We start from the raw sequence: 72,089 nt of genomic DNA, 5'->3' as shown, positions 1-72,089 counted from the left end.
GTATACTTACCATCTGTCAGCCCGCGCAGCGCTCCTTCTTGGTTCCCGGCACTTTGCAGTGAGTTGTAGGACCTGCGCTGACGTCAGAGTCATGTGACGGGTCACGTGACGCTGACGTCGGCAGGTCTTTCAATTCAAAGTTGCCGGCAGCCGGGAGAACGGAGTGAGCAGGGCAGCGCGGGCCATCGGAGGTAAGTATATACACTCTCTCGGGTCACACTATATAAATCCATGTTGTTTGCATGGATTTACTTAGTGTGATCTAGTTGTCAAGCACTTTCCAGGTGATGCTAAAATCGCCTGGAAAGCGCTTGTCAATCCACATGCGGAAACGAATGTGGAAACGCATGTGAATCCGCATGTAATCCGCAGGAAAAACGCATGCACAATCTGCATGCGTTTTTTCTGCCAGGGAGATGCAGAAATGATGCAGAAATTTTCTGCTTCATTTCTGCATTGTGTGCACATACCCTTATAGTAGTTATATTCTAGTACATAGGAGCAGTATTATAGTAGTTATATTCATGTACATAGGAGCAGTATTAAAATAGTTATATTATTGTACATAGGCACAGTATTATAGTAGTTATATTCTTGTACATAGGAGCAGTATTATAGTCGTTATATTCTTGTACATATGAGCAGTATTATAGTAGTTATATTCTTGTACATAGGGGACAGTGTTATAGTAGTTATATTCTTGTACATGGGGGCAGTATTAGAGTAGTTATATTCTTGTACATAGGGGCAGTATTATAGTAGTTATTTTCTTGTACATAGCAGCAGTATTATAGTAGTTATATTCTTGTACAAAGGGGCAGTATTTTAGTAGTTATATTCTTGTACATAGGGGGCAGTATTATAGTAGTAATATTCTTGTTATATGGGAGCAGAATTATAGTAGTTATATTCTTGCACAAAGGGACAGTGTTACAGTAGTTATATTCTTGTACATAGGGGCAGTATTATAGTACTTATATTCTTATACATAGCAGCAGTATTATAGTAGTTATATTCTTGTACATAGGGGCAGTATTATAGTAGTTATATTCTTGCATATAGGGGGCAGTATTATAGTAGTAATATTCTTGTACATAGGAGCAATATTATAGTAGTTATATTCTTGTACACAGAAGCAGTATTATAGTAGTTATATTCTTGTACATAGGATCAATATTATAGTAGTTATATTCTTGTACATAGGAGGCAGTAATATAGTAGTTATATTCTTGCACATGGGGGCAGTATTATAGTACTAGTTTTCTTGCACATGGGGGCAGTATTAAAGTAGTTATATTCTTCTACATAGGAGCAGTATTATAATAGTTATATTCTTGCACATAGGGGCAGTATTATAGTAGTTATATTCTTGCACATAGGGCAGGGGCGTACATAGAAGTCATGGGGCCCCATAACAGAAGCTCTATTTGCCCCCCCCCCTACAAAAAATAAATATTTGTCTGTGACTCGCCCCCTAGGCCGTGGGGCACTCGGATCCGGGCAATAGGGAGACGATGGGGGTAGTAGTGGCGACCCGGTTCCGTGGCTCAGGGTGGTCAGGCCAATGGTAGTCTGCTACGTTCTGCTGATAATGTCAGACTACGCCACCCGTGGATTGCGGTTATTAGGAACCGCCGCTGCATGCAGACCGCTGGGGCTGATGAGTTGTGCAGCTAGGGTAGTGTGACTCCCCACGGGAAGAGTGCGGCCCCAGGGCAGTATAATGGATGGTGGGAGTGATGGTAGTGAGAGTCCCACTGTTAATAGTGCTGGAGGAGCAAGGAGCACACAGACAACAGGTTGCAGTCCAGGGTCTTTACTAGAACAGGTAAACTGACCCACAAACAGTCCCGACTAGGAGGGGACCTGGATGTCTGAGAGCAACAGGGAAATTGGCCCTGGTCAGGGTGAGGGTGTAGGCCTACCGTGCTTTCTGCGCTCCTTCTGGCTATCTCCTCGTTATAGGGTAACAGCCCACGTTTCCGAGCTTTCCGTGTATTCTCGCCTGTATGGCCTGCGACGTGGGTTCCTTTCTGCTCCCAGCCTTGTACGGCTTTACTGGTCCCTTCGGTTGTGGCAGGGCCTCCAGACTTCTTAGGCCAAGGAATATACAGTCCCTTGCGGACTGGTTCTCTGCTGGAGAATGTGGAATCCTTCCAGCCTCAGACACCAAAGTCTGGTAAATTAAGTCCTTTCTCTGCCAAGACAGGCTCTCTTCGCCTCTTGTCTCTGGCTTGTGGCTCTCCTCCTGCCACACTTCCTCTTAGGTGCAGTACAACTGTCTGTCCCTGCTCTGCTCTGGGACAAGTCTCAGTCCTGAGACAGGTCATCAAGTTCTCTCTAACCCTGCCCCCAGCACCAGCTTTTATAGGGGCAGCCTGCTCCCCCTACTGGCCTGAGACAGGAGGTACTGCATGCTAATGTTGCCCTGACTAGAGAACCTCCCCCTTGCTCTCAGGCACAGCTTTATTACATTTTGTGGCATCCAGGCCAGGGTGACACATTCCCCCCTAGTGAAATTTAGTACTCCAGGACTAAACAATAAACAAAGACAATATGCATACCATAAAACATTAGTATACAAGTGACGCACAGATTGAGTTCTTAAGGTCACAGTGTGGCCTGTGACCGGTTGTCCATATCACCAACCCAACGGGGAGCCTTAACCAAGTGGGGGTCTGTCCTACCCCAAGTCCTTTACAGTCTTAATTCATTCCTTGGTTAGGCTCCGAACGCAGTCCATACAAGGCCCCGGTTATAAAAAAGTCCATAACCTGTGAGTCCTTACGGTAGCTGCAAGAAACTGAAACATAGAATTACCAAAAATGCATATAACTTGGCAAACAATTCAACATTTGGCAACAGGGTTATTTACAATTTTAGTGCACCCTAGATTCTCCAGTGCGCGGGTATCTGTCCCTTTGTGCTCCTGGTTGACCTACGTAGCCCACTGTCTGGTGGTGGACCAACCTGGTTTTCCCCACTAGCGTTAGGGGTACAGCTACCAGCTGGGTGTACAGGTAGGGCTGGCAGCTGTCTGCGGGTCCTTTGGCTTACCGCAGGCATGGCAGGCTCACTGTCATCAGAGGGTTGACTCTCCTGGGCTGCTGGTACAGGCTCTTCTGCCTCTGGAACCGCTTGCTCCTCTTCAACTTCCGGCTCTGGTGTTGGTTGTTGCTGTGCCGGTTGCAGGAAATGCAGGACGGGTACCACTATGGCATCATTTATGCGAGTCCAGGACTGAGGGAACTCTCCGAGAACGGTGTTGATCATTTCTTCCTTGTCCTCTGCGGGTTCAAGGTCACTCTGATCCTCTTCTGCACTACGGAGTTGCTCGGCGCACCTTTTGAGGTGGTCTCTGGAGACGACACTAGTGGTTTTTCCTCAGTCCTTGGTGATTACGCACACCTTTGGGTTGTCGTGGTCAGGCTGCAGTACGGTGTAGGGTTCCCTTTCCCACTGGTCGTCCAACTTATGTAGCCTTCTTTTTCGCTTTAGGACTTGCTCACCAGGCTCTAGGGGACCAGCAGCGGCGTGTTGGTTGAAGAGTCTTTCTTGCTTCTCTCTCACCTGGGCCAGGCTCTTCTCCACACTCTCCTGTACCTTCTTGTACTGCAGTTGCCTTTCCGTATCCCAGTCCACATCTGGGGAGGTGTCCTCAGGCGTTAGGACTCCCATCTCCAGGTCTACGGGCAGATTACCTGGTCTGGCTCGCATCAGGTAAGCCGGGGTGCAGTTTGTAGCATTCACCGGGATATTGTTGTATAGGTCTATCAGGTCTGGCAGTTTTTCTGGCCACAGGCTGCGTTCCTCCAGGGGCAACGTCTTCAGGAGATCAATGACTATATTGTTCATCTTCTCACACATCCCGTTGGTTTGGGGGTGGTAAGGCGTTGTACGAATCTTCTTACAGCCTTAGAGGTTGCAGAACTCCTGGAAGATTTCAGCCTTGAACGCTGGACCCTGGTCTGTCAGGACCTGTTCCGGATACCCGTGTGGGCGGCAGAAATATTGCTGGAAGGCTCTGGCCGCTGTTTGGGCTGTCAAGTCTTTTACTGGGACCACCACGAGAAAACGGGAATAGTGGTCCACGTTTGTCAGGGCGTAGATGTACCCTGACCGGCTTGGAGCCAACTTGACGTGGTCTAGAGCTACCAGCTCAAGAGGCTGCGTGGTGATGATGGGCCTCAAGGGTGTCTTCTGGCTGGTGCGGTCCTTCCTCCTTAGGTGACAAGGGCCACAGTCTCTGCACCACTTTTCTACAGCTCCTCTCATGCCGACCCAAAAGAACCTTCCTCTTAGCAGGAACTCCAGTTTCTTCTAACCGAAGTGTCCCGCTCTGTCATGGTAAGCCCCCAGGACCATAGCTGCATCCCGCCTTGGGACCACAACTTAACAGGTCAGCTCGTGCGTCCGGTGGTTAACAATCCTTCTGCACAACTTGCCTTCGTAGAGGAACAGCTTGCTCTTCTCTTTCCATAGCTGCTTGGCTTCCTCTGGGGCATCTGGATCTAAGCGGGCGTCTTCCTGGGTCAACAGATCTTTCACCAGGCGGATGGCAGGGTCACTATCTTGGGTCTCGGCCCAGCTGTGGTGAGGTAGGGGATTGATCATCACGGTTGTTAGATCCTCCTCCTTCACGCGGTGGGAGTATTGAGCGGCTCCATACCGGTGAAACGCGGGGAGTTCTACCTCCTCCAGCTCTTCTGAGTCTTCGTCACCTTCATAGAATCATAGACTCATAGAATCATAGAATGGTAGAGTTGGAAGGGACCTCCTGGGTCATCTGGTCCAACCCCCTGCTCAAAGCAGGATTCACTAGATCATCTCAGACAGATGTCTGTCCAGCCTCTGTTTGAAGACGTCCATTGAAGGGGAACTCACCACCTCTCGTGGCAGCCTGTTCCACTCATTAATCACCCTAACTGTCAAAAAGTTTTTTCTAATATCTAATCTGTGTCTCCTCCCATTTAGTTTCATCCCATTGCTTCTAGTCTTTCCTTGTGCAAATGAGAATAAAGATGATCCTTCTACAATGTGACAGCCCTTGACATATTTGTAGACAGCTATTAAGTCTCCTCTCAGTCTTCTTTTTTGCAAGCTAAACATTCCCAAATCCTGCAACCGTTCCTCATAGGACATGGTTTGCAGACCAGTCACCATTCTGGTTGCTCTTCTCTGAACTTGCTCCAGTTTGTCTATGTCTTTTTTTAAATGTGGTGCCCAAAACTGTACACAGTATTCCAGATGAGGTCTGACCAAAGAGGAGTAAAGACCGATAATGACTTCACGTGATCTAGACTGTATGCTTCTGTTAATACATCCCAGAATTGTATTTGCCTTTTTTGCTGCTGCATCACACTGTTGACTCATGTTCAGTCTATGATCTATTAGTATACCTAAGTCTTTTTCACATGTACTGTTGCTTAGCTCTATTCCTCCCATTCTGTATATGCTTTTTTCATTTTTATTGCCCAGATGTAGTACTTTGCATTTTTCCCTGTTAAAAACCATTCTGTTGGTTGCTGCCCACTGCTCCAGTTTATTTAGGTCTTTTTGAATCCTCTCTCTCTCTTCTCTAGTATTAGCTATCCCTCCTAGCTTTGTGTCATCAGCAAATTTAATCAGTTTACCCTCAATTCCTTCATCTAAATCATTGATAAAGATGTTGAACAATACAGGTCCCAGGACGGAGCCCTGTGGTACCCCACTTGAGACGTTCATCCAGCTGGATGTGAAGCCATTTACAACCACCCTTTGAGTCCGATCACTAAGCCAGTTATGAATCCACCTAACAGTTGCCTGGTCCATTGCATACTTGGTCATTTTTTCAATAAGGATGGTGTGAGATACTTTGTCAAATGCTTTGCTGAAGTCAAGATATACTATATCTACAGCATTTCCCTGATCCACCCAGTCAGTGATTCTGTCATAGAAGGAAATTAAGTTAGTCTGACATGACTTGTTAGTTACAAACCCATGCTGACTCTGGTTAATCACTTCATTCTTATCCATGTACTTACATACATGTTGTTTAATAATTTGTTCAAAGATCTTTCCTGGTATAGAAGTCAGACTCACCGGCCTATAGTTCCCTGGGTCCACCTTCTTCCCCTTTTTGAAGATAGGAACAACATTTGCTCTTCTCCAGTCTTCTGGGACTTCTCCTGTTCTCCAAGAATTTTCAAAGATTATGGAGAGTGGTTCTAAAATTTCTTCTACGATCTCCTTCAGTACTCTGGGGTGTAATTCATCTGGACCTGGAGACTTGAACTCATTTATGTTAGCTAAATATTCCCTCACAATCTTTCTGTTTACAGATAACTTGGATTCCTCTATTCCTTTAAAAGGACAGTGAAGATCAGTTGATGTTACATTTTCTTTCTGAGAGAAAACAGATGCAAAATAGGAATTAAAAAGTTCGGCCTTCTCAACATCCTCTCTTACCATTTCTCCATTTTCATCCTGTAAAAATCCTATAGCATCTTTGACTTTTCTTTTACTTTTGACATACCCCCAAAATCCTTTTCTATTGCTTTTGACATCTCTTGCAAGCCTTAATTCATTGTCAGCTTTAGCTAACCTGATACGTGCCCTACAGGATCTGCAGACTGCATTATAATCTTTTTTAGATATGCCTCCCTCTTTCCATTTAATAAACATTTCTTTCTTTCTTTTTAGCATGTGTTTAAGTTCTGTGTTCATCCATCCTGGTTTCCTTAAATGCTTCCCATTCTTTCTACTTTTCGGGATTGTTAACGATTGTGCTTTGAGAATCTCATTTTTAAAAATTTCCCATCCTTCCTGGACATTTTTGTCCTTAAGGACATCCAGCCATTGGATCCCTCCTATTCTCTTTCTGAGTCTCTTAAAATCTGCCTTTCTAAAATCTAACCTTGAAGTTTGAGTCTTCACATGTCTTCCTCCTCTAGTTATCCAAAATTCTATAATAGCATGGTCGCTGCCTCCTAGGGTCCCAGCCACTTTTACCTCCTCAACCATTTCCTCCCTGTTTATAAGGATTAGATCCAAAGTAGCAGATCCCCTTGTTTTCTCCCCTACCTTTTGGAAGATAAAGTTGTCAGCAAGAGAGGATAAGAATTTGCTTGACCTGTTAGTTTTACTTGAGAGAGATTCCCAACAAATGTCTGGATAGTTGAAATCTCCCATGACCACTACGTCATATTTTTTGGAGAACTTGGTCATTTGATACATAAAGAGTTCATCCATATCTTCAGCTTGCCCAGGTGGCCTGTAGTAAATGCCTACAATGGTGTCCTTTCCGTTGTTCTCTCCTTGTATTCTTACCCAAACAGTTTCCACAGAACTCCCAGTCTCTGAAGCTTCAATCTCTGTGCAGATATACGCTTTTCTAACATACAATGCAACACCTCCTCCTCGTTTATCAAGTCTGTTTCTTGCAAATAAGTTGTATCCTTTTAGCCTTTTATTCCAATCATGTGTATCGTCCCACCAAGTTTCAGTGATTCCAATGACATCATATTCCTTTTCCTGCATTAGTAGTTCCAATTCTCCTTGTTTGTTGCCCATGCTTTGTGCATTTGTATAAAAACATTTTAGTTTGTGATTGGTTTCTCTTCCTCCCATATTTTTATTATTTAAATTGTTTTGTCTTTGTTCTTCCTTTCCACTTCCAGTAGCAGAGATCTCAATAGTATTTGTCAGCTGTATGGCTTTTTCTGGCCTTTTGTTTCCCTTCCCACATTGTTCTAGTTTAAAGCTCTCCTGATGAGTGTAGCAAGGCGACTTCCAAATACATGTTTTCCAGTCTTCGTAAGGTGCACCCCATCTCTAGCAAGTAGTCCATCGTATAGGTAATTCATTCCGTGATCCAGAAATCCAAATCCTTGTTGACGGCACCATCGACGTAGCCAGTTGTTCACCTGTAGAATCTTATTCCACCTCATTGTTCCATGGCCATCCACTGGGAGGATGGATGAGAAGACCACCTGCGCTCCCAATTCTTTCACTTTCTTGCCTAAGTCTTCAAAGTCACTGCAGATGGTTTCCAGGTCCTTTCTTGCGGTGTCATTTGTCCCCACATGTATTAGCAGGAATGGGTAGTGATCTGTAGGTCTGAAGAGTCTTGATATCCTGTCAGACACATCTTTAATTTTTGCTCCTGGAAGACAGCACATTTCTCTTGAGGTTATGTCTGGTCTGCAGATAGCGGCCTCTGTTCCTCTTAACAGGGAATCCCCCATGACCACCACTCTCCGTTTTTTCTTCACAACATTCTTCTTTCTCCATCCAGGAGGATTCTGAGGGCTTACAAGGTTATTCATTGCTAGCAAAGTCTTATTTTGCTGTATTTCTTCATGGTTCTCCTGCGTGAGAGCCTGGTACTGGTTCCTGAGCAGTATGGGTGCTGACTGCCTCTCGATCCTCCTGCTTCTGTGGGTCACATGCTTCCATTCCTCTGTTTTGTCAGGTGCAGTTCGAATTTCTTCTCTTTCTGAATCATGAAGAGATAATTCTGCTCTGTCTAAGAACTCTTCACCTTCCTTAATGATTTTCAAGGTAGTTAACCTCTCTTCTAGATTTCGCAACTTTTCCTCCAACAGGGACACAAGCTTGCATTTCTGGCATGTGAAGTTTGGCTTTTCCACTGGCAAGTCTGTGAACATGTAGCAGGATATGCAGCTCACCAAATGGCTCCTGGACTCTTCCATGTTCTTATTGTTAATGTTCTGAAAACAGTGAAAAAAGCTTAAAAAAAAGCTTCAAAATACCGATGTCCTCTTTTCAGCTCAAACAGCCAAAATCCAGTGTTCTTTGAGCTTGCGGAGACTCTTCACTTACCCCAAAATGCAGTGGGAATATGCAAATTATCTCCTCAGGACTCCTCCCCTGGTTTACAGATGTCCTCTTTTCAGCTCCAACAGCCAAAATCCAGTGTTCTTTGAGCTCGCGGAGACTCTTCACTTACCCCAAAATGCAGTGGGAATATGCAAATTATCTCCTCAGGACTCCTCCCCTTCAGGTAAGTGAGGCATCCTCGATAGGGCGTCAGCGTTGGCATTGGTTTTGCCGGCCCGGTACTTGATCACGAAGTCATAGTTGGAGAGACGGGCCATCCACCGCTGTTCTAGGGCACCCAGTCTTGCATTGTCCAGGTGTGTCAACGGGTTGTTGTCCGTGTACACGGTCAACTTTGCGGAGGCCAGGTAATGCTTGAAGCGTTCCGTCACGGCCCACCCCACCGCCAAGAATTCTAGCTTGAAGGAGCTGTAATTCTCCGGGTTCCTCTCGGTGGGCCTCAGCTTCCGGCTGGCGTATGCGATCACCCGTTCTCTACCCTGTTGGTTTTGGGACAGTACGGCTCCCAGTCCCACATTACTGGCGTCTGTGTGGAGGATAAAAGGCTGGTCATAATCAGGGTAGGCCAGGATCTCATCCCCCGTGAGGGCCATCTTTACCTGGCGGAAGGACTCCTCTTCCGGTTTATCCCACTTGAAGGGTGGCTTTTGACTTCTGGACTTAGACTGTCCGATCAGGAGGTCCTGCATAGGAGCTGCCATCTTAGTGAACCCGGGGATGAACCTTCGGTAGTAGCCTACCAACCCGAGAAACTGTCTCACCTCTTTGATATTCGAGGGGCTTGGCCAGCTCTTGATTGCCGTGACCTTGTCAGGGTCGGGGACCACTCCTTCCGCACTTACCACGTGCCCTAGGTACTGGACCTTTGGTTTCAACAGGTGACACTTCGATGGTTTTACCTTCAGGCCATAGCCTGCCAGGGCTTCGAACACCTCGGCCAGGTGCTTTAGATGGTCCTCGTAGGTCTTCGAATAGACGATCACGTCATCCAGGTAAAGGAGGACCGTCTCGAAGTTTCGGTGCCCTAGACAGCATTCCATCAGCCGCTGGAAGGTCCCTGGTGCGTTGCAGAGCCCGAAAGGCATACAGTTGAATTCGCTCTGTCCCATCGGGGTGGTGAAGGCGGTCTTCTTCTTGTCAGCCTCTGCCACAGGAACCTGCCAGTACCCGCTAGTAAGGTCCAAAGTAGAAAAGAAGTTAGCAGATTTTAGTGCTGCTAAAGACTCCTCTATTCTAGGCAGCGGATATGCGTCTTTGTGGGTGATACGGTTGATTTGTCTATATTCCACACACATTCTCATGGTGCCGTCTTTCTTTTTCACCAGAACCAAGGGGGCTGCCCAGGGGCTACAGCTATCTCTAATGACCCCAGCTTCCTTCATTTCTCTTAGCATGCCCTTTGCGTTCTGGTAGTGTGCAGGGGGTACAGGTCTGTGTCTTTCTTTCATCGGTGGGTGGCTCCCTGTGGGGATGTGGTGTTCTCTCCCCTTTACTCTGCCGAAGTCTAGCGGGTGCTTACTAAAGACTCTCTCGTACTCCTGTACCACCCAGTAGACTCCTTGTTTTTGGTGCAGGGGAGTGGAGTCAGCACCCACATGGAGTTTCTGGCACCAGTCCTCCTTTTGCTTCTGGGAGCCATTACCCTCCGCCTGTGTAGATGGAGGCAAGGGTTCCACGGCCCTGATAGCTTTGTGTTCGACAACAAACAGTTTGGTGAGTGTAGCGTACCTGGGTAAGTGTACTTCCCTCTCCCCAATGTTGAGGATGCGGACGGGCACCCTCCCATGACGGACATCAACCACCCCCCGGGCTGTCAAAATGGTGGGCCTGCTGTCTGAGTACACGGGTTCTACCATGGCTTGGTAGTCTCTACCTCTCAACCCGATTGCAGTCCGACACCAGATCATCATTTCACTTTTGGGAGGCATGGAAATGGGGAATGGGTCACTCAGTCTTACACTACCGATCTCACCACCAGACAGTTCTACCTGCTGCCGTCTCATCAGGGCTTTTATCTCCTTGTTGAGGACTCTCTGTTGGCTGGAACTAGCATTCACCGCCACCTGTTGTAGAATTACAATTACCTCTGAAAGACAATTTTCAATTACATTAGTACCCACAGTTATTTTAGGGTGACTTTCATGACGGTCAATGTCCACAATAATCACTCCCTGTGCCGGCAGTTCAACTTTACCAATTTTAATGGTCATCTCCTTGAACCCCATCTGCGGCACGGGTAAGCCATTACTGGCGATGATGCTCAAGTTACTGTCTGGATACCGTGTGATATCAGCATCAGTCCAATACTGCTTAAAAAGTACATAAGGGATAGTGGTTACTTGCGACCCAGTATCCAGCAAGGCGCTCATGGGGATACCGTCCAGCACCATGGGTAAAACCGGGCGCCCCCCAACGTACTTATTGCGCCAATTATAAGGGCCTGGTGATCTTATGCCTGGGGGTTGGCCCTCTGCCCCAGGTTGGACCCGTTTAAATTACAGTACCTGGAAATGTGTCCGGGCTGGTTGCATCGACGGCAAATGGGCTGTCCATCCTCTGCGTAGCGGTTTGTGGGCCTCCCTCGGAACGACGGGATCCTCCTCTGTCGACGCCACGGGACATCCTCCGGACTTGAAGCCAGCTCGATGGGTCTTGACGGGTCCACTTGCAACGCCTGGACGGTCCTGGTCAACGCCGCGACGCTCCTGGTCAGCTCCAGGACTTGGTGGTGCAGGTCTTTCGACGGGGCTTAGTTCAGGGCCTGTGCATCAGCCCCCACAGGATCTATAGAGGAGGGCGCCGCCTCCTGGTGGTAGGTGAGAGCAGGGCACCGGGGGTTTATAGCGCCACTGGTTGCAGATTCACGGAGCACCCTTATGGCCCTGTCCTTAAATTGGGCAAAGGTCAGGTCGGGGTTCTGAAAGAACATGAGGCGCAGTTGGGCCCTGTGGGCGCTAGACAGCAGACCTTCTATGAATTGTTCTGTTAGCAGCTTATCCGTTTCCTGCACACTGCCAGTGTCAGTTTGTTGAATAGCCCTCAAGGCTTCCTGCAGATTTAGGGCATAGTCTCTGATGCTGTCCTGTGCCCGCTGCTTACATCCATAGAACCTCATTTTAATCTCAGCGGAGGTACGTGTGTCAAAGGTACCCCGCAGCCGGGCCAGAATACCCTTCACAGTCCTTTTCTCCTCAGTGGGCCATGATTTTACCTCCCGTTGGGCTGCGCCAGTTAACTGCCCTGTCAGTATGCTGACCTTCTGTTCCTCTGTCAGGGGGTAAACTTGGAACAAACTGTACAGCCTTTCCTTAAAGTCAGTTAGGGCATGGGGCTCCCCTGAGTACTTGGGCAGCCAGGCCGCTCCAGGGATGTAGGGCAGGGAAAAGGGCATCACCGCTGCTGCAGCCGCGTTGGTGGTAGTGGGCGCCTCTGTGTCCGACATCTTCCTCCCCCCTAGTTAAGCGTGGCCTACCTTCCGACGATCCTCTTCTGTAGGCCGCGGCTCCGCTGCTGCTGCTATGGACGAGGACCTGGCGTCGCGTCCTGATGACGTCAGCGTCGCTCTCTCTCCCTTCCAGGACCTTGCGCAGCGTCGGTGCGTGGGGCGGAGCTTCGGATCTCACGCAGTTTCGACGTCCACACCCCTCTTCTTCCTGCGCGGCGTCCTGAAGATGGTGTCCGATGGCGGGAAACAGCTGCGGATGGCGGGAAGACGGCAGAAGACGGCGGGAAACGGTCCAAGATGGCGTCTGATGGCGGGAATCGGCTCCGGATGGCGGGAAACGACTCCGGACGGTGGGAAACTTCGCCACAGGTAAGTTACAAAAGTCTTTTTCAGGCACGCAGTACCCGGTGGTTGCGGGCACGAAATCCTGCCGACAACGCCAAAGCTGACTCGACCCCTGGGCCGTGGGGCACTCGGATCCGGGCAATAGGGAGACGATGGGGGTAGTAGTGGCGACCCGGTTCCGTGGCTCAGGGTGGTCAGGCCAATGGTAATCTGCTACGTTCTGCTGATAATGTCCGACTACGCCAACGGTGGATTGCGGTTATAAGGAACCGCCGCTGCATGCAGACCGCTGGGGCTGATGAGGTGTGCAGCTAGGGTAGTGTGACTCCCCACGGGAAGAGTGCGGCCCCAGGGCAGTATAATGGATGGTGGGAGTGATGGTAGTGAGAGTCCCAGTGTTAATAGTGCTGGAGGAGCTAGGAGCACACAGACAACAGGTTGCAGTCCAGGGTCTTTACAAGAACAGGTAAACTGACCCACAAACAGTCCCGGCTAGGAGGGGACCTGGATGTCTGAGAGCAACAGGGAAATTGGCCCTGGTCAGGGTGAGGGTGTAGGCCTACCGTGCTTTCTGCGCTCCTTCTGGCTATCTCCTCGTTATAGGGTAACAGCCCACGTTTCCGAGCTTTCCGTGTATTCTCGCCTGTATGGCCTGCGACGTGGGTTCCTTTCTGCTCCCAGCGTTGTACGGCTTTACTGGTCCCTTCGGTTGTGGCAGGGCCTCCAGACTTCTTAGGCCAAGGAATATACAGTCCCTTGCGGACTGGTTCTCTGCTGGAGAATGTGGAATCCTTCCAGCCTCAGACACCAAAGTCTGGTAAATTAAGTCCTTTCTCTGCCAAGACAGGCTCTCTTCGCCTCTTGTCTCTGGCTTGTGGCTCTCCTCCTGCCACACTTCCTCTTAGGTGCAGTACAACTGTCTGTCCCTGCTCTGCTCTGGGACAAGTCTCAGTCCTGAGACAGGTCATCAAGTTCTCTCTAACCCTGCCCCCAGCACCAGCTTTTATAGGGGCAGCCTGCTCCCCCTACTGGCCTGAGACAGGAGGTACTGCATGCTAATGTTCCCCTGACTAGAAAACCTCCCCCTTGCTCTCAGACACAGCTTTATTACATTTTGTGGCATCCAGGCCAGGGTGACACATCTGTGTCACAGAAGAGCAGCTCTCATAACTTTCCAGCCTTTACATAGTAATTTACCTCCTTCTGAAGTCGTAGATTCCTCCTTCATTGCCCCCATAAAGTATGATGCCAACAAAAGTGCCCCCCAAACAGTATGATACCCCTATGGTGCATTCCTTCACATTAGCCTCCACATGCACAGTATAATGACCCTATTGTACCCCACTTCAACTCCCACGGCAAAGTATGGTGACCCTAACACAGTATAATCCCCCAACTGTGAACCCCACAGAGCCCTCCATACACTCTCATGGCCCCCACACAGCCCTCCAAACAGTATAATGGCCCCCACACAGCCCTCCAAACAGTATAATGACCCCACACAAACCTTCACACTGTATAATTGCTTTCATACAGTATAATGGCCCCCCAAATAGCCCTCAAAATATTATAATGGCCCCCACATAGCCTTCCATATAGTATAATGCACCACCAACAATCTTCCATATAGTATAATGCGCCCCCATAATCCTCCATATAGTATAATGCTCCCCCCATAAACCTCCATATAGTATAATGCGCCCCCCATAATCCTCCATATAGTATAATGAACTTCCCATGGTCCTCCATAGAATATAATGCACTCCCCATAGTCCTCCATACAGTATATTACACACCCCATAGGGTAAAATGCAGCCCCCATATAGTATAATGCACCCCACAGTCCTGCAGTATTATGGGGACCACGTACTTACTGATTTTAAAATACCGTATATTTTAAATAAACCGACCCGAATATAAGCCGAGGCCCCTAATTTTACCACATAAAAATGGGAAAACCTATTGACTTGAGTATAAGCCTAGGGTGGGAAATGCAGCAGCTACTGGTAAATTTCCCCATCCTCGTATGTGTGGCCCCCTCAATCCCACAATCCCTGGTATGTGTGGCCCCCACAATCCCTGGTATGTGTAGCCTCCTCAATCCCCCAATCCCTGGTATGTGTGGCCCCTTCAATCCCACAATCCCTGGCATGTGTGGCCCCCTCAATCCCACAATCCCTGGCATGTGTGGCCCCCTCAATCCAACAATCCCTGGCATGTGTGGCCCCCTCAATCCAACAATCCCTGGCATGTGTGGCCCCCTCAATCCCACAATCACTGATATGTGTAGCCTCCTCAATCCCCCAATCCTGGTATGTGTGGCCTCCTCAATCCCCCAATCCTGGTAAGTGTGGCCTCCTCAATCCCCAAATCCTGGTAAGTGTGGCCTCCTCAGTCCCCAAATCCTGGTATGTGTGGCCTCCTCAATCCCCAAATCCTGGTATGTGTGGCCTCCTCAATCCCCAAATCCTGGTATGTGTGGCCTCCTCAATCCCCCATTCCTGGTATGTGTGGCATCCTCAATCCCCCATTCCTGGTATGTGTGGCCTCCTCAATCCCCCATTTCTGGTATGTGAGGCCTCCTCAATCCCCCATTCCTGGTATGTGTAGCCTCCTCAATCCCCCAATCCTGGCATGTGTGGCCTCCTCAATCCCCCATTCCTGGTATGTGTGGCCTCCTCAATCCCCCAATCCTGGCATGTGTGGCCTCCTCAATCCCCCAATCCTGGCATGTGTGGCCTCCTCAATCCCCCAATCCTGGCACGTGTGGCTTCCTCAATCCAAGTATCCTGGCATGTGTGGCCCCCTCAATCCCCCATTCCTAGTATGTGTGGCTTCCTCAATCCAAGTATCCTGGCATGTGTGGCCCCCTCATCCCCCAATCACTGCACATAAAACAATAAACCCTTATACTCACCTTCCTTCCTCACCTCTGCTCCAGCGCTGCGTCCTGTCTGCAGCAGCTCATGTCGGCATCTGAGCTGCGTGCGCTCTCAGAAGCCGAGGTGAGCTGCTGCCGGCACATTCACTCCTCTCGCGTGAATATGCATTCTCTTTAGCGGCGGCCACTGACAGCAGGAGCCACGGCTCAGCGCTCTTCCGTGGCCGCTACTAAAGAGAATGAATATTCCGTCTTCTCCACGCCCATGGGAGTGGAGAAGAGGGAATATTCATGTCCCTTTAGCAGCGGGCACACGCGATAGCTGCAGCAGCGGCTACTGTGTGTGCTCCGCTCCTCCACTGCCGCAACCTCCTACTTACCTATCCTCCTCGTTCCCACGCTGCTTGGGGCCCTCCCGGCTCACGGGCCCCCTCCGGCCACGGGCCCCATAGCAGTGGCGTGGTCTGCCGCCATTGGCGGTACGCCACTGACATAGGGGCACTATTATACACTGTGTGCAGAATTATTAGGCAATTTGTATTTTAGAGGATTATTTTTATTATTGATCAACAATAGTGTTGAGCAAGCACTAAAATGCTCGGGTGCTCGAAGCTCGGGCCGAGCTCGCCGTGATACTCGCGTGCTCGACCCGAGCAACAAGCCCAATGTTATTCTATGGGAGACCCGAGCATTTTTGCGGTGGCACCCCCGGCAGTCTTTTACCTGCCTAACAAGTGCCCAAAACGACAGTGACAGTGCTCAAATGACATGGGGACAGCATGGGGATCGCCCCAGGAAGCATTTCTGACCCCCAGGTCACTGCTGTCAACAACGTGGTCAGAGGTATTAAGCCACTTTTAAGGGTTCACAATAAAACGTTCAAAAACGAAACTGAAACTGCTTTCTTGTGAAATATGTTAAAGAACTTCCTTTCCAGGGTAAGGACTTGTGTACAAGGTAAAATAAATAACCCCCCAAAAAAATACTCCTCCACACCTTGGGCTATGTTCACAAGTAGCATTTTTTATGCGTTTTTGCACTTTTGTATTGCTTTCAACCGTGACAAATGCATTCACCGGGAAATGTCATTTTAACATTTTACAACCTTATCTGGCCATGTGCTGTGTGACACATGCATACCGTGCTGAAAAGACATGGGAACAGCATGGGGAAGACCCCTGGAAGCATCTCTGACACCCAGGTCACTGCCTAAAAGTGTGCCCATCAGAAGTGATCCTTGCCGCATCAGAAGATGCAGACTTGCAACTATCCCCGTGCAAGTCCTTGTCCCAGGGCAGTGTTCATTTGTACCTCCCCCATTCCTTGCAATGCAAGCGCAAATATGCAGCCAACCACCCACCCACCCACCCGCAGGCTGCAATACTATACTGCTAGCTTGCACTTGAAATGGGGTCTTTTAGTTTGGAGGAGGCCGAAGCTGGCCACTAGAGATGAGTGGTGTTCGACTCGAACTGTTCGCCAATCTCAAATTCGAGCTGTTTTGGGCGGTGTTCGAGCCGTTCGGCGAACACGAACGATTTGAAAAAATTCGGCTGTTCGAGGTTATGTTCGATAACTGTTCGTGCACCAAAATCCTAACTGGATTTTTTCTCAGTAATGCTGAAAATTAATGTTAATACGCAGTTTGAGTGTACAGCGGGGCGGGGGGAGGGGCAGGGGATGGATCTCTGCAGGAATAATGAAGATCTCCATTTTTTTTTCTCTTTCCCGCATTTACAGTGGGGAGGTGTAATCTGTCAGCCTATCAGCAGCGCACACACGGAGCGAACTGCTTTTTTTCACACAAGCAAGGGCATGTGTCATTGGCAGTGTATGTCACATGTCCTTGTCCTATAAGACCAAGCCATTTTCCCCGTCGCCACCATTTTCTCACTGCTGCAGCTGCGTGTTAGACGGCACCGCTGTTGCTGTGTGCGCTATACCTTGTTAATTTCAAGCCAATTTTCGCACAAATCTACAGATAGCTTGGGAGTAGGGAAGAGTTGTGATTGCAGTCCTTTTAAGGACTAGGTTACAGCATTTCCTACGACTTTTATCAGGCAGGTCTGTGCTCTTAAATAGATAGGTTGGGAGTAAAGACTAATTGTAATTGCAGTCCTTTTCAGGACTAAGTTACATCAGTTCCTATCAGTTTTTGCCAGGCAGGTCTGTGCCAGTGCTGTGCAAGTTTTTTTCACAGCATTTGGCTAAATCTAGCAAAGCTAATCCTTTTTGGCCTATTGCAGAGTGTGTTAGTCAGTGGAGTAGCCTATCTGTGTTGCAAGCTACACCACCTGTGTATAGAACACCAATTTTTTTACTGCACCTAGTGAAGTAAAACCTTTTGGGCATAGCATCATTCTATTAGTCCATCTACACCTCCACCAGGTTGCAAATTGAATATAATTTTTTTCTGCATCTAGCTCTGAAAAAATATTTGGCCTTCTAGCAGCGTGTGGGACTTGTTCTATTAGTCCATCTATACTGACCTCCATCAGGTTGCAAATTCAATATCATTTTTATCTGCATCTAACCCAGCCAATACTTTTGGCCTAATACCACAGTTTGGCCACTCAGCTCTGCTCGGTTCCCATCCATTGTTTTTTTGTGCAAACAACTCCAGAGTTGTGAATTAGTTAACCACCAAAATGAGTGGAAAAAGGCCTGCTGCTGGTGGAAAGGGGAATAGGCGTGTTGGGAAGGGGAAAAAGGGTTGTGTCCGTGGGGTAGGTGTTAAAGCAACAGTAACATCTGCAGAAGAAAGACCATCTTCCAGCCAAACTAAGATGTCTACTTCTTTTAGCGGACAATGTGATAAGATCCCTTTCTTACGGCCACGCCAATCGCTACAAATTCCAGATGAGGCACAAAAACAGCAGGTGCTTCAACGGATATCAAGTGCTCCTTTAAGTGGGCTCTCCTCCACCTCAACTTCAACATCACAAATACTCCAGTCCTCAGAGGTGTCACCCCAATCGCACTTGCTTCCTCACAGCTCCCAAATCTCCAGCTGCCCGTCTGAGTATGAGGTAGAACAGATGCTTGAGTCTGCAGAGCTGTTTACTCATACTATAGCCTGGGAATCAGAGGTCGGCTCCAGAGATTCTGTGAATCCAGACGAGGAAATGATCTGCACTGATGCCCAGAATCTTTATGAGTCGGATCCAGGACCAGACGTAGAAGGTTCTGACCATAATGTAGACCCTCATTCGCAAACTGTAACTCCTGTTGGTGGAGACAATGAGGAAGACGATGATGAGACTCAAATACCTGATTGGAGCGACAACTTTAGTTTTTTGTCAGGGCAGGAACAGGTTGGCTCTGAGGACGACGGGTGTGATAACACACAGGGTGATGATGATGAGGTTGGAGATCCCACTTACTGCCAACCCACAGTCAGCCAAGAGATGAGGTCAGCAGAGGAGGTGGAGGAGGATGCTAGTGACGACGAGGTCAGGTTGCGCCTTCCTGGACAGAGACGTAGTACTGGAAGCACGTCAACAACTGCATCCTCAAACACAACTCTGCCTCTGACCACAAGTCGTGGTGGCTCTTCAGGTCGCATGGGTGCTAAGCCTTGCATAGCCTGGGCATTTTTTCAGATCGATAAAGATGACCCAACTCGTGTTATCTGTAACATTTGTCAGCAAAAGCTAAGTAGAGGCCAAAAAATACATAGTTTGAGTACTTCATGCATGAACCGGCACATGTACATGAAGCATAAGTTGCAGTGGGAAGCTCACTGTGCTACAATGCTGCCTAGCCGGCCGGGCCAACCACCGTCTGCCACATCTTGTGCATCCGCGGCCTCTTCATCCTCTGTGACTGGGGGGACAGCAGTCACACCTGTTTTGGGACGCAGACCTGCCACCTCTTTACCCGCAACAGCCAGCGTGATTGGCAGGTCATCATTTTCTTTGGAGGTGGTAACACCAGCTGGTGTTGAGCGCTGTCCGACATCGATAGCACCACCTTTGGATCAAGGCAACCTAACATGTCCGCCTGCATCTTCCTCACAGACCAGCAGTTTGCCGGGGACACCCTTATCAACCCCATCTAAGCACAACAGCCAGCTCTCGGTCCCTCAGATGTGGACAAGTAAAAGACCATTTCCTCCTAGCCATGAGAAAGCTAAGAGGTTGAATTTCACCATCTGCAAGCTCTTAGCTACAGAAATGCTGCCTTTCTGCCTGGTGGACACAGAGGATTTTCGAGACCTTATGTCCGTCGCAGTGCCCCAGTACTAGATGCCCAGTCGACACTACTTCTCAAAGAAAGGTGTGCCTGCGCTCCACCAGCATGTCGCACACAACATCACCGCTTCTTTGAGAAACTCTGTGTGTGATAGGGTGCATTTAACCACAGACACTTGGACGAGTAGGCATGGACAGGGGCGTTACATGTCGCTGATTGGGCACTGGGTAACTATGGTGACAGCAGGACAAGGGGCTGCTGTCCAAGTCTTGCCGTCCCCACGAGTTGTGCATCAATCCTCTTTATCTCAAAGTTCCTCCACTGCTTCTGCCTCCTCAACCTCCTCTTGGTCCTCCACCTGCACCCAAAGCCTGTCTGGTCATGCCACAAGCTTTCTAACTGCGCAGAAGGGATCCTGCACACCTCCTTACTATGCTGGCAGTAGGGCTCAATGTCATCAGGCGGTTTTTACTTTGAAATGTCTGGGAAATGTGAGTCACACAGCTGAGGAGTTGTGGTCAGCTCTGGAGAACCAATTTCATGAATGGTTATCTCCACTGGACCTGAAACCAGGGAAGGCCGTGTGCAACAATGCTGCAAACCTGGGTGCGGCCCTTCGCCGGGGCAGTGTCACACATGTGCCTTGTATGGCTCACGTGTTGAACCTGGTTGTCCAGCAATTTTTAGCCCACTATCCCGGACTAGATGGCCTTCTGCAGAGGGCACGGTAGCTGTGTGCTCACTTCCGCCGTTCGCATCCCGCAGCTCAGCGACTTACATCTCTACAGAAGTCGTTGGGCCTGCCACTTCACCGGCTAAAATGCGATGTGCCTACCCGGTGGAATTCAACTCTGCACATGTTGTAGAGACTGTGGCAGCACCGACAAGCCCTGGTGCAATACGTTGTGACGTATAGCCTGGGCCAACGAGATCCAGAGGTGGGGCAAATCACGCTGGAGGAGTGGTCTCAGATCAGGGACCTATGCACCCTTCTGCACAGTTTTGAAATGGCGATGAAGATGTTTAGTGCTGACGATGCCATTATCAGCATGACTATTCCGGTGATTTACATGCTGGAGCACATGTTAAACAGAATTCGGAGTCAGGTGGTGGCACAAGAGGAGGTGGAGGAAGTAGAGGAGGAGGAGTTGTATGCGGAAGGGCTAACATCTGCAAGGTCCAGATGGTCGGCAGCACCAAGGCGGCAGGCATGTGAGGGTAGGGGAGATGGTTTTACCAGGGCGCATGGTAGCAGCCAAACTAGTGAGGAAGGTGCAGGAGCCCAGGAACAAGTGGAGGACGAACTGGCGATGGGCATGTAAGACTCATCAGATGAGGGAGACCTTGATCACATTTCTGTTGTGCGAGGTTGGGGGGAGAGGACAGAGGAAGGAAGCATGATTGTTACCTCGCCACCAACACAACAGGGACTTGGTGCTCCTGGATGCGCAACACACATGAGTGCCTTCTTGCTGCACTACCTGCAACATGACCCTCGAATTGTGAGTATTAGAAATAATCCTGACTACTGGGTTGCCACACTGTTAGATCCCCGGTACAAAAGTAAATTTTCAGAAATTATTCCTGCCATAGAAAGGGATGCACGCATGCAGGAGTATCAGCAGAGACTGTTGCAGAATCTTACATGTGGTTTTCCACAAAATACCAGTGGTGCACGTAGTGAATCTCACAGTTCCAACTTGCCAACCGTGGGACCGTCGAGTGTTCAGCACTCAAACCGTAACAGAAGCACAGTATCTGCTGGTAACATCAATTTTGCGGAATCATTTCACCACTTTTTTAGCCCATCCTTTGCAAGGCCACAGGAGACATGAAGTCTGACACATAGTCAACGCCTAGAGACGATGGTACAGGAGTATCTCCAAGTAAACATTGAAGCCACGACTGTGTCACTGGACCCTTGCTCTTAGAATCATAGAATCATAGAATGGTAGAGTTGGAAGGGACCTCCTGGGTCATCTGGTCCAACCCCCTGCTCAAAGCAGGATTCACTAGATCATCTCAGACAGATGTCTGTCCAGCCTCTGTTTGAAGACGTCCATTGAAGGGGAACTCACCACCTCTCGTGGCAGCCTGTTCCACTCATTAATCACCCTAACTGTCAAAAAGTTTTTTCTAATATCTAATCTGTGTCTCCTCCCATTTAGTTTCATCCCATTGCTTCTAGTCTTTCCTTGTGCAAATGAGAATAAAGATGATCCTTCTACAATGTGACAGCCCTTGACATATTTGTAGACAGCTATTAAGTCTCCTCTCAGTCTTCTTTTTTGCAAGCTAAACATTCCCAAATCCTGCAACCGTTCCTCATAGGACATGGTTTGCAGACCAGTCACCATTCTGGTGACTTTTTGGGCTTCCAATCTGGATAAATGGCCGGAGCTTGCCACTTACGCCTTGGAGATCTTGTCATGCCCCGCAGCCAGCGTTCTGTCTGAATGTGTGTTCAGCGCTGCTGGTGGTGTGTTGACAGATAAGCGCACGCGGCTCTCCACTGATAATGTAGACAGACTCACGTTCATAAAGATGAACAAATCATGGATCCGAAACGACTTTTCTACCCCTGTGTCATCCTGGGGAGAGTAAAAGCTTGATGATTGGTTAAAATCACCTCACCAACCATTTTAAGCTTTCAAATTACTAATCATGTTTATCTGTATCTTGGCTGGAAAATTATTTGGGCTTTGTAGCAGTGTGCAGTATTGATTTTATTAGGACATCTATACTAAGCTCCACCCGATTTAAAATTAATAATCATGTTTATCTGTATCTTGGCTGGGAAATAATTTGGGCTTTGTAGCAGTGTGCAGTTCTGATTCTATTAGGCCATCTATACTAAGCTCCACCAGATTTAAAATTACTAATCATATTTGTAGCGTCGGCGTCCCTGCCCCCTGCTAGGCAGGGACGCTGTTCCCCTCACCTCTCCGCTCTGAGCCCGGCGTCCTCCTCCCGCTCTGCTGGCAGCGCGCGCTCCTTCCCGGCCACGGTGCTTAGGGCGTGCGCGCGCGCTCCCCCCCTCTTAAAGGGGCCGCGAGCGCCGTCCTAAGGAGTCCCCGGCCAATGGCCGGAGGACTTCACCATATATAAGGCACCTCCTCCAAAATGGAGGTGCCCGAGCAATGTTGTTGCACTGTTCACTACTCTGCTTCAGCCCTCAGGTCCCGTTGCCTGTTACCTGCCAGTTACCTGCCAGTTTCCTGCCAGTTTGCTGCCTGATTCCTGCCTGTCATCCGCTTTCCTGCTTGCTAGCCTGAGGTCCGACGGTCTGCCTTCCGACACCTGTCAGTCTGTCTATGGACCAGCTTGCCCGCTCACCTGGGAGGGCTCACCTGCTACCTGTCTGTTAGCCTACCTGGAGGCTCCGCCGTCACGTGCTGTGACCATCTGCCAGTCCAGAGACTCTTGCCTGCTCACCTGGGAGCACTCATCTGCTACCTGCCAGTTAGCCTACCTGGAGGCTCCGCCGTCACATGCTGTGACCACCTGCTTATCCAGAGACTCTCGCCTGTTCACCTGGGAGCACTCATCTGCATCCGCCTGTTAGCCTACCTGGAGGCTCCGGCGTCACATGCTGTGACCACCTGCTTATCCAGAGACTCTCGCCTGCTCACCTGGGAGCACACACCTGCCATCCGCCTGCTAGCCTACCTGGAGGCTCAGCCGTCACAGGTCGTACCAACCCTATACCCAGAGACTGTCCGGGTCACTTGCTGTGACCTCCTGCCCGTTCACCCAGAGACTTCCCCGGTCACTTGCTGTGACCTCCTGCCCGTTTACCCAGAGACTGTCCCGGTCACTTGCCGTGACCTCCTGCCCGTTTACCCAGAGACTGTACCGGTCACCTGCTGTGACTACCTGCCCGTCTTCCCTGGTCACCACCCGCTTCCTTACAAGGATCGCCCCCTTGTATAGTTGCTCAGAGGTTCCGCCTCCCAGACCCGTTACAGTTTGCTCGGGCCATGGAACCCGGTGGTACCCAAGCTCCCTCGCTCTTGGACCTATGTCATGAACTGTCCCGTCAGAGGTCCCAACAGGAGTCCATCCTGGGTCACCTGCGGAATGTCAACTCTCGCCTGGACACTCTTACTGCTCCACCAGCAACCACCGCTAGTGTCATGACTCGCAACCCGGCAGCGCCGCTGCCCACCAATACCATGGTATCCTGTCCTGGACCCCGGCTTTCCGCAGCTCCTCGCTACGGAGGTGACTCCGCTCAAGCTCGGGGCTTCATAAACCAGTGCACCCTGCACTTCGAACTCTTGTCCCACCAGTTTATCTCCTACCGGTCCAAAGTGGCCTTTATCATGTCCCACCTCACGGGGGAGGCTCTGGCTTGGCTGTATCCTCTATGGGAGAGAGGAGACCCTCTGGTGTCTGACTTGTCAGCCTTTCTCACGGCTTTCCGGAAAGTTTTCGATGAATCCGGACAGAAGACCTCATCCGCATCGTCTCTGCTACGCCTCCGTCAGGGAGATCTCACCGTGGGCCAATATGCCATACGGTTCCGTACCCTTGCCTCGGAGCTGGCCTGGGATAATGATGCTCTGGTGTCTGTCTTCTGGGAGGGTCTGTCCGGCCGTATTAAAGATGAACTCGCCGGTCGGGACATTCCTACCACTCTCGACGACTTAATAACTCTTGCCACCCGGATTGACCTACGGTTCCAGGAGCGTGCCAAAGAGGCCTCTCGTGAGAGAAGGTTTCCACGTCTAGCTCCCATCTTCCAGAAACCCGTTATTCCCTCCGTTTCTCCCCAGGCACACTCTCCTGAGCCTATGCAGGTCGACCAGACCAAGATGGTCAAAACCCGTCAAGACTTACGCCGTGCCGAGGGGAGCTGCTTCTACTGTGGCAGTAAGGAGCACCGGATCCGTACCTGCCCGGAGAGGTCGGGAAACGCCTGTGTCTAGGATCGCTCAGAGACGTCGTCCTAGACAAGAATAAATCCTCTCCATCTCTGCTGTTGTCAGTCTCAATCGTCTGCGGGGAGAACCGTTATTTCGAACTAGCCCAACTTGACTCTGGAGCAGCCGGGAATCTTATTTCACAGTCCCTGGTAGAGAGATACCGCATCCCCACCAAACCTCTGGCTGTACCCTTATCTGTCGCTGCCGTGGATGGGGGCCTCTTACCACGTCCCATCCAACTCATCACCGAATCCATTACTCTGCAGGTGGGAATGCTGCATTCTGAGAGTATCTCCTTTCATGTTCTGCCTGGACTCTCTCATGCCCTCTTGCTAGGCCTACCTTGGCTCCAGAGACATGCACCTGTGCTTGACTGACAGACCGGAGAAGTCCTTCGCTGGGGACAGGACTGCCATAAGACTTGTTTGGTTCCCGTCCATCCCGTCCGTCCTTCTCCTACCCCAGATAATCTACCTGGACTTCCGATTCCTTATTGGTCATATGCTGATGTCTTTAATAAAAAGGAGGCAGAGACACTACCCCCTCATAGACCATACGACTGCCCTATCGACCTGTTACCCGGTACTACTCCTCCCCGTGGTCGTATTTACCCATTGTCCGCTGCTGAGACCCGGTCTATGTCCGAATATATTGAGGAGAACCTGGCCCGGTGATTTATCCGGAAATCTACCTCCCCGGCGGGAGCAGGCTTCTTCTTCGTTAAAAAGAAGGACGGCTCTCTCCGTCCCTGCATAGACTATAGAGGCCTAAACCAGATCACGGTGAAGAATAAGTACCCCCTTCCGCTCATTCCGGAATTATTTGATCGTCTGAGGGGGGCTAGAATCTTCACCAAACTGGACCTTCGTGGGGCGTACATCCTGGTCCGTATCCGTCAGGGGGATGAATGGAAGACTGCATTCAACACCCGGGACGGCCACTATGAATATCTGGTAATGCCCTTCGGTCTCTGTAACGCTCCCGCCGTCTTTCAAGAGTTGGTCAATGACATCTTCCGGGACCTTCTCTACTCCTGCGTGGTGGTGTACCTGGACGACATCTTGGTCTTCTCTCCGGATCTCCAGACTCACCGGAGGGATGTTCGTCAGGTCCTGCTCAGGCTCAGGCAGAACCACCTCTTCGCTAAATATGAGAAGTGCCTTTTTGAGCAGACCTCGCTTCCGTTTTTGGGCTACATAATTTCTCAGACCGGCCTACAAATGGATCCTGAGAAACTGTCTGCCATCGAGAAGTGGCCTCGACCGGAGGGGTTGAAGGCCATTCAGCGGTTCCTGGGCTTCGCCAACTACTACCGCCTCTTCATACCGCACTTCTCTTCCCGGACTGCCCCAATTTCTGCGCTCACCCGTAAGGGCACTAATCCCAAAGAGTGGCCGCCCAAAGCAGAGGAGGCCTTTCTTTCCTTAAAACAGGCCTTCTCTTCCGCCCCGGTGCTGCATCGCCCAGATGGCAACAAGCAGTTCTTCCTGGAAGTTGACGCCTCCTCCTCTGGAGCCGGAGCGGTACTTACCCAAAAATCGTCTTCCGGGAGAATGGTAACTTGTGGCTTCTTCTCCAAACTCTTCTCCCCTTCGGAGCGCAACTATTCCATAGGAGATCGAGAGTTATTGGCCATCAAGCTGGCATTGGAGGAGTGGCGTTACCTGCTCGAAGGGGCTCTTCACCCGGTAATAATTTACACTGACCACAAGAACTTGGCTTACCTCCAGCATGCCCAGAGACTTAACCCGCGCCAAGCCCGGTGGTCCTTGTTTTTTGCTCGCTTTGATTTTGTTCTTCATTTTCTCACGGCTGACAAAAACATCAAGGCGGACGCCTTGTCCCGATCCTTTCTGGTGTCTGATCTCGAGGAGGAACCTAAACACATCATCGATCCCGCCAGAGTAATGCAGGTGGCTCCCGTGTGTCTAAATCGTCTCCCTCCCGGTAAGACGTTCGTATCAGTACCTGATCGGGAGAAGATCCTACACTGGGGTCACTCGTCTAAACTAGCTGGCCACGCCGGTCAGAAAAAGACCCTCCAGCTTATTACTCGGCACTACTGGTGGCCTACCCTGCACAAGGACGTAATTGACTTTGTTTCTGCCTGTGTGTCCTGCGCCCGCAACAAGGTTCTGAGACATCTGCCAGCCGGTCGCCTCCTTCCGCTTCCTGTACCTGCTGCCCCCTGGCAGCATATAGCTATGGACTTCATAACTGATCTCCCCGTCTCTGCTGGTTGTACGGTCATTTGGGTGGTCGCTGACCGCTTTTCCAAGATGGCTCATTTCTTTCCCCTGCCAGGCCTCCCGTCTGCACCCGAGCTGGCTAAAGATTTTATCCGCCACATCTTTCGTCTTCATAGCCTGCCCCTCCACATCGTGTCGGATCGTGGGGTACAGTTCACCTCACGCTTCTGGAGAGCCACTTGTAAACTGCTAGACGTCACCCTGGACTTCTCCTCCGCTTACCACCCACAGTGTAATGGTCAAGTGGAGCGGATCAATCAGAACCTGACCAGTTACCTCCGGCACTTCGTTAATGCCCACCATTCTGACTGGGTGGATCTCCTGCCATGGGGTGAATTCTCGTACAATAACCACGAGAGCGAATCTTCCTCCAAATCCCCGTTTTTTGTAGTCTTCGGTCAGCATCCTCGGATCCCATTTCCCGTCTCCACCTCGGTGGATAATCCGGCTGCGGAATCTCTCGTTAACAAATTTTCCTTCATTTGGGAGAGTACCCGATCCGCACTCCTTCAGTCGTCCGAGCGGATGAAAAGACACGCTGACCAAAAACGTCTGGATCCTCCACAATTCCGTCCTGGGGATAAAGTCTGGCTCTCGTCCAAGTATGTCCGGCTCAAGATTCCTTCCTATAAGTTAGGGCCTCAGTTCATCTGTCTGTAGCGCCCCGAGGGCTCGGCCGCTACAGGGGTATTGCACCTCTGCCAGAGGTGTGATATTCCACTCCCGGGTAAGGATGGAGTGTGGACCAGGGCTCAGTTAGCTGCATGCAGCACACACACCCCATTTCCCAGGGACAGCTCAACGGTGCTCCCACTAGACAGAAGTGCAGGCACGACCGACCATGTCCCTGCTGGAGTGGGGAGGGAGGGGTGGAACACCCAGTGCTGTAGGGGCAGATAGGGGGCGGTTTCTGAGCGTAGATAGGAGCCCATTGGTTGCTGGTCACCTGGGCTCATGGTCAGAGGGAGGTATAAAACGTGGGCACCATCTTAGTTCTGGGTCAGTTCAGCCAGAGGAGAAGACAGGGAGTAGAGGCTCTGTAGGAGCTCTACTCCAGGAGGGCCTAGTGAGAGGCCGAGGAGGAGGTGAAGGGGAGCTGAGATTCTGGCTCATCTCAGCTCCAAGAGAAAGGAACAGAAAGGAACATAACAGGAACTGCAAAGAAGGAGAGACAGAGAAACAGAAAGGGTCCCTTCCACCTTCTTGTTCCTGAGCCCAAGAACCCACGAGAATCCAAGGTGCAGGGTCAGGCAGATTAAGGGTACCGGATCCCAAGTTGGTGGAGGAGAAACAACCCTCAGCCAAAGACCGGTCGTCGTGATCATCTATTGGTGCGACACCTCATCAAACCTGCTAGGAAGGCACCATATAGGACAGCGGAGGACGGGGCCCACGTTTAACCGCACAAGTCCGCGGCAGCTGGACACAAGTGGGTCACTTGTGAGGCAGGCCAGAGAAAGGATTAAAGGGGGTCCTGTGCCATGCTCCTGAGCTGCCTGGGAGTTGACCGAGCCCCTCACCTGGTGGACGCAGCACGGCTCGGGCGGTCACTGCTGACAGAAGTGACCCGGAACAAACGAACTGTGAGTAAAGACCCTGGACTGTAACTTGTTGTCTGTGTGCTCCTTCGCGCCTCCAGCACTATCAGCACCGGGACTCGCACTACCATCACTCCCACCATCCACTACACTGCCCTGGGGCTGCACTCTTCCCGTGGGGAGTCACATCACCTCAGCTGCACCCATCATCAGCCCCAGCGGACTGCCTTGCAGCGGCGGTTCCTAATAACCGCAATCCACGGGTGGCGTAGTCGGACATTATCTCAAGTACGTAGCAGACTACCAATGGCCTGACCACCCTGAGCCACGGAACCGGGTTGCCACTACTACTCCCATCGTTCCCCTACTGCCCGGATCCGAGTGCCCCACGGCCCAGGGGGCGAGTCAGGTCCTCTGGAGGTTATCAGTCAGATAAACAAGGTGGCCTATAAATTGAAACTCCCGGCCAACCTACGGATCCCTAACTCCTTCCATGTATCTCTCCTCAAACCCGTGGTACTTAACTCTTTTTCCAAGTCTACAGGTACGCCTCCTGCTCCGGTTTCTGCTGAAGACGAGTTTGAGGTAGAGAACATTCTGGCCACCAAAAGGGTAAGAGGAAAGACCTTTTTTCTAGTAGATTGGAAGGGGTTTGGTCCTGAGGAGAGAACGTGGGAGCCCCGGGAGAACATCCATGCCCCTCTCATCCTTGCTAAATTTCTGTCTGGCCTAAAAAAGGGGGGGCCTAAAGGGGGGGGTACTGTAGCGTCGGCGTCCCTGCCCCCTGCTAGGCAGGGACGCTGTTCCCCTCACCTCTCCGCTCCGAGCCCGGCGTCCTCCTCCCGCTCTGCTGGCAGCGCGCACTCCTTCCCGGCCACGGTGCTTAGGGCGCGCGCGCGCTCCCCCCTCTTAAAGGGGCCGCGCGCGCCGTCCTAAGGAGTCCCCGGCCAATGACCGGAGGACTTCACCATATATAAGGCACCTCCTCCAAAATGGAGGTGCCCGAGCAATGTTGTTGCACTGTTCACTACTCTGCTTCAGCCCTCAGGTCCCGTTGCCTGTTACCTGCCAGTTACCTGCCAGTTACCTGCCAGTTACCTGCCAGTTACCTGCCAGTTTCCTGCCAGTTTGCTGCCTGATTCCTGCCTGTCATCCGCTTTCCTGCTTGCTAGCCTGAGGTCCGACGGTCTGCCTTCCGACACCTGTCAGTCTGTCTATGCACCAGCTTGCCCGCTCACCTGGGAGGGCTCACCTGCTACCTGTCTGTTAGCCTACCTCGAGGCTCCGCCGTCACGTGCTGTGACCATCTGCCAGTCCAGAGACTCTTGCCTGCTCACCTGGGAGCGCTCATCTGCTACCTGCCAGTTAGCCTACCTGGAGGCTCCGCCGTCACATGCTGTGACCACCTGCTTATCCAGAGACTCTCGCCTGCTCACCTGGGAGCACTCATCTGCATCCGCCTGTTAGCTTACCTGGAGGCTCCGGCGTCACATGCTGTGACCACCTGCTTATCCAGAGACTCTCGCCTGCTCACCTGGGAGCACACACCTGCCATCCGCCTGCTAGCCTACCTGGAGGCTCAGCCATCACAGGTCGTACCAACCCTATACCCAGAGACTGTCCCGGTCACTTGCTGTGACCTCCTGCCCGTTCACCCAGAGACTTCCCCGGTCACTTGCTGTGACCTCCTGCCCGTTTACTCAGAGACTGTCCCGGTCACTTGCCGTGACCTCCTGCCCGTTTACCCAGAGACTGTCCCGGTCACCTGCTGTGACTACCTGCCCGTCTTCCCTGGTCACCACCCGCTTCCTTACAAGGATCGCCCCCTTGTATAGTTGCTCAGAGGTTCCGCCTCCCAGACCCGTTACAATTTTTATCTGTATCTTGGCTGGAAAATAATTTGGGCTTTGTAGCAGTGTGCAGTACTGATTCTATTAGGCCATCTATACTAAGCTCCACCAGATTTAAAATTACTAATCATGTTTATCTGTATCTTGGCTGGAAAATAATTTGGGCTTTGTAGCAGTGTGCAGTACTGATTCTATTAGGCCATCTATACTAAGCTCCACCAGATTTAAAATTACTAATCATGTTTATCTGTATCTTGGCTGGAAAATAATTTGGGCTTTGTAGCAGTGTGCAGTACTAATTCTATTAGGCCATCTATACTAAGCTCCACCAGATTTAAAATTACTAATCATGTTTATATGTATGTTGGCTGGAAAATAATTTGGGCTTTGTAGCAGTGTGCAGTACTGATTCTATTAGGCTATCTATACTAAGCTCCACCAGATTTAAAATTAATAATAATTTTTAGCTGCATCTAGCCCGGAAAATAATAGATGCGCAAGACACATGAGTGCCTTCTTGCTGCACTACCTGCAACATGACCCTCATATTGTCAGAATTCGAAGTAATCCTGACTACTGGGTTGCCACACTCTTAGATCCCCCACACTCTTCGATCAACCTTTTCATTTTAATAAAGAACAAAAAAATTGTCATTTTTGAAATTATAAGCATTAGCAGGTTATTAGAAACTGAAATCAAACAGTTTTCAACTCAAAACTTTATTCTAGGTGATGTTACATTTGCACATAGGACCCCTTGTTCGAAAGGAGCTTCTGAACTCTCTCGTCCATTGAATTTGTCAGGTTTTGGATGGTTTCTGCTTCAATTGTTTTGCATGAGGACAGAATACCCTCCCAGAACTGTTGCTTAGATGCGAACTGCCTCCCGCCATCATAGACACTCCTTTTGATGATGCTCCAGAGGTTCTGAATGGGGTAGAGGTCAGGGGAGCATGGGGGTCACACCATAAGTTTGTCCCCTTTTATGCCCATATCAGCCAGAGATGCAGATGTGTTATGTGCAGCATGAGACAGTGCATTATCATGCATGAAAATTATCTTGCTGTGGAATACACGGTTCTTCTTCTTGAACCATGGCAGGAAGTGCTGTTTGAGAAACTCCTCATACATTATGGAGTTCATCTTTACCCCTTCAGGGATCCTAAAGGGGCCGACAATCTCTCTCCCCATGATTCCAGCCCAAAACATTACTCCACCTCCTCCTTGTTGGCGCTGTAGCCGTGGGGTGTCCATCAACCAGCCATCCTCCACTCCATCCATCTGGACCATCGAGCGTTGCACGGCACTCATCCGTGAACAAAACAGTTTTGAAGTCAGTCTTCATGTATTGTTTGGCCCACTGGAGCCGTTTCTGCTTGTGTGCAGTGGATAGAGGAGGTCGACAGGATGGCTTACGCACAGCTGCAAACCTCTGAAGGACCCTGCATCTTGTTTTTCGGGGGACGTTGGAGGCACAAGCAGCTTCAAAAACTTGTCTGCTGCTATGACAAGGCTTTTTTGCCGCTGCTCTTTTAACCTGACGTAATTGCCAGTAGGAAAGAGTCCTCAATTTGCCCTTATCAGCAGGCACACGTGTGTACTGTGAATCAGCTACATACTTCTTGATTGCCAATACACTTCATCCTGATCATCGCACAATGTTGATTGTAGTCATGCCTTCACCTAAACACTCCACAATTTGTTGCTTCTCAGCAGCCGACACATCCTTTTTCTTTCCCATTTTGGCAGAAAATGTAGGCTGCTTAATAATGTGGGACAGCCTTCTTAAGTAGTCTTGCCTTTCATTGGAGACACCTGCCAAACTAATTAGCACAGGTGTCTGCAATTGCTTACAGTGATATAAAGAGCCCTGACACACATCACCATCAATGAGTTTAACTGACAAACAAAAAAATTCTTACCTTATCACTCCGAAACACTTTTTGCATAATAATTTGGAACACAGTGTACATGTGCTTTTCCACAAAACACCAGTGGTTCACGTAGTGAATCTTACAGTTCTAACTTGCCAACCGTGGTCTGTATGGAGTTGGTCAATAAAGGGCCCAAAATTATGATAACATAGATGGGAGAGGTCTCTATGAATAGGAATTCCTAAGTATTTGATACCCTGTGAGGGCCAGGCAAAGGGAAAGTTGGACTGGATGGAATCCTGTACGGATTTGGTGAGGGAGACATCGAGGGCCTCAGACTTCGCTGCATTGATTTTAAAATTTGACCATGTAACAAAGAAATCTATTTCAGCCATAACAGCAGGGATGGATATATGTGATTGAGTAATATATACTAGGACATCATCAGCAAATAGAGAGCACTTGTACTCGGTGCCTCCCACCTCAATCCACCTAATAATGGGTATATGGCGTATTGATGAGAGCAGGTGCTCCATCACTAGGATGTATAAGAGAGGGGACAGAGGACATCCCTGCCTTGTCCCATTGGTGATTATGAAAGGTGATGAAAATGTTCTGACGCGCCCCCTGGGCCTTGGGACACCCGGAGCCGGACCCTTTTTGGTGGATGCTGGTGGTTGTAGTCTCCGTGGCAGCGACCCGGTTCCCTGGCTCAGGGTGGTCAAACCAGTGGCGGAACTATTTATATGGTTTTGATGTTTAAATGTCCGACTACGCCACCCGTGGATTGCGGTCAGAGTGAGCCGCCGCTGCAGGGCAGACCGCTGAGGCTGGTGTTGTGGGTGCAGCAGAGCATAGTATAACTCCCCACGGGAGGATTATAGCCTCAGGGCAGTGTATGCTGATGATGGGGGTGATGGTGCAGGGCAGCAGCAGTAACGACACGGAGTCAGTGATGCAGTCCAGGGCCTTTACTCACAGTTCTTATTATCCAGACCACTTCTGCAGGTAACGGCTGCCCACGTCGTACTGTGCTCACCAGGTGAGGGGCTCAGACAACTCCCAGATAACTTTGGAGGACTTCACAGGACCCCCTTTGTGTGTCCTTTGTCTGGCCTTTCTTACCCACGCTTCTGTCCGGCTGCCTCGGGCCTCCTCTTGGTAAACTTGGCGCCAGTTTCCCTGACCCTATGTGGTGCATTCCTAGCGGGTGTAGCGAGGGGCTGCGCCACATAAAATGTCACAGCCTCCGGTTTCTAGCTGAGGGTCGTTTCCCGCCTTCACTAGTTTCAGGGACCGGTCTCCCCCTTTGGCCTGACCCCTCCACGCAGGTGGATTCGGGCGTGCGGTGGCGACTCGCCCGTCCGCACCCCTGGGATGCCTTCGTTCCTCGTTCCTGGAGCCTTCTCCACTCCTCTTCCTTCCTTCTCCCTCTTCCAGGCCTGGGCCTCTGTTACTAGGCCCACCTCCGGAGCAGAGCTCATGCAGAGCCCCTGCTCCCTGTCACTTCTGCTCAGACTTCTCTGCACTGAACTAAGATGGTGCCCACCTTTTATACTTCCTTCTCAATGCACCCAGGAACTGCTTCCTCCCTGCTCCTGCACTACAGGGTTCCCCTTCCTCAGTGTTCCCTCCCCCCCACTCCAGCCAGGGACAGGGACTGTCATGCCCATCTCAGGGGCATATTGGTCGCCCTGCCCCACGGCAATGTGGTGTAATGCATGCAGGTGTCGGGTTCCTGATCCACACTCCATCCTTACCTGAGAGTGAGATATCACACCTCTGGTTGAGGTGCAATACCTCTGTAGCAACCGAGCCCTCGGGGTGCTACAGTTCCATTTATCTTCAGCCTAGGTGACGTATTGCGATACAGGGCCGTGATTTTGGCTATAAAAGGGTCCCCTAGACCCCTACCCCAAGCTTTTTAACAGAATAATATATGGCGTGCCAGGAGACTCTATGGAATGCTTTCTCAGCATCCAACGAGAGTATCTAATTACAAATTTTTAACTGCATCTAGCCCAGGAAATACTTTGTGCCTAGTAGCAGTGTCTGCTAGTCAGCGGATTATCCCAGCTGTTAAGCAAGCTACACCACCTGTAGTTTGGACACTTAATTTTTTCAAAGGAAATGCTTCGGGACCCCGGGATACTCAGTGAAGAGCATCAGGAGGCACCCTAAGGCATAGGGGCTGGGACTGGCGGTAGGACGCCTTGCGGCGGACCGCCGAGCTCGATCCTTATAAAAGCTTTTTAACTGCAGCAGCTTTAGTGGACGCTACTGGAGCTGGAATTACGCGGCTGCTGGCATGAGACTTGCCCTCCAATAGATCCTTGTAAAAGGATTTAAAGTGTATTCATTCAAATTAGAGAGACAATTGAAATTAAAAAGCTTAGACCTGCCTCCACCACAGGGGGGCTCGCTCGACCCACCAGCGGACAGGCACCAGTATTGGGAGAGGGGGGCTGGCCATCAGGGTCCACCGCGGCTCTGGCACAAACCCGGCGACACGGAGGTCGCACGGGCAGGAACGGACTGGCCGTGTCAGCTTCTCACTTTTTGGATTTTAGAAGGCCATGACATGCCTATATCTGTGTCTCCCCCTCCTTTTACTCCTCCACCTCTTTTCTTTTCACATGACTATATGTACTTGTCACTTTTCCATGTTTTAGTTATGTCTTCTGAGCAGTTTGTCAGCTTTTGGACACCTTTGAAGGTGTTTTCTATGTGTTTCTATGTGTTTTTGCTTGCCTGCCATTGGTTTTAACGGTGTTCGAATGTGTTCGACGAACAGTTAGACAAACAGTTCGGCAAACACAAGGGTGTTCGACGAACTGAACCGAACTCGAACACTATGGGGGTGGCTCAACACTACTGGCCACTACCTCATGGCTGCGTCGGCGGCGAGGTCTCCATACTCAGTCCCCAGCCGCCACTATTTGTCCCGGGAACCTTCCCCACACTTTTCTTAGCCTGGCCTGCTTTAGAGCAGCATTGGACGAGCCCACCAGACAACCAGAAACTCCTTCGGTGTGCCCTGGCTTCTCCATCAGAGGAGTTGAGTTTGCCAAGGTGAGGAGCATGATGATGATGATAGAAGTTAGCATCTGCTTTGTTTTCTGGGAATGCAAGTGTAAGCGTGCAGCCTGCCACCCACTCACCCCCAGGCTGCAATGCCATACTGTTATCTTGCACCTGAAATGGGGCCTTTTAGTTTGGAGGAGGTCGAAGCTGGCCAATACCTCATGGCTGCTTCGGCAGCAAGGTATCCATACTCAGTCCCCAGCCGCCCGGCGGCCGGGTGTCCACGCTCGGTCCCCAGCCGCCAGGGGGCGGCCGGGTGTCCATACTCGGTCCCCAGCCGCCCCGCGGCCGGGTGTCCACTCACAGTCCCCAGCCGCCTAAGGGCGGCCTGGTGTCTATAAATGGTCCCCAGCCGCCCCTATTTCTCCTGTCACCTTCCCACACACTTTTCTTAGCCTGGCCTGCTTTAGGGCAGCATTGGATGGGCCCACCAGACAACCAGACTCCTCCGGTGGGCCCTGGCTCTCCATCAGGGGAGTTGAGAGTGCCAAGGTGAGGAGCATGATGATGATGATAGAAGTTAGCATCTGCTTTGTTTTCTTGGAATGCAAGCGTAAGTGTGCAGCCTGCCACCCACCCACCCCCAGGCTGAAATGCCATACTGCTAGCTTGCACTTGAAATGGGGCCTTTTATTTTGGAGGAGGCCGAAGCTAGCAACTACCTCATGGCTGCTTCGGCAGCGTGGTATCCATACTCGGTCCCCAGCCGTCCCTATTTGTCCCGGTGCGCCTTATACATAAGATTAAGCGCGCATACCAAAATAATTACCTGTGCCCTACCCAGTGCATTTAGTGGAAAGGACAGCCTATTCCGCTGTAGTGTGTGCATGCCAAACCCCTGTTCATGGTACATGCGAAGATGCCTCCCACCCTGCACCTGTCGTTGCAGACTTGCAACTATCCGCGTTCAAGTCCTTGTCCCAGGGTAGTGTTCAATTGTACCTCTCCCATTCCTTGCAACGCAAGCGCAAGTATGCAGCCTGCCACCCACCCACCCCCAGGCTGCAATACCATACTGCTTGCTTGCTTGCACTTTAAATTGGGGCTTTTAGGCATGTGGAGGCGGAATCTGGCCAACACGTCATGGCTGCGTTGGCGGCTTGGTATCATACTCAGTCCCCAGCCGCCCGGCGGCTGGGTGTCCACACTCGGTCCCCAGCCGCCAGGGGGTGGCAGGGTGTCCATACTCGGTCCCCAGCCGCCCCGCGGCCGGGTGTCCACACACGGTCCCAAGCCGCCTGGGTGCGGCTGGGTGTCCATAAACGGTCCCCAGCCGCCCCTATTTCTCCTGTCACCTTCCCACACACTTTTCTTAGCCTGGCCTGCTTTATGGCAGCATTGGATGAGCCCACCAGAGAACCAGACTCCTCCGGTGGGCCCTGGCTTCTCCATCAGGGGAGTTGAGAGTGCCAAGGTGAGGAGCATGATGATGATGATAGAAGTTAGCATCTGCTTTGTTTTCTAGGAATGCAAGCGCATGTATATAGTAGCGGCTAGGCCTGAGGTGGTCAGCGTTTTGGAGCATATCCTACCTCCTCCGAGGATTGCTGGATGTTTTCCTGCTACTATCCCAGTTCTATGACTCCCGTTAAAACAAAGCTTCAGGTGATAAATGATGAATGAGGTGGTGGCAAAGGAGAAAGGGTAGGAGGAAGAGGGACCATTCACATCAATATCAGGCCAGTCAACCACATATGTCTTGTAGGATATGTTTCTGTAACAATAGGAACGGTTCAGCTACACAGTTATAGGGCATACAGTGAGTGCAATGCCTACCAAAAATTTCGAGGCACTCCAATGCCCCTTGGAACTGACATGGAGGTCAGAGGGCCTTAACTAAACTGTTTTTTCCATTTATAGCAACTGGGTCTCCTATACACTGTTGGCCTAAGCAGTGAATGGAAGGCTTTCCAAAAATTATGAGGAACTGCAATGCCCCTTGAAACAGACGTGGATTACAGCGTACTAAAAACCTTCTACCCATTATTGGGGAGTGGGTCTCCCTTAGTTTTCGCCTATGCATAGAAAAGCAGAAGCTGACTAAAATTAGGAGGAAATGCAATGCCCGTTGGAAGAGTCGTGGAGGTTAGAGGTAATTAAAAACAACATTTCAATGTCCCTTGGAAGAGCTGTGGAGTTCAGAGTCGTTTAAGAAGACGCTTTTAATGCTCTTTTGAAGAGACATGGAGGTCACAGTAGCTTAACAAGACGGTTTTAATGCCCCTTGGAAAAATGGTGGAGGTCGCAGTAGCTAAACAAGACGGTTTTAATGCCCCTTGGAAAAGTGGTGGAGGTCACAGTAGCTTAACAAGACGGTTTTAATGCCCCTTGGAAAAGTGGTGGAGGTCACAGCAGCTTAAAAAGACAGTTTTAATGCCCCTTGGAAAAGTGGCGGAGGTTACAGTAGCTTAACAAGACGGTTTTAATGACCCTTGGAGAAGTGGTGGAGGTCACAGTAGCTTAACAAGACAGTTTTAATGCCCCTCGAAAGAGACGTGGAGGTCACAGTAGCTTAACAAGACGGTTTTAATGCCCCTCGGAAGAGACGTGTAGGTCACAGTAGTTTATCAAGATGGTTTTAATGCCCCTCAGAAGAGACGTGGAGGTCACAGTAGCTTAACAAGACGGTTTTAATGCCCCTCGGAAGAGACGTGGAGGTCGCAGTAGCTTAACAAGACGGTTTTAATGCCCCTCGGAAGAGACATGGAGGTCACAGTAGCTTATCAAGACAGTTTTAATGCCCCTTGGAAAAGTGGTGGAGGTCGCAGTAGCTTAACAAGATGGTTTTAATGCCCCTTAGAAAAGTGGTGGAGGTCACAGTAGCTTAACAAGACAGTTTTAATGCCCCTTGTAAAAGTGGTGGAGGTCACAGTAGCTTACCAAGACGGTTTTAATGCCCCTCAAAAGAGACGTGGAGGTCACAGTAGCTTAACAAGACGGTTTTAATGCCCCTTGGAAGAGATGTGGTGGTCGCAGTAGCATAACAAGACGGTTTTAATGCCCCTCGGAAGAGACGTGGAGGTCGCAGTAGCTTAACAAGACGGTTTTAATGCCCCTCGGAAGAGACGTGTAGGTCACAGTAGTTTATCAAGATGGTTTTAATGCCCCTCGGAAGAGACGTGGAGGTCACAGTAGCTTAAAAAGACGGTTTTAATGCCCCTCGGAAGAGACGTGGAGGTCGCAGTAGCTTAACAAGACGCTTTTAATGCCACTCAGAAGAAACGTGGAGGTCACAGTAGCTTAACAAGACGGTTTTAATGCCCCTTGGAAAAGTGGTGGAGGTCGCAGTAGCTTAACAAGATGGTTTTAATGCCCCTTGGAAAAGTGGTGGAGGTCACAGTAGCTTAACAAGACGGTTTTAATGCCCCTTGTAAAAGTGGTGGAGGTCACAGTAGCTTACCAAGACGGATTTAATGCCCCTCGAAAGGGACGTGGAGGTCACAGTAGCTTAACAAGACGGTTTTAATGCCCCTCGGAAGAGACGTGGTGGTCACAGTAGCTTAACAAGACGGTTTTAATGCCCCTCGGAAGAGACGTGGAGGTCGCAGTAGCTTAACAAGACGGTTTTAATGCTCCTTGGAAAAGTGGTGAAGATCGCAGTAGCTTAACAAGATGGTTTTAATGCCCCTTACAAAAGCCATACAGTACAGCATCTTAAATTGACCTATTATTGGGGAGTGGGTCTCCCACAGTATTTGCTTATGCCTTCCAAGCAAAAGCTGACAAAAATAAGGACGGAGGAACTTTCAATAATGGCAACACGGACCACGGTCACCCTGGTGGTATAGTGGTGGTGGAGGCTGAGGATAAGGAGAAGAACATTAAATAGCCGAAATGAGGAAGCGTATACCCATGTGTGGGTGTCAAGCGGTGCATGTGAATAAACTTCCCGAAATAACACATTGGATTTGACTTTATGCTACTTTGCTGTCATTTGGTGGTGATGAGAAGTCTGGCCCAATCCAGCCCTTGTTCGTTTTGATAAGAGTCAGCTTGTCAGCATTGTCAGTTGACAGCCGAGTGCGCTTATCGGTTATAATTCCCCCAGCGGCACTAAAAACACCCTCCGATAACACGCTAGCGGCAGGGCAGGCCAGGACCTCCAAGGCGTACAGAGCGAGTTCATTCCAAGTGTCCAGCTTGGATACTCAATAATTAAAAGGCACAGATAAATCACGGAGGACGCTGGTACGGTCGGCAAGGTACTCCCTCACCATCTTTTGAAACTTTCCACTCCTTGTGAGAGTACCCTGCGCCTCAGGGTCTGTCCGAAGGGAGGGTCTGAGAAAACTGTCCCAGAACGTTGACAGTGATCCCCTGCCTCTGCTGGATTGGAGTTGCGTCTCTCTCTCATGTACACCTTGGTTGGGCAACGAACTGTGACCTCTGCCGCTAGCGTGTTCAGATGGGATTTTTTTTAACAGTTCTGCAGCAAGGGCCTTCTGGTACTGCCCCATTTTTGTAGACCTCTCCATCTCAGGAATAAGAGAGTGAAAGTTCTCATTGTAGCGGGGGTCTAAAAGTATCACCAACCAGTAATGACTGTCACCCAACATTTTGACAGCGCGAGGGTCACCGTTAAGGCAGCGTAACATAAAGTCAGCCATGCGTGCCAGACTGGTAACGGGCAAGACTTCCGTGTCCTCACCAAGATGACGACTGACGACTCTCCTCCTCCTACTTCTCCTCCCCCCTGTCCTCAGGCCAGCCACGCTGAACCGACGGTATGACAGTTGTACAGGTGCTACCGTCTACAGCGCATGATACAAGCTCCTGTTCTTCCTCCTCCTCCTCTTCCTCATTGTCCCCCAATGCACGTTAGGATGAGATGAGGCTGGGCTGTGTGTAATCGACCGCTACGGCTTCTTGATCCATCTCATCATACTCTGGCTGCAATGCCTCCTCTTTAATTCTCTGCAGAGATAGACAAGTGGAATGCTGACGCTAATGATGGCGTCATCGCCACTCACCATCTTGGTGGACTCCTCAAAGTTTGTCAAGATGGTAAATATGTCAGACATCCAGGTCCACTCCTGAGGTCTTATGTGTGGAGTCTGACCTGAATATCGACGGCCTTGTTGCATCTGGTACTCCACAACTGCTCTCTTCTGCTCACAAATCCTTTGCAACATGTGGAGGTTAGAGTTCCAACGTGTGGGGACATCAGACACCAGTCGGTGTGATGGAAGCTGCAAACGCTGCTGCAACACAGCAAGGGCGGTGGAAGCTGTAGCCGACTTGCGAAAATAAGCTGACAGGTGGCGTACTTTGAGGAGCAGATCTGGCAACTCGGGGTATGATTTAAGAAACCGCTGAACCACGAGGTTAAGCACATGAGCCAATATGTAAAGCGAGGAGAGAACAAGGCGCAATGGGTGACTCAGTATTGCAATTGTTAGAGGGGTGTGGGGATGGCTACTAACCTTATGAAGTTGTGCACCTCTGCACAACCCCAGTGTAAAGCTCCACAAGCTCCGCTATCTTGGTGGCTGTCATCTATTTCCAGCGGCGTTCACAGATCCTGATCTCTCGGTAGTGGATCACGTGGTCAGGTTAGTTGCATGTAACGCCGAGATGGACGCCCAGCTTCACCAACACCCCCGGCAGCGCTCCGGAGGGGTTAGGGCAGCGCAGCTTGGAAAACCAGGGAAGTAATTCTAATTAAATTCCTCCCACAGGTGAAAGAACAATAAATTAAAGGCAGCTCTACCGCACCCCAACAGTGTGTATTAATAAATCAGTCCTTTTAATATTTTTCCCCTGTTATTGGCGCTCTGGTACCGCTATTGATATTCACTGATAAGCACACGAGACAGGCATGGTACGTGTGTGATCTCGCCTCGCGTCAGAGCCGCCACCAAGTAACGGCCATTGTCACACACGACCATGCCTGGATGTAGGTTCAGCGGTCTCAGCCACAGATCTGCCTGCTCTTTCACAGCTGTCCACAACTCACAAGCAGTGTGAGGTTTCTCACCTAAGCTTATGAGTTTCAGCACAGCCTGTTGCCGCTTGGCTGAGGCAGTACTGCAGTGCTTCCAGCTTGTAACTTATGTGGTGATATCTGAGATGGAGGCTGAACATGAGGAGGAGGATGATGCGCAGGAGCTGTACACTGTGGGGGCAACTTTGACTGACATAGTGCAATCCTCGGTGTGGGGAGGATGTGTTCCGTCCAAAGGTCCGACTGGGTCCCGGCTTCCACTATGTTTACCCAGTGTGCCGTCAGGGAGATGTACCGTCCTTGGCCACAAGCACTTGTCCACTTGTCCGTTGTCAGGTGGACTCTCCCAGTAACTGCATTGTTGAGGGCACGGCAGATGTTTTAGGACACGTGCTTGTGTAGTGCGGGGATGGCACACCGGGCAAAAGAGTGTCGGCTGGGGACCAAGTACCGAGGGATGGCCACTGCCATAAGGTTGCGGAAGGACTCCGTCTCCACCAGCCTAAAAGGCAGCATTTCCAACGCAAGCAGTCGTGAAATGTGCAAATTTAGGACTGTGGCCTGTGGGGCGTTAGCTGTGAATTTCCGCTTTCGTTCAAAGGTCTGCGATATGGACAATTGAACGCTGCGGTGGGACGTGGACGTGGACGTTGATGCTGTTTCTTGAGAAACTGCCATAACAAGTGAAGACTGAGAAGAGGGGGCATCTTTGCATGCAGTATGGACAGGGGATTGCCTTGCATACACAACAGGGGGTTCTATTGCACGCACAACAGCGGAAGAAGCAGTGGTGACACCCGCTGACACTGGTCGTGGCCCCTGGGGTTTGCCCCACAAAGTCGGGTGCTTTGCTGCCATGTGCCTGATCATGCTGGTGGTGGTCAGGCTGGTAGTTTTGTCACCCCTGCTGATGCTGGCATGGCAAGTGGTACAAATGGCCTTTTTGGGGCTATCAGCAGAGTCTTTAAAAAAATTACAGACTCTGGAAGACCTACAGGTTGTACTGGCAATGTCCCTTGTGTTGGTGTTACGGGGAACTGTTGCCTGCCTTCTGTGTGCGGCCACCACACTGCTTCTTCCTGCCTGTTGGGGTACTCTGCCTCCCTCACCCTGTGTGCTGATGGCCTCGCTCTGCATGTCCTCCTGCCATGTTGGGTCAGTTATTAGATCATCCACCACCTCCTCCTCTTCCACTTGCGCACCACGATCCTCCTCATCACTTCCTGGCAATTGTGTCTCGTCATCGTCCACCTCTTGTGACAAATTGCCAGCGTCGACTTCCTGTGGCCATGGCTGTTTTAATATTTGGGCATCGCTACATGGGATCTTCTCTTCCACCACTTCAAGCGGAGCATGCGAGGGGCACAAATCTGGAAATGGACCAGTGAACAGCTCTTCAGAGTGTCCAAGTGTGGGATCAGTTGCTGTCTGACGACACTCGGCATGGTGGGAGGAAGGAGCATCAGGGTGAGGAGGAGTATGCGGTTGAGACTCACGGCTACTAAGATTTGACCGTGTGGAAGACAGACCGGAGGTGGTGGTGCCCAGGTAACTGGAAGTATTATCTGCTATCCAATTAATAACCTGTTCACACTGATCAGTTCGCAATACTGGTATTGTTCTGTGCCTCCCTAGTAATTCGGTCAAGAAGTGGGAGCGAGAAGATGTGGCTGTTGGTTGTGGCACATTTTCACCTTGGCCACGGCCCCGTCCTCTGCACGCACCATCACCAGAACGTCCAGTTCCACGTCCCTTGCCACGCGCCTTGCCCATTGTAAAGGAAGTAAAATAGCTTACACTCGCACTATCAATGGAAAAAGGGTAATAAAAAGTAGATTAGAACCGTGAAAGAGGAAAACCACAGTCCTAATTCTCTGGCCTACACCCGACTCTTTTAAACAATCTGAACAATCAGGGAGACACTATTACTGTTTTTCTTTACGGAAAAAATAACAAAAGCAGGATAACAGAGATTTTTTAACGTGGAACGGCAAAACCACAGTTATAATTTACTGGTGTATACCAGACTTTTTTAAATATATATATTTGCAGCTGAACAGTGAGCGACACACTCAAACTGTTTTTTTTAGATACAAATGGCCAAAAAGTGGATAATACAGAGGTTTGAACCGTGGAACTGCAAAACCACACTTCTGTTTCTCTAGCCTACACCAGACTATTTTCAACAGATATATTTGTGTCTGAACTGTCACAGACACACTTTTTTTTTTTTGGGGGGGGGGGACACCAAAAGGTTAATAAGACGGGTGTTTGTACAGTGTGAAGGAGAAAAAAAAAGAGGATTTAGGTGAAAAAAAAAGGATTTTTCCTGGCCACTGAGACCTGGAGCTAAGTCCAGCAATTTCAGCAACAGGAGCACACAGGACTGTAATGCAGCGTTTGCTGGTATAACCACTGCGTCTCCTATACAGCCTGCCTGCCTGCCTGATATCTGGGATGGATATTAGTCCTGAGTAGGACTGTTTGTTTGATCTGGCAGCCTTTACAGATCCTACACTAACTATTTCACAGTATCTATCTCTCCCTAAAACAGCAGCGCTGTCCCTATACTGTCTGATCCCAGCCGTCTGTGTCCAAGATGGCGGCGCCCGGTTTTAAATACTTGAGGTGACGCTGTGCTGCCAGCCAATCACTGTAATGCCCACAAACAACATGGCTGCGGCATTACAGTGACTGGCTGGCAATCCCTGCATGTTCATTGGCTCTGTAAAGAGCGCCAAACATGCAGGGCAGAGACCCAAGCTCCCGCTCGAGTAACACGGAAATGCTCAGTGCTCGCCGAACATCCCGAGTAGCGTGATGCTCGGGCGAGTACCGAGCAGTGACGAGCATGCTCGCTCAACACTAACCAACAACTATGTTCTCAATCAACCCAAAAGACTCATAAATATCCAAGCTTAATATTTTTGGAAGTTGGAGTGGGGTTATTTTAGATTTGGCTATCTTAGGAGGATATCTGTTTGTGCAGGTAATTATTACTGTGCAGAATTATTGGGAAACTTAATAAAAACCAAATATAATCCCATCTCACTTGTTTATTTTCACCAGGTAAACCAATATCAGTGCACAAAATTTAGAAATAAACATTTCTCACATGCAAAAACAAAAAACAAAAAAATAGTGATCAGTATAGCCACCTTTCTTTATGATGACACTCAGCAGCCTCCATCCATAGATTCTGTCAGTTGCTTGATCTGTTTTCGATCAACATTGCATGCTGCAGCCTCCACAGCCTCCTAGACACTGTTCCCAGAGGTGTACTGTTTTCCCTCCCTGTAGATCTCACATTTTATGATGGACCACAGGTTCTCTTTGGGGTTCAGATCAGGTGAACAAGGGGGCCATGTCATTATTTTTTCTTCTTTTAGACCTCTACTGGCCAGCCACGCTGTGGAGTAGTTGGATGCATGTCATGGAGCATTGTCCTGCATGAAAATCATGTTTTTCTTGAATGATACCGACTTCTTCCTGTACCACTGCTTGAAGAAGTTGTCTTCCAGAAACTGGCAGTAGGTCTGGGAGTTGAGCTTCACTCCATCCTCAACCCGAAAAGGTCCCACAAGTTCATCTTTGCTGATACCAGCCCAAACCAGTACCCCACCTCTACCTTGCTGGAGTCTGAGTCGGAGTGGAGCTCTCTGCTCTTTACTGGTCCAGCCTCTGGCCCATCCATCTGGCCCATCAAGAGTCGCGCTCATTTCATCAGTTCATAAAACCTTTGAAAAATCAGTCTTAAGATATTTCTTGGCCCATTCTTGACATTTTATCTTATGTTTCTTGTTCATAGGTGGTGGTTTTTCAGCCTTCCTTACCTTGGCCATGTCCCTGAGTATCGCACACCTTGTGCTTTTTAATATTCCAGTAACATTACAGCTCTGAAATATGGCAAAACTGGAGGCGAATGGCATCTTGGCAGCTTCACGCTTGATTTTCCTCAATTCATGGGCAGTTATTTTGCGCCTTTTTTGGCCAACACGCTTCTTGCGACCCTGTTGGCTATTTGCCATGAAACGCTTGATTGTTCGGTGATCACTAGTGTTGAGCATTCCGATACTGAAATATCGGGTATCGGCCGATATTCGCGGTATCGGAATTCCGATACTTAATTCCGATACTTTTGCCATATCGTATACCGGAATCGGAAGTTCCCATAATGCAATGAGCCAGTTTCGTTTTATTCAGCCAATGGGGATCCTAAGAAGTGTGGGCACATCCTGTTAGGCATGTAGGCATCTTAACTAATGGCATGGCTGTGATTGGCTGCTGAAATGATGTCATGATGCACTATAAAAGCCGCCGCCATTTTGAGCTCACTCTGCTGTGAATTCAGTTAGGGATAGGACGCTGTTGTTCTGAGGGACAGTTTTAGCTACCTATTTGGTCTATTCTGCTTTACCCAAGTTACTTTATAAATCTCTGTGCCTTGCAGCGCTAATGCACCGTTCTCTGTGCTGTTCACCGCTATCTGCAAGGTCTGTGTGTGTGAGTGCAGCTCACCCTGTAGTGTGTGCTTCAGCCACGTCTGGTTGTAGTGCACTCAGTGTGTGTCACTGCCTCATACATTGTCCTTTTTTGCCAATTCATAATTTTCCTGATATCTCCTATTAGTGTGGTGGTTCCATCCGTATTCAGCTAAATTGGTTCTAAACACACTATATAGGAGTAGATAGAGAATTTTTTTTTGTCTTGCAGCGCTAGTGCACAGTGCTCTGCATCTGTACTGTTCACCGCTGTCTGCAAGGTCTGTGTGTGTGAGTGCAGCTCACCCTGTAGTGTGTGCTTCAACCCCGTCTGGTTGTAGTGCACTCAGTGTGTGTCACTGCCTCATACATTGTCCTTTATTGCCAATTCATAATTTTTCCTGATATCTCCTATTAGTGTGGTGGTTCCATCCGTATTCAGCTAAATTGATTCCAAACACACTATATAGGAGTAGATAGAGGAGCCTTTCTGCAGCCTTGGGCCCTGCAGCCCCAGCCAGATTAGTATTAGCCTATTTTTTGCAGCCTCATCTATTGCATTGTAGGTTACCTTCCTACATTGTAATAGCTACAAAAAGTTTGTGATACTATCGTTATTACATCTTTAGGCACATCCAGTGTCTTTTTGTGACAAAAAAAACCTAAATAAAGTTCACCAAACACTCCACTTTACAGTTGTGTAGGCCACATTAGCTCATATTAAAGTCTAGTCCACACTTTATAAAATTAGTGTTTCTTATACCTGTTAGCAGCTGTTCAGGAATAGAGATGAGCGTTGTTCTACTCGAACTGTTCGCCAATCTCAAATTCGAGCTGTTTTGGGCGGTGTTCGAGCCGGTCGGCGAACACGAACAATTTGAGAAAAATTCGGCTGTTCGAGGTTATGTTCGATAACTGTTCGTGCACCAAAATCATAACTGGATTTTTTCTCAGTAATGATGAAAATTAATGTTAATACGCAGTTTGAGTGTACAGCGGGGTGGGGGGAGGGGCAGGGGATGGATCTCTGCAGGAATAATGAAGATCTCCATTTTTTTTTCTCTTTCCCGCATTTACAGTGGGGAGGTGCAATCTGTCAGCCTATCAGCAGCGCACACACGGAGCGAAGTGCTTTTTTTCACACAAGCAAGGGCATGTGTCATTGGCAGTGTATGTCACATGTCCTTGCCCTATAAGACCAAGCCATTTTCCCCGTCGCCACCATTTTCTCACTGCTGCAGCTGCGTGTTAGACGGCACCGCTGTTGCTGTGTGCGCTATACCTTGTTAATTTCAAGCCAATTTTCGCACAAATATACAGATAGCTTGGGAGTAGGGAATAGTTGTGATTGCAGTCCTTTTAAGGACTAGGTTACAGCATTTCCTACGACTTTTATCAGGGAGGTCTGTGCTCTTAAATAGATAGGTTGTGGGAGTAAAGACTAATTGTAATTGGAGTCCTTTTCAGGACTAGGTTACATCAGTTCCTATCAGTTTTTGCCAGGCAGGTCTGTGCCAGTGCTGTGCAAGTTTTTTTCACAGCATTTGGCTGAATCTAGCAAAGCTAATCCTTTTTGGCCTATTGCAGAGTGTGTTAGTCAGTGGAGTAGCCTATCTGTGTTGCAAGATATACCACCTGTGTATAGAATACCAATTTTTTTACTGCACCTAGTGAAGTAAAATCTTTTGGGCATAGCATCATTCTATTAGTCCATCTATACTGACCTCCATCAGGTTGCAAATTAAAACTAATTTTTATCTGCATCTACAGTACCTCTGAAAAAATATTTGGGCTTCTAGCTGTGTGTGGGACTTGTTGTATTAGTCCATCTATACTGACCTCCATCAGGTTGCAAACTGAATATATTTTTTTCTGCATCTACCTCTGAAAAAATATTGGGCTTCTAGCTGTGTGTGGGCCTTGTTCTATTAATCCATCTATACTGACCTCCATCAGGTTGCAAACTGAATATAATTTTTTTCTTCATTTAGCTCTGAAAAAATATTTGGGCTTCTAGCGGTGTGTGGGACTTGGTCTATTAGTCCATCTATACTGACCTCCATCAGGTTGCAAATTAAAAATAATTTTTTTCTGCATCTAGCTCTGAAAAAATATTTGGGCTTCTAGCAGTGTGTGGGACTTGGTCTATTAGTCCATCTATACTGACCTCCATCAGGTTGCAAATTAAAAATAATTTTTTTCTTCATTTAGCTCTGAAAAAATATTTGGGCTTCTAGCAGTGTGTGGGACTTGTTCTATTAGTCCTTCTATACTGACCTCCAGCAGGTTGCAAATTGAATATAATTTTTTTCTGCATCTAGCTCTGAAAAAATAGTTGGGCTTCTAGCTGTGTGTGGGACTTGGTCTATTAGTCCATCTATACTGACCTCCATCAGGTTGCAAATTAAAAATAATTTTTTTCTGCATCTAGCTCTGAAAAAATATTTGGGCTTCTAGCAGTGTGTGGTACTTGGTCTATTAGTCCATCTATACTGACCTCCATCAGGTTGCAAATTAAAAATATTTTTTTTCTGCATCTAGCTCTGAAAAAATATTTGGGCTTCTAGCAGTGTGTGGGACTTGGTCTATTAGTCCATCTATACTGACCTCCATCAGGTTGCAAATTAAAAATAATTTTTTTCTTCATTTAGCTCTGAAAAAATATTTGGGCTTCTAGCAGTGTGTGGGACTTGTTCTATTAGTCCTTCTATGCTGACCTCCAGCAGGTTGCAAATTGAATATAATTTTTTTCTGCATCTAGCTCTGAAAAAATAGTTGGGCTTCTAGCGGTGTGTGGGACTTGGTCTATTAGTCCATCTATACTGACCTCCATCAGGTTGCAAATTCAAAATAATTTTTTTCTGCATCTAACCCAGCCAATAGTTTTGGCCTAATACCACAGTTTGGCCACTCAGCTCTGCTCGGTTACCATCCATTGTTTTTTTGTGCAAACAACTCCAGAGTTGTGAATTAGTTAACCACCAAAATGAGTGGAAAAAGGCCTGCTGCTGGTGGAAAGGGGAATAGGCGTGTTGGGAAGGGGAAAAAAGGTTGTGTCCGTGGGGTAGGTGTTAAAGCAACAGTAACATCTGCAGAAGAAAGACCATCTTCCAGCCAAACTAAAATGTCTACTTCTTTTAGCGGACAATGTGATAAGATCCCTTTCTTACGGCCACGCCAATCGCTACAAATTCCAGATGAGGCACAAAAACAGCAGGTGCTTCAACGGATATCAAGTGCTCCTTTAAGTGGGCTCTCCTCCACATCAACTTCAACATCACAAATACTCCAGTCCTCAAAGGTGTCACCCAAATCGCACTTGCTTCCTCACAGCTCCCAAATCTCCAGCTGCCCGTCTGAGTATGAGGTAGAACAGATGGTTGAGTCTGCAGAGCTGTTTACTCATACTATAGCCTGGGAATCAGAGGTCGACTCCAGCGCTTCTGTGAATCCAGACGAGGAAATCATCTGCACTGATGCCCAGAATCTTTATGAGTCGGATCCAGGACCAGACGCAGAAGGTTCTGACCATAATGTAGACCCTCATTCCCAAACTGTAACTCCTGTTGGTGGAGACAATGAGGAAGACGATGATAAGACTCAAATACCTGATTGGAGCGACAACTTTAGTTTTTTGTCAGGGCAGGAACAGGTTGGCTCTGAGGACGACGGGTGTGATAACGCACAGGGTGATGATGATGAGGTCGGAGATCCCACTTACTGTCAACCCACAGTCAGCCAAGAGATGAGGTCAGCAGAGGAGGTGGAGGAAGATGCTAGTGACGACGAGGTCAGGTTGCGCCTTCCTGGACAGAGACGTAGTACTGGAAGCACGTCAACAACTGCATCCTCAAACACAACTCTGCCTCTCACCACAAGTCGTGGTGTCTCTTCAGGTCGCATGGGTGCTAAGCCTTGCATAGCCTGGGCATTTTTTCAGATCGATAAAGATGACCCAACTCGTGTTATCTGTAACATTTGTCAGCAAAAGCTAAGTAGAGGCCAAAAAATACATAGTTTGAGTACTTCATGCATGAACCGGCACATGGACATGAAGCATAAGTTGCAGTGGGAAGCTCAGTGTGCTACAATGCGGCCTAGCCGGCCGGGCCAATCACCGTCTGCCATATCTTGTGCATCCGCGGCCTCTTCATCCTCTGTGACTGGGGGGACAGCAGTCACACCTGTTTTGGGGCGCAGACCTGCCACCTCTTTACCCGCAACAGCCAGCGTGATTGGCAGGTCATCATTTTCTTTGGAGGTGGTAACACCAGCTGGTGTTGAGCGCTGTCCGACATCGATAGCACCACCTTTGGATCAAGGCAACCTAACATGTCCGCCTGCATCTTCCTCACAGACCGGCAGTTTGCTGGGGACACCCTTATCAACCCCGTCTAAGCACAATAGCCAGCCCTCGGTCCCTCAGATGTGGACAAGTAAAAGACCATTTCCTCCTAGCCATGAGAAAGCTAAGAGGTTGAATTTCACCATCTGCAAGCTCTTGGCTACAGAAATGCTGCCTTTCCGCCTGGTGGACACAGAGGATTTTCGAGACCTTATGTCCGTCGCAGTGCCCCAGTACCAGATGCCCAGTCGGCACTACTTCTCAAAGAAAGGTGTGCCTGCGCTCCACCAGCATGTCGCACACAACATCACCGCTTCTTTGAGAAACTCTGTGTGTGACAGGGTGCATTTCACCACAGACACTTGGACGAGTAGGCATGGACAGGGGCGTTACATGTCGCTGACTGGGCACTGGGTAACTATGGTGACAGCAGGACAAGGGGCTGCTGTCCAAGTCTTGCCGTCCCCACGAGTTGTGCGTCAATCCTCTTTATGTCAAAGTTCCTCCACTGCTTCTGCCTCCTCAACCTCCTCTCGGTCTTCCACCTGCACCCAAAGCCTGTCTGGTCATGCCACAAGCTTTCTAACTGCGCAGAAGGGATCCTGCACACCTCCTTACTATGCTGGCAGTAGGGCTCAACGTCATCAGGCGGTTTTTACATTGAAATGTCTGGGAAATGTGAGTCACACAGCTGAGGAGTTGTGGTCAGCTCTGGAGAACCAATTTCATGAATGGTTGTCTCCACTGGACCTGAAACCAGGGAAGGCCGTGTGCGACAATGCTGCAAACCTGGGTGCGGCCCTTCGCCGGGGCAATGTCACACACGTGCCTTGTATGGCTCACGTGTTGAACCTGGTTGTCCAGCAATTTTTAGCCCACTATCCCAGACTAGATGGCCTTCTGCAGAGGGCACGGTCGCTGTGTGCTCACTTCCGCCGTTCGCATCCCGCAGCTCAGCGACTTACATCTCTACAGAAGTCGTTGGGCCTGCCACTTCACCGGCTAAAATGCGATGTGCCTACCCGGTGGAATTCAATTCTGCACATGTTGCAGCGACTGTGGCAGCACCGACAAGCCCTGGTGCAATACGTTCTGACGTATAGCCTGGGCCAACGAGATTCAGAGGTGGGGCAAATCACGCTGGAGGAGTGGTCTCAGATCAGGGACCTATGCACCCTTCTGCACAGTTTTGAAATGGCGACGAAGATGTTTAGTGCTGACGATGCCATTATCAGCATGACTATTCCGGTGATTTACATGCTGGAGCACATGTTAAACAGAATTCGGAGTCAGGTGGTGGCACAAGAGGAGGTGGAGGAAGTAGAGGAGGAGGAGTTGTATGCGGAAGGGCTAACATCTGCAAGGTCCAGACGGTCGGCCGCACCAAGGCGGCAGGCATGTGAGGGTGGGGGAGATGGTTTTACCAGGGCGCATGGTAGCAGCCAAACTAGTGAGGAAGGTGCAGGAGCCCAGGAAGAAGTGGAGGACGAACTGATGGAAGACTCATCAGATGAGGGAGACCTTGATCACATTTCTGTTGTGCGAGGTTGGGGGGAGAGGACAAAGGAAGGAAGCATGATTGTTACCTCGCCACCAACACAACAGGGACTTGGTGCTCCTGGATGTGCAACACACATGAGTGCCTTCTTGCTGCACTACCTGCAACATGACCCTCGAATTGTGAGAATTAGAAATAATCCTGACTACTGGGTTGCCACACTGTTAGATCCCCGGTACAAAAGTAAATTTTCAGAAATTATTCCTGCCATAGAAAGGGATGCACGCATGCAGGAGTATCAGCAGAGACTGTTGCAGAATCTTACATGTGCTTTTCCACAAAATACCAGTGGTGCACGTAGTGAATCTCACAGTTCCAACTTGCCAACCGTGGGACCGTCAAGTGTTCAGCACTCAAACAGTAACAGAACCACAGTATCTGCTGGTAACATCAATTTTGCGGAATCATTTCACCACTTTTTTAGCCCATCCTTTGCAAGGCCACAGGAGACAAGAAGTCTGACACATAGTCAACGCCTAGAGACGATGGTACAGGAGTATCTCCAAGTAAACATTGAAGCCACGACTGTGTCACTGGACCCTTGCTCTTTTTGGGCTTCCAATCTGGATAAATGGCCGGAGCTAGCCACTTACGCCTTGGAGATCTTGTCATGCCCCGCAGCCAGCGTTCTGTCTGAACGTGTGTTCAGCGCTGCTGGTGGTGTGCTGACAGATAAGTGCACGCGGCTCTCCACTGATAATGTAGACAGACTCACGTTCATAAAGATGAACAAATCATGGATCCGAAACAACTTTTCTACCCCTGTGTCATCCTGGGGAGAGTAAAAGCTTGATGATTGGTTAAAATCACCCTACCAACCGTTTTAAGCTTTCAAATTACTAATCATGTTTATCTGTATCTTGACTGGAAAATAATTTGGGCTTTGTAGCAGTGTGCAGCACTGATCCTATTAGGCCATCTATACTAAAGCTTCACCAGATTTAAAATTAAAAATAATTTTTAGCTGCATCTAGCCCGGAAAATAATTTTGGGGCTCCGAGATGCGCAAGGCACATAAGTGCCTTCTTGCTGCACTACCTGCAGCATGACCCTCATATTGTCAGAATTCGAAGTAATCATGACTACTGGGTTGCCGCACTCTTAGATCCCCCAAACTTTTCGATCAACCTTTTCATTTTAATAAAGACCAAAAAAATGGTCATTTTTGAAATTATAAGCATTAGCAGGATGTTAGAAACTGAAATCAAACAGTTTTCAACTCAAAACTTTATTCTAGGTGATGTTACATTTTCACATAGGACCCCTTGTTCGAAAGGAGCTTCTGAACTCTCTCGTCCATTGAATTTGTCAGGTTTTGGATGGTTTCTGCTTCAATTGTTTTGCATGAGGACAGAATACCCTCCCAGAGCTGTTGCTTAGATGTGAACTGCCTCCCGCCATCATAGACACTCTTTTAATGATGCTCCAAAGGTTCTGAATGGGGTAGAGGTCAGGGGAGCATGGGGGTCACACCATAAGTTTGTCCCCTTTTATGCCCATATCAGCCAGAGATGCAGATGTTTTATGTGCAGCATGAGATGGTGCATTATCATGCAGAAAAATGATCTTGCTGTGAAATACACGGCTCTTCTTCTTGAACCATGGCAGGAAGTGCTGTTTGAGAAAATCCACATACATTATGGAGTTCATCTTTAGCGCCTTCAGGGATCCTAAAGGGGCCGACAATCTCTCTCCCCATGATTCCAGCCCAAAACATTACTCCACCTCCTCCTTGTTGGCGCTGTAGCCGTGTTTGCGTGGGGTGTCCATCAACCAGCCATCCTCCACTCCATCCATCTGGACCATCGAGCGCTGCACGGAACTCATCCGTGAACAAAACAGTTTTGAAATCAGTCTTCATGTAATGTTTGGCCCACTGGAGCCGTTTCTGCTTGTGTGAAGTGGATAGAGGAGGTCGACAGGATGGCGCATGCACAGCTGCAAACCTCTGAAGGACCCTGCATCTTGTTGTTCGGGGGATGTTGGAGGCACAAGCAGCTTCAAAAACTTGTCTGCTGCTATGACAAGGCTTTTTTGCCGCTGCTCTTTCAACCTGACGTAATTGCCTGTAGGAAAGAGTCCTCAATTTGCCCTTATCAGCACGCACACGTGTGTACTGTGAATCAGCTACATACTTCTTGATTGCCAAGACACTTCATCCTGATCATCGCACAATGTTGATTGTAGTCATGCCTTGACCTAAACACTCCACAATTTGTTGCTTCTCAGCAGCCGACACATCCTTTTTCTTTCCCATTTTGGCAGAAAATGTAGGCTGCTTAATAATGTGAGAGAGCCTTCTTAAGTAGTCTTGCCTTTCATTGGACACACCTGCCAAACTAATTAGCACAGGTGTCTGCAATTGCTTACAGTGATATAAAGAGCCCTGACACACATCACCATCAATGAGTTTAACTGACAAACAAACAAATTCTTCCCTTATCACTCCTAAACACTTTTTGTATAATAATTTGGAACGCAGTGTACATGTGCTTTTCCACAAAACACCAGTGGTTCACGTAGTGAATCTTACAGTTCTAACTTGCCAACCGTGGTCTGTATGGAGTTGTTCAATAAAGGGCCCAAAATTAAGATAACATAGATGGGAGAGGTCTCTATGAATAGGAATTCCTAAGTATTTGATACCCTGTGAGGGCCAGGCAAAGGGAAAGTTGGACTGGATGGAATCCTATATGGATTTGGGGAGGGAGACATCGAGGGCCTCAGACTTCGCTGCATTGATTTTAAAATTTTACCATGTAACAAAGTGATCTATTTCAGCCATAACAGCATGGATGGATATATGTGATTGAGTGATATATACTAGGACATCATCAGCAAATAGAGAGCACTTGTACTCGGTGCCTCCCACCTCAATCCACCTAATATTGGGGTTATGGCGAATTGATGAGAGCAGGTGCTCCGTCACTAGGATGTATAAGAGAGGGGACAGAGGACATCACTGCCTTGTCCCATTGGTGATTGTGAAAGGTGATGAAAATGTTCTGACGCACCCCCTGGGCCTTGGGACACCCGGAGCCGGACCCTTTTTGGTGGATGCTGGTGGTTGTAGTCTTCGTGGCGGTGACCCAGTTCCGTGGCTCAGGGCGGTCAAACCAGTGGCGGAACTATTTATGTGGTTTTCATGTTTAAATGTCCGACTACGCCACCCGTGGATTGCGGTCAGAGTGAACCGCCGCTACAGGGCAGACCACTGAGGCTGGTGTTGTGGGTGCAGCAGAGCGTAGCATAACTCCCCACGGGAGGAGTATAGCCTCAGGGCAGTGTATGCGGAGGATGGGGGTGATGGTGCAGGGCAGCAGCAGTAACGACACGGAGTCAGTGATGCAGTTCAGGGCCTTTACTCACAGTTCTTATTATCCAGACCACGTCTGCAGGTAAGGGCTGCCCACGTCGTACTGTGCTCACCAGGTGAGGGGCTCAGACAACTCCCAGATAACTTTGGAGCACTTCACAGGACCCCCTTTGTGTGTCCTTTGTCTGGCCTTTCTTACCAACCCTTCTGTCCGGCTGCCTCGGGCCTCCTCTTGGTAAACTTGGCGCCAGTTTCCCTGACCCTATGTGGTGCCTTCCTAGCGGGTGTAGCGAGGGGCTGCGCCACATAAAATGTCAGAGCCTCCGGTTTCTAGCTGAGGGTCGTTTCCTGCCTCCACTAGTTCGGGGACCGGTCTCCCTCTTTGGCCTGACCCCTCCACGCAGGTGGATTCGGGCGTGCGGTGGCGACTCGCCCGTCCGCACCCCTGGGATCCCTTCATTCCTCGTTCCTGGAGCCTTCTCCGCTCCTCTTCCTTCCTTCTCCCTCTTCCAGGCCTGGGCCTCTGTTACTAGGCCCGCCTCCGGAGCAGAGCTCATGCAGAGCCCCTGCTCCCTGCCACTTCTGCTCAGACTTCTCTGCACTGAACTAAGATGGTGCCCACCTTTTATACTCCCTTCTCAATGCACCCAGGAACTGCTTCCTCCCTGCTCCTGCACTACAGGGTTCCCCTTCCTCAGTGTTCCCTCCCCCCACTCCAGCCAGGGACAGGGACTGTCGTGCCCATCTCAGGAGCATATTGGTCGCCCTGCCCCACGGCAATGTGGTGTAATGCATGCAGGTGTCGGGTCCTGATCCACACTCCATCCTTACCTGAGAGTGAGATATCACACCTCTGGGTGAGGTGCAATACGTCTGTAGCAACCGAGCCCTCAGGGTGCTACAGTTCCATTTATCTTCAGCCTAGGTGACGTATTGCGATACAGGGCCGTGATTTTGGCTATAAAAGGGTCCCCTAGACCCCTACCCCAAGCTTTTTAAGAGAATCATATATGGCGTGCCAGGAGACTCTATGGAATGCTTTCTCAGCATCCAACGAGAGTATCTAATTACAAATTTTTAACTGCATCTAGCCCAGGAAATACTTTGTGCCTAGTAGCAGTGTCTGCTAGTGAGCGGATTATCCCGGCTGTTAAGCAAGCTGCACCACCTGTAGTTTAGACACTTAATTTTTTCAAAGGAAATGCTTCGGGACCATGGGATACTTAGTGAAGAGCATCAGGAGGCACCCCAAGGCATAGGGGCTGGGACTGGCAGTAGGATGCCTTGCGGTGGACAGCCGAGCTCGATCCTTATAAAAGCTTTTTAACTGCAGCAGCTTTAGTGGACGCTACTGGAGCTGGAATTACCGCGGCTGCTGGCATGAGACTTGCCCTCCAATAGATCCTTGTAAATGGATTTAAAGTGTATTCATTCAAATTAGAGAGACAATTTAAATTAAAAAGCTTAGAGCTGCCTCCACCACAGGGGGGCTCGCTCGACCCACCAGCGGACAGGCACCAGTATTGGGAGAGGGGGGCTGGCCGTCAGGGTTCACCGCGGCTCTGGCACAAACCCGGCGACACGGAGGTGGCACGGGCAGGAGCGGACTGGCCGTGTCGGCTTCTCACTTTTTGGATTTTAGAAGGGCATGACATGCCTATATCTGTGTCTCCCCCTCCTTTTACTCCTCCACCTCTTTTATTTTCGCATGACTATATGTACTTGTCACTTTTCCATGTGTTAGTTATGTCTTCTGAGCAGTTTGTCAGCTTTTGGACACCTTTGAAGGTGTTTTCTATGTGTTTCTATGTGTTTTTGTTTGCCTGCCATTGGTTTTAACGGTGTTCGAAGGTGTTCGACGAACAGTTCGACGTACAGTTCGGCGAACACACGGGTGTTCGACGAACCGAACCGAACTCGAACACTACGGGGGTGGCTCAACACTATTCAGGAATAAGCACACTAAGCCCTTAGTACTTTTCTGCCTATATTTATCAGTCTACCAAGATGAAGAAGGCAGGGAGTAAGGCATGTGGTCGTGGTCGTGGGCGTGGGCGTGGAGTTTCTGCAGGGAGAGGACGTGAGGATTCTGTGCCTCACACCTCAGACTACCCAGGAGAAGCAGTTGTTTGAAGAGGGTGGTGTAGATGATGAGGTCCTTGACCCATCATGGCGTGAGGGACAGGAAGGTGGTGGGAGCAGCTCTGAGGAAGAGATTCCCCGAACAGCCCAAAAAGGAGGGAGAGGGAGGGGGCAGACTTGGTTGTCTGTAGCCTCCATTTCGGCACCCATTAGGAGCATGGCTCTTCCAAAATCCAAAGCGGGCGCTCCCAAGACTTGCAGTGCCTGGTCCTTTTTTGACACAGTTGCAGATGACATTTGCTTTGTCAAATGCAAGCTGTGTAATCAGAAGGTGAAAAGAGGGAAAAGTGTCAGCAACCTCAATACCACAAATATGTGGAAACATGTGCGGACCAAGCACGTGGTGGAGTTACAAAAACACACTGAAGACCTAGTCCAACCTACAGCGCCACCTACCACCTCTTCAGCTCGTGTTGTAGCCTCTTCCTCCAGCTCACACACAGCTGGTTCGGCTTCCTCACAGGATCACCATGGAAGAATCTCTGGCACTGTTGTACAGAGACACAGTGTAATTCCACCCACAGCACCACTTTCCCAGTCATCCTCACACTCCCAGGCCAGTCTACAGCCATCGTTAGCACAGGCATGGGAGAAAAGGCGTCCATACTCGGCAAACCACCCCGAGCACAGGCTCTGAATGCTGGCATTGCTAAACTACTGGCACTTGAAATGCTATCATTCAGGCTGGTGGAGACAGACACCTTCCGTAACTTTATGGCATTGGCAGTCCCACAATACAACGCGCCCAGCCGCTTTTATTTCAGCAGGCAAGCCGTCCCTGCCCTGCAACATCATGTGGAGGGAAAAATTAAACAAGCGCTACAAAACGCCGTCAGTAGCAAGGTCCACCTGACCACCGATGCGTGGACCAGTAAGCATGGACAGGGACGATACCTTTCCCTCACTGCCCATTGGGTAAATGTTGTGGAGCTGGGTACAGATCTTGAGAGTGGCGTTGTACGTGTTCTGCCAACTCCAAGGATTGGAGGAATCCAGTCTGTGCACATTGACTCCTCCTCATACTCCAGTTCCTCTGAATCAGCGCTGCAGGAGCCGTCACGGTCTACCTCCACATCGACCCGTGAACGGTTACCTGTTATGATGACCGATATGAGCACAGCCGTGGCCAAATGTCAACAGGCCGTATTAAAATTAATTTCTTTGGGGAATCGAAGCCACGCAGCGCAGGAGCTCTGGAATGCCATCAAGCAGCAGAGCGACGTGTGGTTTGTGCCAGCGAATCTCCAGCCAGGCATGGTAGTGTGTGACAATGGCCGAAATCTGGTGGCAGCTCTGGGCCTAGGCAACCTCACTCACATCCCATGTCTGGCACATGTGCTCAACTTGGTTGTGCAGAGTTTTTTGAGGGACTATCCGGATCTTGATGCACTGCTTCACAAGGTCCACATAGAGTGCGCTCACTTGCGGCGTTCCAGCAACGCAAGATCATGCATTGCAGCTCTGCAGCGCCGATTACGTCTTCTGGAACATCGCATCATATGTGACCTACCCACCAGGTGGAATTCAACGTTACATATGTTGGAGAGGTTGTGTGAGCAGCAGGCAGCAGTAATGGAGTACCAGCTGCAGCAGGCGCAAACAAGTCGCAGTGCACGCCGTTCACACTTCACCATCACTGAGTGGGCCTCTATGAAGGACATTTGCCACGTTTTGCGTGCCTTCGATTATTCCACGCGGATGGCGAGTGCAGATGATGCACTAGTCAGCATGACTATCCCCCTTATCTGCCTGCTTGAAAAAACACTGCAAGCACTAAGGGACGAGGTTTTGGAAGAAGTGGAGGATGAGGAGTCACAAATGCCATCTGCTTCTCTACAGTCTGCGCAACGTGGTTCCTCACAAAGACCTAGGCAGGGGACACTTTGTGAGGAGGATGAGGAGGAGTCAATGGAGGGGGAAGACATCTGTCCAGAGGAGGGAAGTACACAATGCTCTAGTAGTCAGTATCTAGAGCGAGGGTGGGGTGATGAAGAGCAGGCAGAGATCACGCCTCAAGCAGGGGACAGCGTTTCTTGGCCAGTTGGCAGTCTGCAGCACATGGTTGATTTCATGCTGCAGTGCCTGAGAAACGACCGCCGCATCGCCCACATTCTCAACACGGCTGATTATTGGGTGTCCACCCTCCTAGATCCTTGCTACCGGGACAACTTACAAAGCCTCATAACACCGTTGAACCGGGAGCGTAAAATGCGGGAGTACCAAGACGCAGTGGTGCATTCCATCATGTTCTACATTCCAACCGAGAGCAGTGCTGCTAGTGCTTTACAAAGCAGCTGGGTGCGTCAAGGCAGTGGAAGAAGCTCTGCACAAAGAGGGAGCAGAAGCAGTGTCTCAGCACAAGGCAAGACCAGTATTGCCCAAATGTGGCAAAGTTTTGTGTCCCCGCCGCCACAAATGTCTACACCATCACAGACGGCTCCAGTCAGCAGGAGGCAACGTTTCCGTCAGATGGTGACAGACTACATGTCTTGCCCTCTTAGTGTACTCCCAGACCGCTCTTCTCCCTTCAAGTTTTGGGTCTATAAGCTGGATACATGGCCAGAGCTTAGTCAGTATGCATTGGAGGTGCTAGCTTGCCCTGCTGCTAGTGTATTATCGGAACGCGTCTTTAGTGCCGCAGGTGGTGTACTAACAGACCGTCGCATGCGACTATCCTCCGATAACGTTGACCGGCTTACTTTTCTCAAAATGAACAAGGCCTGGATCTCTCATGAATTTGCCAGTCCTCTTCCAGAATAAATAATTGGTTGGCAACAGTATCCAGGTCTCCTGTTGTGTTCATGTTTCTACCACCTGAACTGTAATCCCTGAGCTCCAACACCGCCAGTTGGCACTCGGAAGTGCCGTCTGCACAGTCAACACTTGCTGCCGTGTTATTGGGGTTCAGTAACGTCAGCTGTTCCCCTGCTGTGCGGACGGCAATTTCTCCTGCTCTGTCCACATTCTCACTACTACAGATTTTAAAGTTGCTCCAATTACACCTCTGGCTCCTCTGTTTTCAGTATTATCCCTGAGCTCAACACCGCCAGTTGGCGCTCGGAAGTGCCGCCTGCACAGTCAACACTTGCTGCCATGTTATTGGGGTTCAGTAACGTCAGCTGTTCCCCTGCTGTGCGGACGGCAATTTCTCCTGCTCTATCCACATTCTCACTACTACAGATTTTAAAGTTGCTCCAATTAAACCTCTGGCTCCTCTGTTTTCAGTATTATCCCTGGGCTCCAATACCGCTAGTTGCTGCTCAGAAGTGCCGTCTGCACAGTCAACGCTTGCTCCAGTGTTATTGGGGTTAGGTAATGTCAGCTGATCCCCAGCTGTGTGTCCGGCAAATTCTCCTGCTCTGTCCACATTCACACTACCACAGATTTTAAAGTTGCTCCAATTACGCCTCTGGCTCCACTCTGTTTTTAGTATTTACCCTGGGTTCCAGCACCGCCAGCTGTTTCCCAGCAGTGTCTTTGGCACGAGTACTCCCTCCTGCCCTGCCTGGTTCCAGCATGCCAGCTGTTTCCGGGTAGTGTCAACGTCACTTTGCCTCCAATGCGTTGTCCTGTCGTGTTGCGGTCGGATTAGCCGACTCTATGGTGCCTGCAGTTTAGGTGACTCCTATGTGGGCTGCGGGATCTGGCAATGAAGGCTGGTTCCATAGTGCCAATAGGACAAGCACCTCCTGTAGGACTGTGGGTTTTGGTAACTGCGGCCGGCTCGCGGCCTTGAAACTTTTTTTTACATGGGTACCTTCTGCTACCCATCCGGGTTCCAGTACCGTCAGCTGGTTCTCGGCAGTGCCTTTGGATTAGGTGCCTCCTTTTCGGTATCCAAGTTCCACCAACGTCTGCTGGTCCTTGGTAGTGCTTTCTGGCACAGGTACCTCCTGCTTAGTAACCGAGTTCCAGTACCGTCAGCTGGTCTTCGGTAGTTCCATTGGCTCTTGTACCTTCTGTTACCCATCCGGGTTCCAGTACCGTCAGCTAGTTCTCGGCAGTGTCTTTGGCAGGGGTACTCCCTCCTGCCCAGCCTGGTTCCAGCACGCCAGCTGTTTCCAGGTAGTGTCAACGTCACTTTGCCTCCAATGCGTTGTCCTGTCGTGTTGCGGTTGGGTTTGCCGACTCTATGGTGCCTGCAGTTTAGGTGACTCCTATGTGGGCTGCGGGATCTGGCAATGAAGGCTGGTTCCATAGTGCCAATAGGACAAGCACCCCCTGTAGGACTGTGGGTTTTGGTAACTGCGGCCGGCTCGCGGCCTTGAAACTTTTTTTTACATGGGTACCTTCTGCTACCCATCCGGGTTCCTGTACCGTCAGCTGGTTCTCGGCAGTGCCTTTGGATTAGGTGCCTCCTTCTCGGTATCCAAGTTCCACCAACGTCTGCTGGTCCTTGGTAGTGCTTTCTGGCACAGGTACCTCCTGCTTAGTAACCGAGTTCCAGTACCGTCAGCTGGTCTTCGGTAGTTCCATTGGCTCTTGTACCTTCTGCTACCCATCCGGGTTCCAGTACCGTCAGCTGGTACTCGTTAGTTCCTCAGCCTTCTTGTACCTTCTGCTACATTTCCAAGTTCAAGCTTTTTGAAATGTTTCTTGGTAATCACTCTGGATCTCCCTGACGAGGACCCTGAAGACGAGAACCCTGAAGACCAACCCGAAGAAGACGAGGACCCCGAAGACGACGACCCTGAAGACGAGGGCCCTGAAGACCACCCCGAAGAAGACGAGGACCCCGAAGACGAGGACCCCAAAGACGACGACCCTGAAGACGAGGACCCCGAAGACGACGACCCTGAAGACCACCCCGAAGAAGACCAAGAAGATGACCCTGAACAAGTTGACCAAGTGGACAAAGAAGAGAAGACAACCCCAAGATACAGAAGAACAAGAGACAGAAAACCAAGAAGCAGAAGTACAAGAAGCTGCAGAACAAAAAGCGGAAGAACATTAAGCATAAGACTAAAAATCAGAGCAAAAGATAATATCTAAATTATAAGCAGAAGATGACTAAGCAGTGTATGGGGGTGAGTCCGTTCCTCCTCGTGGTGCCCCTGGAAAAGACCTGCTGCTGCAGGCCAAACTGAACGCGGACAAATCCTGTTGTAAATCTTTTGTGACGGGCAGAACGAAAGGTGTAATGTTCAAACTTTTATAGATAACAACTACAGGAATGCCTGTCACAAATAAGAATATGATGAAGAAGAAGAATATGAAGAAGATGAAGAAGTAGAATATGAAGAAGATTAATAGTTGAATAAGAAGAATATGAAGAATGTAAAAAAAAGAATACTACGAAGAAGGTGAAGAAGAAGAAGATGAAGAAGTTGATGAAAAAGATGCTGATGCTGAGGATGATGAAGGAGAAAATATGGGAGAAGTAAAAAAGAAGGTGAAGAGCATGGAAGCAGTGAAACATAAATATCTGACAAAATATAAAAATACTTAACATAGTCAATATTTCCGGAACTCAGAACGTCTTAAAAAAAAAATTAATTCCTGCTATTCCATTTGATTGGGCTAAACCTCTATGCCTTTATTGTCTCCCCCACCTCCCCCAATACATTCTACATTATTCTTAGTTGTTTTCCTTCATGTAGAATTAACCTACAAGGAAAGAAAGGGTTTATTTTCATTACGATATTTCTGTCCCATTGACTTGCATTGGTTTCCGGTATCGGAATCGGCGATATCCGATACTTTTTGGGTATCGGTCCGATCCAATCCGATCCGATATTTCCCGATATCGGAAGGTATCGCTCAACACTAGTGATCACGCTTCAAAAGTTTGGAAATTTCAAGACTGCTGCGTCCCTCTGCAAGACATCTCACAATCTTGGACTTTTCAGAGCTCGTCAAATCTCTCTTCTGACCCATTTTCCCAAAGGGAAGGAAGTTCCCTCATAATTAAGAACACCTTATATAGCGTGTTGATGTCATTAGACAACACCCCTCCTCATTACAGAGATGCACATCACCAGATTTACTTAATTGGTAGTTGGCTCTCAAGACTATGCAGCTTGGAGTAGGAAAACATGTATAAAAAGTATCATGTGATCAAAATACGCATTTGCCTAATAATTCTGCACGCGGTGTAGTACTTATATTCTTGTACATAGGAGCATTATTATAGTAGTTATATTCTTGTACATAGGGGCAGTATTATAGTAGTTATATTCTTGTACATAGGAGCAGTATTATAGTAGTTATATTCTTGTACATAGGAGCAATATTATAGTAGTTATATTCTTGTACATAGGGGGCAGTATTATAGTAGTTATATTCTTGTACATAGGGGCAGTATTATATTAGTTATATTCTTGTACATAGGGGGCAGTATTATAGTAGTTATATTCTTGTACATAGGAGCAGTATTATAGTAGTTATATTCTTGTACATAGGGGCAGTATTATAGTAGTTATATTCTTGTACGTAGTAGCAGTATTATAGTAGTTATATTCTTGGACATAGGAGCAGTATTATAGTAGTTATATTCTTGTACATACGAGCAGTATTATAGTAGTTATATTCTTGTACATAGGGGCAGTATTATAGTAGTTATATTCTTGTACGTAGTAGCAGTATTATAGTAGTTATATTCTTGTACATAGGGGCAGTATTATAGTAGTTATATTCTTGTACGTAGTAGCAGTATTATAGTACTTATATTCTTGTACATAGGAGCATTATTATAATAGTTATATTCTTGTACATGGGGGGCGGTATTATAGTAGTTATATTCTTGTACATAGGGGCAGTATTATAGTAGTTATATTCTTGTACATAGGGGCAGTATTATAGTAGTTATATTCTTGTACATAGGGGCAGTATTATAGTAGTTATATTCTTGTACATAGGAGCATTATTATAGTAGTTATATTCTTGTACATAGGGGCAGTATTATAGTACTTATATTCTTGAACATAGGAGCATTATTATAGTAGTTATATTCTTGTACATAGGGGCAGTATTATAGTACTTATATTCTTGAACATAGGAGCATTATTATAGTAGTTATATTCTTGTACATAGGGGCAGTATTATAGTACTTATATTCTTGTACATAGAAGCATTATTATAGTAGTTATATTCTTGTACATAGGGGCAGTATTATAGTAGTTATATTCTTGTACATAGGAGCAGTATTATAGTAGTTATATTCTTGTACGTAGTAGCAGTATTAAAGTAGTTATATTCTTGTACATAGGGGCAGTATTAAAGTAGTTATATTCTTGTACATAGGGGCAGTATTATAGTACTTATATTCTTGTACATAGGAGCAGTATTATAGTACTTATATTCTTGCACATAGGAGCATTATTATAGTAGTTATATTCTTGTACATAGGAGCATTATTATAGTAGTTATATTCTTGTACATAGGAGCATTATTATAGTAGTTATATTCTTGTACATAGGGGCAGTATTATAGTAGTTATATTCTTGTACGTAGTAGCAGTATTATAGTAGTTATATTCTTGTACATAGGGGGCAGTATTATAGTAGTTATATTCTTGTACATAGGGGCAGTATTATAGTAGTTATATTCTTGTACATAGGGGCAGTATTATAGTAGTTATATTCTTGTACATAGGGGCAGTATTATAGTAGTTATATTCTTGTACATAGGGGGCAGTATTATAGTAGTTATATTCTTGTACATAGGGGGCAGTATTATAGTAGTTATATTCTTGTACATAGGGGGCAGTATTATAGTAGTTATATTCTTGTACATAGGGGCAGTATTATAGTAGTTATATTCCTGTACATAGGGGCAGTATTATAGTAGTTATATTCTTGTACATAGGGGGCAGTATTATAGTAGTTATATTCTTGTACATAGGAGCATTATTATAGTAGTTATATTCTTGTACATAGGTGTAGTATTATAGTAGTTATATTCTTGTACATAGGAGGCAGTATTATAGTAGTTATATTCTTGTACATAGGGGCCAGTATTATAGTAGTTATATTCTTGTACATAGGAACAGTATTATAGTAGTTATATTCTTGTACATAGGTGTAGTATTATAGTAGTTATATTCTTGTACATTGGAACAGTATTATAGTAGATATATTCTTGTACATAGGTTTAGTATTATAGTAGTTATATTCTTGTACATAGGATCAGTGTTATAGTAGTTATATTCTTGTACATAGGGGCCAGTATTATAGTAGTTATATTCTTGTACATAGGGGCCAGTATTATAGTAGTTATATTCTTGTACATAGGGGCAGTATTATAGCAGTTATATTCTTGTACATAGGAGCAGTATTATAGTAGTTGTATTATTGACATAGGGGGCAGTATTATAGTAGTTATATTCTTGTACATAGGGCCAGTATTATAGTAGTTTTATTCTTGTACATAGGAGCAGTATTATAGTAGTTGTATTATTGACATAGGGGGCAGTATTATAGTAGTTATATTCTTATACATAGGGGCAGCATTATAGTAGTTATATTCTTGTACATAGGGGGCAGTATTATAGTAGTTATATTCTTATACATAGGAGCAGTATTATAGTAGTTATATTCTTGTACATAGGGGCAGTATTATAGTAGATATATTCTTGTATATAGGAGCAGTATTATAGTAGTTATATTATTGTACATAGGGGCAGTATTATAGTAGTTATATTCTTGTATATAGGGGCAGTATTATAGTAGTTATATTCTTATACATAGGAGCAGTATTATAGTAGTTATATTCTTGTACATAGGGGGCAGTATTATAGTAGTTATATTCTTATACATAGGAGCAGTATTATAGTAGTTATATTCTTGTACATAGGGGCAGTATTATAGTAGTTATATTCTTGTACATAGGGGCAGTATTATAGTAGATATATTCTTGTATATAGGAGCAGTATTATAGTAGTTATATTATTGTACATAGGGGCTGTATTATAATAGTTATATTCTTGTACATAGAGAGCAGTATTATAGCAGTTATATTCTTGCACATAGGAGCAGTATTATAGTAGTTTTATTCTTGTACAAAGGAACAGTATTATAGTAGTTATATTATTGACATAGGGGGCAGTATTATAGAAGATGTATTGTTGTACATATATGTCAGTTTTAGCTATTTCCACTTTCTAATGTTCTTTGAATGTACATTTGATATCATTTGATGGATTTTTCTTTTATCATAGTAGAAGTAATGGCACCGGTCACATTACAAACATGTTCAGACGATAACTGAATATTAATCTGGATAAGGTGAATGTATCACATAACCTTTTGGACAAAAAATGAAATAATAAAATTGAAATTGCCTGCTTCCTTTAGCTTTAGGTCTGTCACATCACGAGTGCGAGGCGAGCGCAGCAGCCAATCAAAAACTAATCTATTGAGTTGGTTGTCCCTCTGGTTGGCCTTGCCACTTTTGATTGCTGTTCAATGAACCTGTTAAAAGCTCGTGCTTCCTTCTAAAAGTAGTGTGAAGTGTGCTAAAAAGAGGTGGATATGCCAATCTTTGAAAGTCATCTTAATTGCTTTTACAGCTGGAGCGGAATACTTGAATTACTGTATATAATACCCACAAGTCTAGTCAGTCGATAATCCCAGTGAAATTGGTCTATTTGCCACGAATTCTTCACGCTTCATTTAAAGACAGATGTCAGCTTTCAGTAGGAATTTTATTGTACTTCATAACTGATTTTAATTTCCATTTTCAAAAGGGAAAAATGACCATAACAAAAAACTATCAATCTATAGAATATAAAACAAAGACAGAAAAAAGCAAGGATGGTATCGACCTTATGGCAAAAAAGTTGACTCTTTGACACATGTCCATGGACGCTTCCTAAGGATGAGCAAATCCTGGTGAAACAAATTAGTTTAAAAATGTTATTGCATATAAGTTTTTGGGAATTTGATTCGTGCAAATTTGCTATTTTTCAGGATTTTTATGGGATGTGGAAGGGGTTAAAAAGAATGAAATATTATGTTGCTGCTAGTACAGTCTAACCCCGGTCCTTCACTTACTTCCTAAGGCATCTGCTCCGATTCTTCTTCATGTCAAGACATTATAATGTGGCCTAGGCTTAGCTATCTCCAGAAGAGTCAGCAAAAAGTTAAAGAGGTTTTCCACTACTTTTACATTGAAGACCTATCTTTAGTATAAGTCATTAATGTCTGATCGGTCGGGCTCCAACACCCGGTACCCCTGCCGATCAGCTGTTATCGGTGTTGGCGGCAGCCTGCAGCCGGAAGTGCTCACTTGCCGAGCTGCTCTTTTTTCTGATAGTGGCCACTGCAGGGTACTGCACATCCAAGCCTCTGCCACTACAAGGAGACAGAGCAGCTCGGTAGGTGAATACTTCCGGCCAGTGGCCACCTCCGACACCGATAACAGCTGATCGGCGGGGGGTGCCGGGTATCAGAGCTTGACTGAACAGACGTTGATGCCCTATCCTAAGGATAGATCATGAATGTAAAAGTAGTGGACAACCTGGTGCCTTAAAGGGGTTGTTCTTTTTCTTTAAATGAACGTCTCCAGCTGCAGGTTTTTATAAACAAACTATCCGTACCTTACTCCGGTCCACCAGCGAAACTCCCTGTGTCTGTCATTGGCTGCGGTGCTGACGTCACGTTGGTAGCGTGGGAGTCAATTGCTGCATTCAGCAACTCTGGAGGGGGTGTTCTGTCTACACTGGCGGAGCCGCTGAGCACACTAATGTCACGCGTCCTCAGGGCCACAGCCAATTCTATGCATCGGGAGCATTGGCGGAGACTCCTCGCTTGTCCCAGGGAGGGTGCACACAGTGCAATACTAAGGAGATCCGGAAAACATGACCTGTGGGGGGCCGTGAGGATGGGGTTTGGGAAATACTGATTTAGACCGAATGATCCTGGGGCACTCGGCAAGGGCGTGTCTTAACCGTTACTGCTGGGTGTGGCTTAGATATGCAGGGGTGGGACTTCCAACCTTCGAGGGTGTTTCTTACACTGACTCAATGCTATGACGGGTCAACACTTCGTAATGGGTATCTGGTAGTAAATACTATGTGTGATTGATATATAATGAGACAGTGAATGTGTCCACCAACATGTGAGTGGCACATAATTGTGGCCCTAATGCATTTTTTGCTGTCAATGTTTCATGTTATTCCTCTCCATCAAAGGAAGACAGCAGTCATTATTGGAGGGGACCGGTATCTGATATTGCTTTGATAGCCTGGAACTGTATAGTAGTTTTCCAGCAAGGAAGGGAGCCAAGAAAGACCAAAAAAATAAGTCTTAATATCCATTTCCAAATCCTCACCGATTCAGTGCCTTCTCTGGTGGCCTCTACTGGAACCACAAGTGATGATGTCCCGTCCATTCAGTTACTTGTTTGTTGAGGGACGGTAGGGTCAGATGAGCGATGTAATGACTTCTAGTCCATAAGTCACCTGACCCTACAGCCAATCAGGGGCTTCAGCTGTCAGATGACTGATGGACAGGACATCATGACGAGTACAGTTCCCATTGAAGACCACCAGAGAGAAGGGCTCAGAAAAGTAAGACTTCTTTCATCACCTTATAATGTGTCTTTCCTTTTGCCCATTTTTCAAAAAGTGGAGAACCCCTTTAAGGTAAATTATTTGCTAAATACAGTCAATCTCACCTCTTTACAAACTGTGTTGCCCAGAGATCCCCTTTAAAAAAAAAAAGTTGGAACGGAAACTCCAGAAGTGTCACCATATCTGTTACCTGATGTCAACTGGACCCGGTCAAGGCAAAAATGATTTTTTTTTATGTTTTCTGCTTTTAGATCCAGGTCTTTATTTTATATTATATAGAACATGACAATTACTATTATATTCCTGGTCACTTTGTCCGGAGCTGATAAAAATAAAAAAGAGAATTGCTGAAATTGTGAAAAAGAAAAATAATAATAGTGCAGTCGATCTGGATGTCAACACCTATCTGCAGAGGCGCTCAAAGGACAAAAGAGAAAAAGACTAAAAAAAAAGAAGACATTTATAAAAAAAAAAGGACTCCTATAAAAAAAATATGTATTCAAAATTAACCTGTGTTAATGGACCTTTTGTATTCATGGACTTCCATCAGGGACCAATGTACAACCCCGCAATGTGGAAAAGCATAATAGAAATGTCAGTTCTGTTGCAAAATTGTTACAAAAGCCTTACAATTTACATTAAAAAGAAGCATTTAAGGTAACAATTGTGGAATGTTACAAAACAATGAAAGATATGGAAGAAGAAAGAGAAAATTCAAAGCTGAATACTGTAGCTATGGAGGAGGAGGATTGTAGGAGCCAAGAGAGGAGGAAGACAATGTATGTGGGAGCCAAAGTAGGAAGGACGCACAGGGAGGGAAAGGAGAAGATAAAATAGGTAATCAGTCAGGGTAAAATTTGCCAAAAATAAGAGAGACGCTAATATATAGAATAATGGGGGTCATTTAAGCATTGGTTATCTTCAAAGAGTGAACAGAAGGTGGACAGCATTTGAGCGAGTTAGGATACAATGAGGGGATTGAAATAGAAGATCGTGAACTAGAAGAAGATCCATAACTGATCATCATGGGATTGGATAAAGGGGCATGATCTTGGGTGTAATTGTGTCACCCCAGGCCTGGATGCCACAAATATTAAAGGCTGTGTCTGAGAGCAGTAGGGAGGTTCTCTGGTCAGGGACCATTAGCATGCAGCACCTCCTGTCCCAGGCCAGTAGGGGGAGCAGGCTTCCCCTATAAAAGCTGGAACTGAGGGCAGGGTTAGAGAGACCAGGACCCACTTCTGAAGCATCCAGAAGGGTTCCCAGAGGAAAGGGACAGGTCAGCAGCAGCTGAGGAGTCCGGGAGGCAGAGGAGCAGCAGTGAGCCATGGACAGAGGCGACGAGAGCCGGTCCTGGCTGAGAGAGAACTACACAACCGGACACTGGGGTCCGAGGCTGTCAGGGTTGCAAGCCCGGCAGCAGATAACCAACCCGCGAGGGATTTCAGGTCCCTTGGCCTAAGAAGCCTGGAGGCTCCGCCACACAGAGGGACTGGTACAGCACGGAGAAGCAACAGGTACCTAAGGCCCGAGTCGCAAGCCATACAGGCGTAGTACACGGCCAGCTCAGGGACGTGGGCTATCACACCACGAAAAGGGGGATAGTCAGCAAGGGCAGAGAGAGAACGGAAGGCCTGCCCACTCACCCTGACCAGTGGGGCTCGCCCGAATGCTATCAGACCCCCAGGCCGATTCCTACCCTGTACTCCTGTTGGGTCATTAGTACTAACTACAATAAAGACCCTGGACTGTTTGAAGCAGACTCTGAACTCTTATTATTGCGGCCTGCACCATCACCCCCAGCATCCTACTACACTGCCCTAAGGCTACACTCTTCCCGTGGGGAGTTATCCTATCCCTGTGCTGCATACCAACATCAGCCTCAGCGGTCTGCCTTGCAGCGGCGGTCATCCCTGACCGCAATCCACGGGTGGCGTAGTCGGACATTCATAACCCTACAAATAGACTGCCACAGCATTTGGTCTGACCACCCTGAGCCATGGGATTGGGTTGCCACTACTACCCCCATCATTGCACTGCAGCCCGGTTCCGGGTGCCCCACAGCCCAAGGGGCGAGTCAGCTTTGGCGTAGTCGGCAGGGTTGTGACCAACCCGCCACAAACGGGTATTGCGCACCTGAAAATGACTGTACACGTATCTCAAAAGGAAGTTTCCCGCCATTCGGAGCCGTTTCCTGCCATCTTCATCTTCAGTCATCTCCCACCATCTTCAGTCGTTTCCCGCCATCTTCAGCCGTTTTCCCGCCATCGGACGCCATCTTCTGGACGCCGCGCGGGAAGAAGAGGGGCGTGGACGTCCAAACCGTGCGAGACCTGAAGCCCCGCCCTACGCACCGACGCTGCGCAAGGTCCTGGAAGGAGCGAGAGCTACGCTGACGTCAACGGGACGCGACGCAAGGTCCTCGCCCGGAGCAGCACCAGCGGAGCCGCGGCCTACGGAAGAGGATCAACGGAAGGTAGGCCACACTTAACTAGGGGGGAGGAAGATGACGGACGCGGAGGGACCTTCTACCTCCAGCGTGGCTGCAGCAGCGGTGATGCCGTTCTCCATGCCCTACATCCCCGGAGCAGCCTGGCTGCCCCGATACTCAGGGGAATCCCATACCTTAACTGACTTTAAGGATAGACTGCACAGTTTATTTAAAGTTTACCCCCTGACAGAAGAACAGAAAGTGAGCATTCTGACGGGGCAGCTAACCGGTGCAGCCCAGCGGGAAGTGAAATCATGGTCAGATGAGGAGAAAAGGACTGTAAAGGACATTCTGACCCGGCTGCGGAGTACCTTTGATACCCGTACCTCAGCAGAAATCAAAATGCAGTTCTATGGCTGTAAGCAGCGAGCCCAAGATAGTATCAGAGACTATGCCTTGAACCTGCAAGAAGCTCTGGGAGCAATTAAACAAGCTGACCCTGGCAGCGTTCAGGACACCGATAAACTGTTGACTGACCAGTTCATAGAAGGTCTTCTGTCCAGTGCCCACAGAACCCAGCTGCGCCTCATGGCCCTACAGAACCCCGATCTGACTTTTGCGCAGTTAAAGGATAGGGCCATCCGGGTGCTTCGAGAACCCGCACCAGGTGGCGCTGTAGCTTCCCGGCGCCCTGCCATCACTTACCACCAGGGGGCGGCGCCCTACCCCGCAGACCTTGTGGGGGCTGATGCACAGGCCCTAAATCCATCCCAGCCCACAAACCTGCACCATCATGTCCAAGAACTAACAAAGAGTGGGGCTGCATTGACCAGGACCGTACAGTCGTTGCAGGTGGAACCGTCAAGACCAATCAAGCTGGCTTCTAGTCCGGAGGATGTCCCGTGGCGTCAACAGAGGAGGATCCCGTCATTCAGAGGGAGGCCTGCCGACCGTTACACTGAGGATGGACAGCCGATTTGCCGCCGTTGCAGTCAGCCAGGACACATAGCAAGGTACTGTAGTTTAAATGGGTCCGACCTGGGGCAGAGGGCCAACCCCCAGGCATAAGGTCATCAGGCCCGTCTAATTGGCGTGATAAGTACGTGGGGGGACGCCCGGTCTTACCCGTAGT

This window comes from Phyllobates terribilis, unplaced genomic scaffold, assembly GCF_046119375.1.
Source record: "Phyllobates terribilis strain yellow unplaced genomic scaffold, ASM4611937v1 Scaffold_7__3_contigs__length_470593459, whole genome shotgun sequence".
NCBI lineage: Eukaryota > Metazoa > Chordata > Amphibia > Anura > Dendrobatidae > Phyllobates > Phyllobates terribilis.
This window is presented reverse-complemented; position numbering follows the sequence as displayed.